The sequence below is a fragment of the Aotus nancymaae genome, unplaced genomic scaffold, assembly GCF_030222135.1.
Source record: "Aotus nancymaae isolate 86718 unplaced genomic scaffold, 86718_ANA_hifiasm-v0.15.2.pri h1tg000100l, whole genome shotgun sequence".
NCBI classification, from domain to species: Eukaryota; Metazoa; Chordata; class Mammalia; order Primates; family Aotidae; genus Aotus; species Aotus nancymaae.
In genome coordinates, this window is record NW_026988515.1 from 258,777 (window position 1) to 318,431 (window position 59,655).

Genomic DNA, 59,655 nt, shown 5'->3' on the forward strand with positions numbered 1-59,655 from the left:
GCAGTCTCAAAGAATCAAGGTCTGGGATCAGAGCAGAGCTGTGAGAGGCAGAGAGGGAGTGCGTGAGGCAGAGGGCAGCCCCAAAGAAGGCCTGCTCCCGAGGGAGCCCGGCACAGCCAGACCAGAACAGCCAAAGTGCAGGCCGCAGGAGGAAGAGGACCGCAGGGGAGGCCAGGGCCAGGCTGGGAAGACATTTGGATCTTACTAAGACCAAGGAGAAGCCAAGGAAGTGTTTTCAGTGGTTGGGTTGATAGGATCAGATTTGCATTTGAAATGTACAGCAGGGCTGTCCTGTGGAGAAAGGAATGTCGATGGAGGAAGGGAATGAGGCTAAGAGGAGGTTGCTGGAGCAGTCCTGGTGAAAGACTATGGCAGCTGAGAGCTGTGATTAGGGTGGTAGCAGTGAAGACGGAAAGAATGGCTAGCCGTGCGAGGAACCTCGGAGGGGGGGGCACCTGCGGTTGTTGGTGTGGAGAGATGGAAGCGGCCTTGTTTTGCTGGGCTTGCCGCCTTTGGAAATACGCTGGCTTTCTCTGGTTGGTCCTGAGCTGGAAGTGGAAACGATTAGAGCACGGAAAACTGGCAGTCTTTGACCAAGTCCCGGCCATTCTGGGCGGGCCGCTGCAGAGGCGTAGGTCAGAGATCGTCTTCTACGGTCAGACCACCGTCTGTCTGCACATTCAGCTTGGTCTCCCTTCCGCGTTTACTCATTCTCTCACTGGAGAGCTCGGACGGTTCAGAGGGGGCTAGAGATCCAGGTCTTCACAGCTTGGGGGTTGTCTGGTTGCCTCCATAGGCAATCACTTCATGAGAATTCTTTTCTTTGTGTTGTTGTAGCGCCATGGAGATCATCCGATGACAGAGCAGACTCTGCAGAGGAGGCAACCAACAGCGTCATGACCACTGTGACAAAACAAGACCGCGTGACAGTTCTCACAGGACGCTTCTGAACCGGGAACACCAGTTGCCCATCCCAGGGCAAGAGAACAAATCCCATAGGCCATGAGGATCAGCCTTAAAGAGACAGATAGTTTTTTCCTTATGGCATCGTATAGACTCTTCGACTTGGCCTGTTTCATTCCTCCAGGTACTGCAAGGAGAATTAGCAGCAGCACAGATGCCGTGACCTGGAGCAACGTGCTCGTTCATCACCACGTACACCAGTGAGTTGAGATTGGCCTGGGTTCCATCCAGTGCACAGGAGGTGGTGTTCATCCTTCTGCCAGAGTGACTAGTCATTTTCTCAAAGACTCCTCTACTTCTGTGATTCCCACTTCTGGGAACACTGCTCTGGTGGTTTGTATCAACCTGTTTTCTCCAGGTATAGTTCCTGAATGATCAGCTGGATGTCCAGCCTTGGTGATTTCTAAAATTAGAGTCTCTATATACAGACAAGTCTCAGAATTCTATTCCTAAAATGCATGAGAGGCTGGGTGAGGTGGCTCACACCTGTAATCCCAGCACTTTGGGAGGCCAAGGTGGGCAGATCACCTGAGGTCAGGAATTCGAGACTAGCCTGGCTAACATGGCAAAACCCCATCTCTACTAAAAATACAAAAATTAAAAAATCAAAACAAATTTAAAAAAAACAAAATTAAAATAAAAACACAAAAATTAGCCAGGTGTGGTGGAGGGTGCCTGTAATTCCAGCTACTGAGGAGGCTGAGGCTGCAGAATCACTTGAACCCTAGAATCAGAGGTTGCAGCACTGCACTCCAGCTTGGTCAACAGAGCAAGACTCTGTCTCAATAAATAAATAAATAGATAAAAATAAAAAATAAAGTTCATGAGAGCAATGAACTTTAAAAAAAGAGAAAAAAGGGGGTTCATTATGAGTGAACAGCAACAAGGGGCCTACAGAAAATTGGAAGAATTATCATAGGAATCAGAGTCTTGGTCCAATGTCTTGAGCAGAACCTTTCCACTATTTGAGCTTGCTCTAAAGGTCTGAGTCGGACGCCTACTTCCTCAGATGGGCTGCTTCTGGGGAGTCTCTAAAGCTTGAGGTCTGCTCTCGGAATAGGCTTCCAATTGTGTGGTATTCTGGATTGCTTCTTTAGCAAGTTGTGAAATGTGAGTGGGTTTCACTGCTGTGGTTGTGGTTAATGTCGATGGTAAGTCCTTTCCGACGAAATTTAAGAGCAATTTTCTCAGATGTCTCTTCCAACAGACAAAACCTCCAGGTTGAAGACCATAAAGAAGCTGTTTAGGAAGATGTTGCTAGAAGGGGCTGTTGAATATTGAACATCACCAATGTTTTGCTCGTCTGGGTGCAACAGGGAAGAGGCTGGTATCAGAGCTGAAATCCCTAAATGCAAGTTGTCTTACTCCATTCAGGCTGCTATAACAAAAGGCCAGACTGGGTGGCGTATAAACAACAGAACTTTGTTTCTTACAGTTCAGGAGGCTGTGAAGTCCAAGATCAAGGTAGTGACCGGATTCAGTGTCTGCTGAGGTCCTAGTTCACCATAGAAGGCCATCTTCTCACTATAACCTCACACAGTGGAAGAAGGAATGGGTCCCCCCTGGGCCTCTTTTTATAAGGGCACTAATCCCATCTGTGAGGGCTGCACCCTCATAACTTAATCACTTCCCAAAGACCCCACTCTTAATGCAATCACATCGGGTGTTAGGATCTCAATGTAGGAGTTTTGGTGAGACATTCAGTCTGTAGCGCCAGTTCAGAGGGTAACTGATAGTTCCCTGAAGGAGGGAACCATGTGGCCAGAAGGGGTGTGGGAGTACCTTTGGCCAAGGGAGCTCCAGGGTTTCTTAAATTTTTCCTGCCTTTAATTTAAGGATGCCATTGGCTCTCTCAGTCTATTCAGAAGATGTGGGTGGTGAAGGCAGTGTTGTTTGGGGGTAGGATGTAACACTTTATAGGATTCTCCTCTAATGGCTTCATAGAGTGTTTGCCTTGGTCAGTTGATGTGAAAGCTGAGATGCTCCAGGTGGGAAACATGAAAGCAAGCAGCTTTTCAGGAACTGTAAAGGCTGTGCTTTCTGGTAAGGAAATATTTTAACCCACCCTGAAAATAGACATGCAATAACTAAAACATCCTCAACTCATGGAGGGCAGAAGCAGGTAAAATTCATCTGCATTAATCCGTTTTCACACTGCTGATAAAGACATACCCGAGACTGGGCAATTTGCAAAAGGAAGAGGTTTATTGGACTCACAGTTCCACATGGCTGGTGAAAGGCACGTCTCATGTGGTAGCAGCAAGAGAGAGGACAGTCAAGTGAAAAGGGTTTCCCCTGCACAAACCATCAAATCTCGTGAGACTTACTCACTACCATGAGAACAGTATGCAGGAAACTGCCCATGATTCAGTTACCTCCCACGGGGTCCCTCCCACAACACGTGGGAATTATGGGAGTACAATTCAAGATGAGATTTCAGTGGGGACACGGGAATCTCCATCTGAAGATGCTCATGGGGCTCTTGGGATTGTAGTCCCTGGCCGTGTTCCATCTTTACGGATTTTTTCATGATTATATTGTCAACAGGTCATAACACAAACTAAAATAACTTCAACTATCTTTTTAAGTTCTCCCACCAATGTTGATTTAAGATTGTAACCAATTTGTCTCTACCATGAACAGTAGTTTCATTGAGAAATTTAGCCAATATTCATCTGAAATCATCTAGTACCACTAATAGGCCTTGTTGGAAGTGCCAGAGATTATCTAAGTAGCGGTACAACCGGGCGGCTTCCATAACAGTGGGTATCTTATAATGGCCTCTTTGACTCCCTCTAGGGCTTTATTCTTTAGAGGTTTAGGTTAGGATCACAGCCTTTGTTAAAACTGTTTGGCATGAGGACCTGGCATTTCCTTTAGTTTCCATGGTGTCTCTTCTGGCCTAGGCCTCAATCTTTTTAATAGAAGAGCGAGGCCTCACCTCTTTAGGAAGTAAGAGTCCAGCTAAAAGCTTCTGCACGTGCCCATTTTGGATGGGGATCCCAGCAGAAGTGAGAAACCTCTTCTGTTTCCAAAGCTTCCCACAGTTGTGTGCTGCTCCCAAAGCCCACCTGCCACCTCTGTGTGCAGCCTCTGGACTTCTACTGTTTGACAATCTCTAGTAAGCATAGTGAGCTTGGCCGTCAGGTTGAGGCCAATATCAGGAGAGGACGATATCCTTAACAAAGAATATAGAGTAGTGACAGCACATCCTACCCGACCATCTCCAGCTTCAGTTTCAAGCTACAGTCCATCCACAAATACTATCAGGTCAGGGTTCTCAATCGAGGTCTCCACTGAAACTAAAAAATACAGAAGGCTCCCTGGCTGAGGTAGCACTGCCTTGAGGCTGCCTTTCCTTGGCAGGGGTGTGAGAGTAGCAGGATTCAGGGCACCGCAGTGCGAACAGTAAGGGGAGAGGGAGAGGAACAGAATCCCCTAAGAGGCGAGTTGGGTGGCTGGGAAGCGTGCGTTCCCAGGCAGCAGCAATGTCTGCATGGAAGAAGGAACACGGAGGTCAAATGGGAGACGAGAATGTAATATGGTTCGGCTCTGCATCCCTACCCAAATCTCATCTCAACTTGTAATCCTTATGTGTCACGGGAGGAACCTGCTGGGAGCTGACTGGATCACGGGTGTGGTTTCCACATTGTTCACGTGATAGTGAGGAGGGAGTTCTCACAAGAGCTGAGAAGTCTAAAGTGCCGGTTTCCGCTGAGCTCTCTCTCGCTCTCTCCTGCCACCGTAGAAGAGGTGCGTTACTTCTCCTTCGCCTTCTGCCATGATTGTAAGCTTCCTGAGGCCTCCCCAGCCAGAGGATCTGTGAGTCAGTTAAACCGCTTTATAAATTACTAGTCTCAGGTGGTATCTTTAGAGCAGTGTGAACATGGACTAATGCAAACTGGTTCATCAGAAGCCTCAAAAAGTTTTCAGTGTCAGCTGTGGCACTAAGACAAGGAGAATAAGCCTCTGCACCCAGATCAAGGGTAAAGCCATAGTGAATCCAGGGTCTTTGAGGGATCCCAGGAAGTTGAGTAAAAACCCCAAGCGCTTGTGCAGATTGCTCCTGCAAAACAGACCACGGGAAGCTCTGCAGTTAGGGATGCCAAGGGAAGGGACCACTGAAGCGCCTTCTTCAGGCTCCAGAGGCCTGTGCATGTTTATGCTCCCAAAGCAAACTTACCGAGTCCTTACTCATTTACAAAAGAAAGTGTTGCAACTTTAGAAAAATTTTGCACTCATTTCAATATCCAACTAAACCTAGAAATCCTCTCAACTGTCATTCTGTGAGAGATCTAGAATAAACTTGGGGAATCATTAGTCTGTGAGAAGAGAATGCTTTTTCCTCCTTAGATAGGGCCTGTCCTAAATAGTAAATTATGTTTTGGCCAAATGGTAATGTGTCTTCTGAAATGTTATGTCCCTTTTCTACTAAGGCTGAGAGAAAGTCCATGGAATCTTTTTCACAGGTTTCTTTGTTCTCTGAGAAAAGCAGGCGATCGTCTATGTATGGTCTCAGAACCAAATCACATGGAAATTTTGATCTTTTGTGTCTTTTTTTTTTTTGACAGGGTCTCACTCTGTCACCCTGAGTATTTCAGGCTGGAGTGCAGTGGTGCAATCATACCTCAGCAGCCTCAATCTCCAGGACTCAAGTGATCCTTCCACCTGAGCCTCCCAAAGTGCTGGGATTACAAGCATGAATCACTGCACCTGGTCATATTTTAAGTCTTAACTGAGGACCTGCAAAAAATGGGAAGGGTCATCATTGAGACTCGAAGGCATAAGTGTCCAGGTGTACCCCTGTCCAGCTCAGATGGGGACAAAGGGTACTGAACGTCTCTACAGAGGGGCGCACTGAAAAAGACAAATCTCTCTCATGAAGGCAAGTGGCTTCAGGAGACGTTCACAGCAGGAAGGAGTTTAGCTTAGGAGCCACTGGGAAGTGAGAGAACAATTTTGTTGATGGCCTGGAGGCCTTGAAAAATCAACATTCTCATCCATTTGGTTCCTTTACCCGCAAGACAGGGGTGTTACAAGGGTCAGTGATGTGCATGAGAAGACTTTGGATCCAAGGCCTTCAATGATTGGTGTCAGCTTCAAGGAATACAGAGGAAGTTTCGGTTACAGCGTGGTAGGAGAGTTGTTGAGAAAAGGTAGGGCATCTGGACACAGGGGAGAGGAGGAAGGAATTGATGGAGTGTGGAAGGAGAGACACAGGAAAGGATGAGGGACAGAAGGAGAGTTAGGCACGGGGGACACAGAGGGCAGGCGGGTGAGGGGCTGTTTAAGCTTGTCAAGTCAGTCATTAGCATTGGGCAAACAATCTCTTAGCAAAATACTTTTTTATTCAGAATTCATTTGGAGGCCTCTGTATTTATGCCTGGGAAATCTTATTCATTTTCTTCTATGAAGAATCTCTTAACTGAACAATGTTTTTCAAGCCAAATGTTCCCAGAGTTGCCAGTGAAGATCCAAGTCACCCTTGGCAAAGTTTTGCCATTTAGAAAGATCAGCATGAGAATTAGGACCATGAAAAGCACAAGTGTTTCCAGAAGAGCAGAGGATTCAGACATGGATGCCCTGTGAGCTGGTGATGGTTGGCAGGCACATGATGCCAGTGCACAGTGTGTCTCAAGCCCTCAACCTGCGGGACAGCCTCCTCGAAACACAGACCCAACACCGTGAACCAGACCCCCAGCCCCAGGCAGAAAACCAGAGAGAATGTTCTAAAAGCCAAGTTCTAAGGACAAACCCTTGGATGGCAGAACCTCGCCCAGTTTCCCTGCTGATCCACAGCGAAGTTCGTGGATGTGAACAAGGTCCGGTGGAGCTGCAGACTCACCTGTCTGTGAGGCTGACCCGTGTGCCCCTCATGCGACTCCTTATCACGATGAACACCACGTTTTAGGAAGCCCTGCACAGAAGAGTAGAGCGATGGACTGAGTGCCCCGTGACGGAGCAAATGGGAAGCAGGAATGAGGCCTGGCACCAAACTGAGACGTCCAGGAGGGCGGCGGTGAGGGGCTCAGACGGGGCCTCAGTCACCAGCCGCGTGCCCTGTGAGCCGCAGCATTAAGGCCAGGGTGCCTGGACAGAGGCGGGCTCTGGACGACAGGCGGTGCGGACGGCGTCCTGGAGGATCCTTTGCGCTAACCATGGACGTCAGTGAGGACGGCAGAGGCTGCTCACCGGAAGCTGTCACCAAGAAGGCAGTCACTGTCACTGCACGTGGCACAGCCTCGAAGGTGGACGGGGAGGGAAGCTTCCCACTGAAGATGGGAAGGCTCCGGGTGGGTGTCCCCTGGGTGGAGGCTGTTGTCAGGGGGAAGCTATGGGTGGGCCACCTGGCAGCGGGCATCTTATGGGGTTCGTTTGGGGAGAACATTTTACTTTCTCAGTTGGAAGCAGAGGCAGAAAACAGGGAAGCTGCAGTCTCTTCCCATTCCTGAGTCTGGCCAGATGCTGCACAGGATGTGCTTGGACTTTTAAGTTGGGGGTCCAAGTTTTGCCATCATAGATGGTCTGCACATTGTCCATCTGTATATTCACCCTCTCAGTGGTGATCCACAGCTACTGCTAAGAGCAGTTTCACAGACAGTCCTCCTGCACCAGATGTGGCATAGAAAACGCCTTGAGCGGCGTGTGCAGGGGGCCTGTGATGTGTCAAACAACGAAAGCTGTGTGCAGTCTCATCTCCCTCCCCTGCTCTGCCTCTCCGAGGCCCACAAGCCCAGCGTCCGCTCCTCGGCCACAGTGCAACCCACTTGCTCCTGCCCTCTGTTGGCTTCCGGTCTGTGCTCAGATCAGGAGATTCAGGAGCTGGCTGGCGATGCTCTTCTTGGTGGGCCTATACTTTCAAGGGGCCCGGGAGCCTTCCGGGTCCAAGGGAATGAAGTGGCAATGGCAGGCTGATGGGGAGGGGCCTAGGGCCAGAGAATTGTGGATAATAATTATCTCCGGATTTTGTATGAAAATGAAATAAGATGTCAGGCGTGAATAGCTGAGCGAAGTGGTGGAACTCGGCCAGCAAGGGGGTAACATCTCTCTCTCTCTTTCAGATGTGCTCTGTGTCAGATGAATGCTGCCATAAACCTTACTTCTAGAACAAGAATGGAAACATCAAAGACAGGTTGTAATTGTCCGTTACTGATTGGAAAACAGCAAAAGAGTCCCAGTAATTTACTCTGTTACTGGACCTTACAAGATTGATTATATAGATAGAGAAGGGGAAATGAGGGGGCACACAGCAATGGATCATGGCAGTGTTTAGTTATGGCTGATAAACATCAGACAAATTAGAATTTTCAGTAAAAATGATGAAGACAGAAGCTGTGCTATAATAATTCTTTTGAGGTGAAACAGAACACACACGTCATCCTTTTAAAGTGTCCAATTCAGTGGCATTTAGCACATTCAAAGGGGTATGCCGTCACCACCTCTCTCCAGTTCCAAAACCTTTCCCTTGTGCAGAAGGACACTTCATAGCCACTAAGTAATGACTCCCCGTTCCCCTTCCCCAGTCCCTGAAAACCACTAATCTTTCTGTCAGTATTTGCCTATTCTGGACATTCCATATGAAAGGGGTCGTAAAATACATGACCTTTTGTGTCTGTCAGCTTACACTTAGCAAAATGTCTTTGAGGTTCATCCAGCTGTAACATAAATCAGCACTTAATTCTTTCCTAAGGCTGAATAATATCGTATGTGTAAGCCACATTTTATTTAGCCAGTCATTTATTGATGAACATATTTCTATGTTGTATTAGGCTGCGCTTGCATTTCTATAAAGAAACACCTGAGACCGGGCAATTTATAAAGAGAAGAGGTTTAATTGGCTCATGGTCCTGCAGGCTATACAGGAAGCATGGTACTGGCCCCTGCTCAGCTCACAGGGAGGCCTCAGGAAGCTTACAATCATGGCAGAAGGTGAAGGGGAGCAGGCGTGTCTCATGGCAAAAGCAGAAGCAAGCAGGGGAGGTGCTAGACGCTTTTAAATGAACGAATCTCACAAGAACTCACTCACTGTTGTGAGAACGGCACCAAGCCATGAACTATCTGCTGCCATGACGCAAACACTTCCCACCAGTCCCCACCTCTAGGATTGAGAATTACAGCTCAACATGAGATCCGGGTGGGAACAAATATCCAAACTATATTATATATTTGCTATTATGAATAATTCAACTTAAGTTTCTGTAAGGAAATATTTTTGTTTTTTATTTCGTGTGTGTGTGTGTGTGTGTGTGTGTGTGTGTGTAATTGCTGGATTATACGGTAGTTTTGTGTTTAATTTTTTGAGGAAATACCGAACTGTTTTCCACACCAGCATGTGTGAGCGTTCCTAATTCCCCACATCCTGGTGAACCTTTGCTCTTTTTATTATTGTTACCACCATCTCAGTATGAAGTGGAACCCTGCTGTGGTTTCAATTTGCATTCCTTAATGACCAGGGATGTTGAACGTCTTTTCATGCATTTATTGGCCACTTATGTACCTTGTTTAGAGAAATGTCTATTCAGATCCTTGCTCATTTTTAATTTGGGCTGTTTATCTGTTTGTTGTTGAGTTGTAAGAGTTCTTTTTATATATTTTAGATTCTAAATACTTACCACTAGATGATTTTGTAAATATTTTCCCCAGTTCTGTTTGTCATGTCTTTTTTTTTTAATTGCATTTTAGGTTTTGGGGTACATGTGAAGAACATGCAAGATTGTTGCATAGGTGCACACGTGGCAGTGTGATTTGCTGCCTTCCTCCCCTTCACCTATATCTGGCATTTCTCCCCATGCTATCCCTCCCCAACTCCCCACCCCCATCTATCCCCCCCTCTCCCCCCTAACAGACCCCAGTGTATAGTTCTCCCCTCCCTGTGTCCATGTGTTTCCATTGTTCAACACCCATCTATGAGTGAGAACATGTGATGTTTGATTTTGTGTTCCTGTGTCAGTTTGCTGAGAATGATGGTTTCCAGGTTCATCCATGTCCCTACAAAGGACGCAAACTCATCATTCTTGATGGCTGCATAATAGTCCATGGTGTATATGTGCCACATTTTCCCTGTCCAGTCTATCATTGATGGGTATTTGGGTTGGTTCCAGGTCTTTGCTATTGTAAACTGTGCTGCAATGAACATTTGTGTGCATGTGTCTTTATAGTAGAACGATTTATAATCCTTTGGATATATACCCAGTAATGGGATTGCTGGGTCAAATGGAATTTCTATTTCTAGGTCCTTGAGGAATCGCCACACTATCTTCCACAATGGTTGAACTAATTTACACTCCCACCAACAGTGTAAAAGTGTTCCTATTTCTCCACATCCTCTCCAGCATCTGTTGTCTCCAGATTTTTTAATGATCACCATTCTAACTGGCGTGAGATGGTATCTCAATGTAGTCTTGATTTGCATTTCTCTAATGACCAGTGATGATGAGCATTTTTTCATATGTTTGTTGGCCTCATGTATGTCTTCTTTTGTAAAGTGTTTGTTCATGTCCTTCACCCACTTTTGAATGGGCTTGTTTGTTTTTTTCTTGTAAATCTGTTTTAGTTCTTTGTAGATTCTGGATACCAGCCCTTTGTCAGATGGGTAAGCTGCAAAAATTTTTTCCCATTCTGTTGGTTGCCGATTCACTCTAATGATTGTTTCTTTTGCCGTGCAGAAGCTGTGGAGTTTGATTAGGTCCCATTTGTCTATTTTGGCTTTTGTTGCCAATGCTTTTGGTGTTTTGTCATGTCTTTTTTTTTGAGACAGGGTCTCACTCTGTCACCCAAGCTGGAGTGCAGTGGGGTTATCACGGCTCACTGCAGCCTTGACCTCCTGGGATAAGGTGATCCTCCCACCTCAGCCTTCCAGGTAGATGGAACTACAGGCATGTGCCACCACATTGGCTAATGTTTTGTATTTTTTGTAGAGACCAGATTTCTCCATATTGCCCAGGCTCAGTAGAGAGATCTCAGTGGAAACTGCCACTTTAAAACCATCAGATCTCATGAGAACTCCCTACCTCTCATAAACTCCTTGAGCCCAGGAGGTCTCAAACTCCTGGCTCGAGTGATCTGCCCACCTGAGCGTCCCAAAGTGCTGGGATTACAGGCATGAGCCACCATGCCTGGCACTTGATAATGTTCTTGATGTAGAAAAGTTTTTAATTTAATGAAGGCCAGTGTATTTATCTTTTCTTTGTTACTCATGTTATTCATGTTTTGGTGTCAAATCTAAGAATCCATTTCCAAATCCAAAGTCATAGAGTTTGCCACTATGTTTTCTTCTAAGAGGTTTTTTTTGTTTTTTTTTTTTTGGTTTAAGCTCTTATAATTAAGCAGTGGATACATTTTGAGTTAATTTCTATATATTGAATGATGCAGGAACCCAAGTTTATTCTTTTGCATGTGGCTATCCAGTTGTCCCAGCATCATTTGTTGAAGAGACAATTCTTTCTCACATTGAATGTTCTTGGCACTCCTGTCAATTGACCATGAATGTATAGTTTATTTCTGAACTCTCAATTCTATTCGTTGGTCCTTACGTCCACAGGCCAGTACCACACTCTCCTCATTACTGACATTTGCAGTAGTTTTGGGATTGAGAAGTATGGATCTTCCAAATCTATTTTTCTTCTTTAATACTGTTTTGACTATTTGGAGCCCTTTATAATTCTATATGAATTTGAGTATCTGCCTTTCCATGTCTGAAAAAGAGATCATTGGACTTTTAATATGAATTGTATTGCATATGCAGATCACTCAGAGAGTACTGCTCTTAAAAAGATTGTTTTTCAGCTGGGTGCAGTGGCTCACGCCTGTAATCTCAGCACTTTGGGAGGCCAAGCAGGCAGATCATGAGGTCAGGAGTTTTAAGACCAGCCTGACCAACATGGTGAAACCTCCAACTCTACCAAAATTACAAAAATTAGCCAGGCGTGGTGGCACACACCTGTAATCCCAACTACTGAGGAGGCTGAGGCAGGAGAATTGCTTGAACCTGGGAGGCGGAGGTTGCAGTGAGCCGAGATCGCACCACTGCACTCCAGCCTGGGTGACAGAGTAAGCCTCTGTCTTTAAAAAAAAAGTCTTTCAACATGGGATATCTTCCCATTTATTTAGGTCTTTATATTATTTTGCCAATATCTCACTGTTTTCAGGAGACAAGACTGTCACCTCCTCGGTTAAATGTATTCCTAGGCACCCTTTTCTTGAGTAAAATAGAATTGTTTCTTAGTTTTATTTTTGGTTGTTCATTGCTGATGCATAGAAACACAACTGCTTTTTGTACATTAATCTTGTACCTTATAACTTTGCTAAATTTTTTATTAGCTACTAGTGTTTTGTAATTTTCTATATGTAGAATCATCTACAAACAGGGGTAGTTTTACATCTTTCTTTCCAATTTGGATGGGTTTTATTTCTTTTTCTTGACTAATTGCTCTGGCTAAGACTTCTAGCACAACGTTAAACACAGGTAGTGAAGGTGAGTATCCTTGCTGTCTTTTTGATCCTCAGGGGAAAGCCGTTGTTTATGATAATAGCTGTGGGTTTTTCACAAACGTCCTTTATGACTTTAAGGATGTTACCTTCTATTTCTAGGTTGCTGAGTGTTTTTTTAATCATGAAGAAACACGATCAAATTTTGCCAAGTGCGTTATCTGCCATATTGAGATAATCGTGTGTGTTTTCCCTCCATTTTATTAATAGGGTGTATCGCACTCATCGATTTGGTCTCTCGTTTTCTTTTTTTGTGCTATCTTTGTCTGGCTTTGGTCTCGAGTGATACTGGCCTCACAGAATGTGTTAGGAAATGTTCCCTCTTCTTCCACATTTTAGAAGAGTTTGGTAGAATTGGTGTTAAGCCTTATTTAAATGTTTGGTAGAATTCATCGGTGAAGCTAGCTAGTCTTGGGCTTTCTTTAGGGGAAGGTGTTTGATAATCGATTCAATCTATACTTGCTATTGTTTGGGATTTTTTGATTTCTTCTTGAGTCAGTGTTGATAATTTGCATGTTTCTAGGAATTTGTACATTGCAGCTAGGTTATCTAATGTGTTGGCATATAATTGTTCACAGTAGTCTTTTCTAACCCTTTTTATTTCTCAGAGGCTAGTAGTATTGTCCTCTAATCTCGTGATTTTGTTTATGTATGCCTTCTTTCTTTTTTTCTTAGGCAGTCTAGTTAAAGGCTTGGCAATTTTATTAATCTTCTCTAAAAATCAGCTTTGGATTTTGTTTATTCTGTTGCTTTTCTGTTCTCTATTTCACTTATCTGTGCTCTAATCTTTATTTTTTTCTTCCTTCTGTTGGTTTTAGGGTTAGTTTGTTCTTCTCTCTCTAGTTCCTACAGTATGAAGTTGTTGATATGAGATCTTTCTTTTTTTAAATGTACCATTTACAAAAATAAATTCTCTCCTGAGCACTACTTTTGCTACATCCCATATGCTTTGCTATGCCGTGGTTTCGTTTTGTTTGAGACAGCATTTTGCTTTGTCACCCAGGCTAGTGTGCAGTGGCGCGATGAGGGCTCACTGAGGCCTGAACCTCCCTAGGCTCAAGCAATCCTTCTACCTTAGCCTCCCACCCCTCTTGCCAAGGAGCTGGAACTACAGATGTGCACCACTACATCTGGCCAATCTGTGTATTTTTTGTGGAGATGGGGTTTTGCCACATTGCCCAGACTCAAGCAATCTACCTGGCTCAGCTTCCCAAAGTGCTGGGATTATAGGCATGAGGCACTGTGCCCAGCCTGGTTTTGTTTTCATTCATCTCAAAGTATTTTATAATTTTCTGAGTGATTTTTTTCTTTGACCTATTAGTTGTTTAGGAATGTTGTTTAATTTTCATGTATTTGTAAATTTTCTGGATTCCCCGTGTTATTCATATCTGGATTCATTTTACTATTGGAGGAAATGCTTTGCATGATTTTAGTCTTTTAAAATTTATTTAAAATTATTTTATGGCTTACCATACGTCCTATTCTTAAAATAGTCTCTACACAGACAACTTTATCCTTTGACAAGAAACATCACCAATTCCTGGGAAAGAGGGAGAATCTGATTTTTTTAAATTAGCACATTACAATATTCAAAACTTCCAGTTCTCAATAAAAATTTACAAAGTATACAAAGAAACAAAAGGTATGGCCCATTCACAGGGCAATAGTCACCAGTAAATACATCCAAGGAAGACAAGATATTGAACTTAATAAACAAAGATTTTTAACTTCTCTTAACTGTGCTCAAGATGCTGAAGGAAACCATGGACAAAGAACTAAGGGCCGTCAGAAGAATGATGCAGGAACTGTAGGGAATATTAATAGAGAGACAGAGACGATAAAAGGGAACCCAAGTTAAAGTTCTGAAGCTGAAAATTACAATCACAGAAATGAAAAATTCAACAGAGAGGCACAGCAGCAGATTTGAGTAAGCAGATGAAAAGATCAGCAAACTTGAATATAGGGCAATAGAAACTATCCAGTCAGAAGAGCAGAAAGAAAACAGAATAAAGAAAAAGGAGGCCAGATGCAGTGGCTCATGCCTATAATTCCAGCACTTTAGGAAGCCAAGGTAGGAGGATCATTTGAGGCCAGGAGTTTGAGACTAGCCAGAGCAACAGAGCAAGGCCCTATCTCTACAAAAAATTTAAAGGTAAATTAGCTTGGCAAGGTGGCATCCAGCTATAGTCCTAGCTATTCAGGAAGCTAAGGTTGGTCAATCAGTTAAGCACGGGAGTTTGAGGTTACAGTGAGCTGTGACTGTGCCACTGCACTCCAGCTTGGACAATACAGCAATACCCTGTCTCTACAGTAAAGAAAGAAAAAAAATGGCCAAAAACTTCTCAAATTTGATTAAATACATGAATCTACATATCCAAGAAGCTTGATGAACTCTAAACAGGATAAATGCAAAGAAATCCACAATGAGACACATTATAATAAAAATATCAAAAGCCAAAGATAAGCAGAAAATCTTGAATGCAGCAAGAGAAAAGCAGCTTGTAACATACAAATGATCTTTATTAAGATTAACAGCCAATTTATCACCAGAAACTATGGAGACCAGAAGCATGGGATGATATGTTTTACATTACTGAAAGAAAAAAACTATCAGGTAGAAATTTTATATCTGGCAAAACTATCCCTCAAAAATGAAGGAGAACTCAAGATATTCCCAGGCAAATAAAAGCTGATGGAATTCATCACTAGTAGACCTTAGCTACAAGAAATGCTAAAGGGAACACAAGGTGAAACGAAAGGAATCTAGATGGTAACTCAATGTTATACAAAGGATTAAAGATCTCCGGTAAAAGTAAATATGTGAGTAAACATAAAAGCTAGCATTACTGTATTGTTGGATCGTAGCTCCAATTTTTGTGTCCTGTGTGATTAAAAGGACATATGCATAAAACAATAATTTATAGATCCATCTGTGCTAATGGTCACATGCATATAAATACATAATTAATGGCAACAATAATGGGGATGAAACTGGACAGGAGTAGACTTAATGTGTGCTGCTGAAGCTATGTTTGTATCAATTTAAACGAGATTGGTATAAATTTAGACCCTATCTCTAAAAACACAACCTCAGCTCTCTTAGGGAGCAATTTGCCCAGACTACAGCAGGGAAGCATAAAGCTCTACAAGCAATGAAGAAACTCTCCCTGCTGACAAAGCCCAGCTTGAGGGAGCTTCAGCATCACCAGCAGGACAGGAATCCACAGCAGACCCCTCCTCGCCTTGCAAGAGATGGAGCGGAGAGCAGAGAACTGGAACAGCGTGCACCCCGCATCTCCTCAGCACCCACAGACACATCTCCAGGGCCCACAGACCTCTTGTTGGGTCCAGGGATGGCCCCCCACCCCATTCACTCCCATCTCCAGGACCTTCTTCACCGTAGCTCACAGTTGGATGCTGCCCTGGAGATATGGATAATTTTAAACGCATCACTGTATTAGAAACATCATCTTGGGTACAGGCTAAACACAGACCTGAATGCCCTGAAAAGAACCCAGTCCTCCAGAAACTTTTTTCTCTGCTGACTGAAGCTCAAGTCCAAGCTCATCCCTGTACAAGGCCTCACCAGACACAACAAGAGGGGTGCACGCTGCATGGGGTTCCACAAGCTTACACTGAACGGCCAGCGGCTACTGGACATCACCTCAGAGGCAGAGCTGGCCCTGACCTGGGCCTCCCGATCTTGGTCAGCGGAGGACTCTATCCTCCTACCCCATGGGTGCCCTCATCAGGATCCTGCTGCCCCGTGAGACACACGTGAAGACCACCCAGGACCCCACACGCTCGCTCCCAGGCCCTCCTGACCACTGCCCTGGGGAGCAGCCAGGCAGGTGGGAATGTCCAGGGCCAGGCTGTGCTCCCCGCTGCCCCCAGCTCCCCTTGGCTGGCCCCAGCCCATGACCTCTGACCTCCACTGCAGCCCAGGGACCTCTGACCTCTGGCCCTGCCAGGGTGACCTCTGACCCAGGCCCTGCTGGGCAGCACCCTCTAGAGAGCACAGGTCCTAGCAGGGCTGAGGCTCCAGCCAGGCTCTGAGACCAGCTGATCCCACAGGCTTTTTTAGGAAGAAGAACAAGATGGGGAAGGTAAAGGCGGGTGCGGGAGGTGATCCTACAGTATTACCCAGACCTGATTAGAAGACTCTGGACGTTTTTAAAAGCATCACTGGGGAGAAACCACTCGAGTGGAGAAGTGTTCCTGCCCGTGTGTGCTTTCATTTAACAAAGGGAGAGTTTCATGAGTACCAGTGCTCAGAAAGCTTTAATAATAAGCCTTCCAGACAAAGCAAAACCCACAGTAATGCCCCATCAGAGTCTGGGAAGATTAAACTGCAAGGAGCAGGCCGGGGCCCCAAGGCAGAGCGCGGACGTGTGGCAAACGAACCTCCTTCATTCCTTTTTTCTGTGCTCGATTTGTCCAGGGTGCTTACCTCAATGCCTAACGTGTCAAAACTTAAAATTAAAAAACAATTAATTGTATTAATTTACTAATGTATTATTTGTAATTCATATTATTTATAATGTGTTACTTATAATTATAATTTGTCATTTAATTAAAAAATAAAAAAATAACCAAATTAGCCATGATGACCCTTCAAAGGGAAGTGGTCCATGTGCATACCCCTGCAGTCGTGTAGTATTTCATCAGATGCCTCAAGTTCTGTGTTCAGGAAACAGAAACGTCTAAGAGAGATGAACCTTATTCCTTCATCTCCTTAGAAAAACACAAAATTAACACATTCACAGACACACTCCAATGCCTCTAAAAGTAAAGGTGCAGTTTAGAACGTTTGGAGTGATTCTATTTTATAAATATCCTTCCCATTACAGATCAAGTACACCTAGTCCACAAAAACCGAGCTCCAATTTGTGATGTGCGCTGGTCACTAGGGAGAGAAAACATGACTCACAGGCAAAGCCGCACCTGTGGAGAAAACGCGACCGTTTCCCACCGACATCTAAGTGGTGACAACAGGCCCAGCCGCCTCCCACCCGGTGTCTGCTGAGAAAGAAAGAGCTTTACGGACTTGATGCCAAGGACCCAGGACACTAACCGTGGCCTGACAGTCCCCACCAGGTTACTTCAGGGCAGACGTCCGCGGCCTGAACCCCGAAGGCCAGGCGGTGAGTCCAGGCCACAGTGCCCAGCGAGGAGCGGGTCTCTGAGAACCCAAACACCTCGGAGCAGACGTGAGAACCACCACGGAGAGCAGGCCCATCGCACACGTGACGCAAAGAGCCAGAAAACCAGCTCAAAGCAGCTTAGGGACGGAAGCGCGCCAATCTATAGAGCGGTCCTGCTGCCCACGGGTGCCCGCATTTGAGTCCTAATAAACTCGCCCACTCGCCAAGCTGCACTCTGCCCAGTCATTCTTTGGCCTCTCTGCTCCTCCCTGGTGTGAGGTTCGGGGGGCGTGAATGTTACAGCCCCAAGTTTTTCTTGTAACACTAACAATAGCCAGGTTTTCCAGAAAATGCAGGCAAACATTAAAACGAAAAGAGAGGGACATTTCCCTCTTCTGCAGCAGGTTACAGGCACTGCAGGACAGGTAGCTATGGGGCGCTAGCCCTGGAGGCCAGGAACCCTCTGCCTGTGTGCAGTCAGCACGGAGACGTAAGGGAGAAGGCAGCCGGGACAGGCCAGAAAGAAAAGGTTTCCAACTTCCTGCGGACAGCATTCAGCAAATGCACATAAACCCAAAGAGGGAAGACGGGCACAGCTGACACCACAATCCTCTCAACGAGTCACAAACAGTGACACGAGCAGACTCAAGCAGGGGCCTAAAGCAGATCTGAAGCCAGCCACGCAGGACGCAGCACCTGCCGCTCATCTGCTGAAGGGAATGCACACCACGTGCCTTCAGGCTCCCTGGTCCACAGTTCCAACCTGGAGCGCGCTCTGGAAATCTGGAGCTCTTAAATGACAGTGAGACCTGGCCTGACGTGAAGCCAAACAGGATCATTTATCCATGTGAACTGTCCGGTATTGTGCTGCAAAAGTAGCACATTTGATTATGACACGCGGAGCCTGCAGGGGACAGTCCGTGTACATGAGGCTCCAGGTGAGGGAGGATGGGCCTCTGCTACGCACAGAAAGGAGCAACTCCAAGAACCCGCTCCCTCAGCAGGAGGCCTGCAAACATCAGTGGGAAGGCCCGTCTGACCCTGCTCTCCTTCCCTCTGTTCTAACAACCACACACACAGACGCTAGGGAAACCTCGGCTGTCCCTTTAAGGCACTGGAGCGGGTAAGATGAAGGCACTGGCCCAACCATCAGGGCTCACAGATGCTAAGCAGGTGCTGCTGCCACTTCAGGATGACATGACTCAAGGTAAGACAGGGTCAGGAGAGCGTGAGGAGGAATAAGGAATACAGAGACAAGCTGAGGACACCCTAACATTGCAGGGCCTTTTAGCACGTTCCAGAGAGGTCCTCAGTGGAAGTTTTAGTAAAAGCTCGAGTGATATCCTTGTATAATTAGAAAACACTTACTGCTAAATTCTGATAAACTCATCACTGCCAGGCTTAGTGCTTCTGAAGACACAATGTAACTGAGAAAAATGCCAGGCTGTCACTGTTTTCCAGAGACAGGGTCTCACCCTGTCAGCCAGGCTGGAGTGCAGTGATGAAATCACGGCTCGCTGCAGCTTTGGCCTCTGGGGTTCAAGCTACCCTCCCACCTCAGCCTCCTGAGCAGCTGGGACCACAGGCGTGTGCCACCATGCCTGGCTAACTTTGTGTTTTGTGGAGATGGGGGTCTCGCTATGTTGCCCAGGCCGGACCATCAACTTCCAATAAGCCAGCACATGGACACTGACTTGTATGTTCTTCCAAGCATTTGTCAGAGGCATGTAAACCAGAGCAACTCCATCCTGATTAGGGGCTGGGTAAAGTACGGCTAAGACCTGCTGGGCTGCATCCCAGTCAGTTAAGGCATTCTTAGTCACAGCATGAAACAGGAGGTCAGCACAAGACACAGGTCACAAAGATCTAGCTAATAAGACAGGTTGCAGTAAAGAAACCAGCTAAAACCCACCAAAACCAAGATGGCAGTGACAGTGACCTCTGCCTGTCCTCACTGCTACACTCCTGTCAGCGCCGTGACAGTTTACAAATGCCATGGCAACATCAGCAAGGGACTCTATATGCTCTACAAAGCGGGGGCGGGGGAGAACATGAATAATCCACCCCTTGTTTAGCATATAATCAAGAAATAACCATAAAAATGGGCACCCGGCGGCTCTCAGGGCTGCTCTGTCAAGGCAGCAGCCATTCTCCCTGCCTTTACGTTCCTGACAAACTTGCTTTCACTTTACAGACTTGCCCTGAATTCTTTCTTGTGTGAGATCCAAAAACCCTCTCTTAAGAGTCTAGATCCAGAACCCCTTTCCAGTAACATCTTCCTGGTGACCACAGAAGGGATGATACGAAGGAAACCCCTGGCCCAAAGGCTAACTCTGGGTAAGGGGTAGGGTCCAGAAACATCCTTCTGGAGAACCACGGAAGGACAATACCGAGGAGACCCCCAACCCAAAGGAAATGGACGGCAGCACTGAGTGGCCAACTTTGGGCAAGTGGTGGGGTACCCGGGTGATGGATGGGATTGGGTTAGAAGCCCAACTTAGGGGAGGTAGAGTCTCTCTTAAGACAGAGAGGGTTAAAGGCCCCTCTTAATAAAAGGCAAGGACGCTTGACCAAACTTGGGTTTCAAGCCCAATGTAGGAAGGTTAGAGTCCTTCCTGAAACTTAGGGGTTTAGAGGCCGCTCTTAGTAAGGTCCCTTTTGGCTAAGAAGGGGTTTGGCAGTAGGGGATGTTAACTGCTATCCTCTTTGGATTAATCTGTCTTGAACTCTGTGCTAATGGCTATGGGTGACAGAATCAGGCATGTACAGGACGGTGGGACATGGGGAGCTTTTTTCTCCCCAAAAGAGAAACTTGAGAGCTGATGGGACTATTGGAAAAGATCCTTTCACAACTGACAAGTGGCCACCAGAACGCTTCAATGTCACTGCAATGGGTGGATCTTTCTCTGGCCTCCCTGAGCTCTTCGTCTTCCCTGGCCTGCCACGGGCAATGCTTTCCTCTCCTCTCTCTCCTTTCTGTTTCCTATCTTTTCTGTTACTGAGGACGATCATCTTGTCTGGAAACCACAAGTTGAAACTCCTGGTCAGAGGTTGGATTAACAGTGATGGGGACCGACTGGGGGCAAGTTTGAGGTTTGCCAGTTTGACACTCAGTGCTAAGCAGAGTGGCTTCTGTCTATGTTTTGCCACATGTATTTTGCTCTGGTCAGAGGAGAAAAGATAATTTTCCTTTATGATGCAGCTTGACCCCCAGGGCTGTGATGCAGCCAGCCCAGTCACTAGCATCTCTCAGGGAAAGGGAACCCAGAAGCCTTTCCTGGATCCTGGGTTCACTCTTTCTCTCTGTGTGAAAACCAGTTGAGTGAATGGGGAAAGAAATCATTGTTTATCTCCTACGTAAAGTTTTGATTAATGGGAAAGAAGATTCATGAGGCTAATCTTCAGCTGTAGTGAATCTGGTGTGCTTTGTGTGTCTGTCTGTACTGTTCTGTCATAATGAGGGGTACCTTAGGACAGAATGCAGGCCTAGGACTCCTGTAAGCCCGCTGTTCAAGATGGCCCAGCAAACTGGTCGGTTGTTAATGTTGTTGCAGGTCCCTGAAAAAAAAACACCTGGATGAGATCTTCCCCTTGTCTTGTATGTCTTTGAGAGCTTGCCCTTGTAACCATGTGGCTGTCCTTTCTTTTTTCACAATTGTGGCCCGGGTTTAAGGTCCACTTCCTGTCTTAGGGGATGAGTCCTTTCTCTTTTATTTATATGTGTTGTGTGTGTGACATAAAAGTTTTGATTAATTGGTTTAATAACAATAAATGCTTAAATCAAATATTTTGTCAGAAAAGTAAAAAGTGTAATGATTTTTATTTAGTTCATGTGACTTAAGTAATCTTCAGGAAATAAAAACAGTTTTAAAGATTATTGATAAAGACATTTGGTCTAAATTAGGCAGGTCGGATATTAAGTTTACTAAATGCTTTAAGGTCATAAACTGCTTCTTTGACTTTTGAAAACTGTTCAATTTACCTACCTTGGAGAGATTAGACTGACTCTAGATAAGGCGTGGTGACGTGTGGAGAGCCACACCCCTAGCTATGCTGGAGAGTCGGCCCTTATCTCACTTTTGTCTGGTGGGTCCTGGGCTAGGCTCCACATCTGGTATGTATTTAAAATCCCTTACTTACCAAGGTTTTTCCCAAAACTAAAAGGTGCTGAGTTAACATTTTATTTGTTTTTTCTTAAGGAAAAAACCTGCTTATAATCTGCCCTTTAACAAAAAAAAATCGTAAAGGGTTTTAAAAGGTATAAGAATCTTACCTTAGGGATTGAGCACGGTGGCTCACATGTGTAATCCCAGCACTTTGGAAGGCCCAGGTGGGTGGATCACTTGAGGTCGGGAATTCAAGTCCAGCCTGGCCAACATGGTGAAACCCTGTCTCTACTAAAAATACAAAAATTAGCCAGGCATGGTGGTGGGCACCTATTATCCCAGCTACTCGGGAGACTGACACAGGATAATCACTTGAACCCAGGAGGTGGAGGCTGCAGTGAGCCAAGATCACGCCATTGCACTCCAGCCTGGGCAACAAGATGAAAACTCCATATCAAAAAAAAAAAAAAAATCTTATGGTCAAACTGATTAAGATTAAATACATTTGTCTATAAGTTTTTATTAAGATTTGGGTTTAATATTAATAGTATGCTATTAATATTAAATAGTATGAAGGTGAAATTTGGCTTATTTGGTATAAAAATCATACAGGAAGCATTGTCAAATATGAAATAATGTTTGGCTTTCTTTGGGCTGTATTTGTATAAATGCTATTGGTATGTGTTCCAAAAGTATAAGAAACTTCTATAATTCTGATATGACTTAGTGTATGTTATTAATAGTTATAATTGTTATGTAAAATTGTTATATGCCACAGAAATAACCAAATTTCCTTAATTGTGACTTTAATAGTAGCTGTCCTAAGATTTTCGTCATCCACAGACAATTCTCTTGTTTTGGTCCTCTTTAAAAGGTGATTTTATAATCAACTACAGGACTTTGACAGGAGCACTTAAATGCAGGTTTCTGATAACTTTGGAAATAGTGATGTTAGAATGAGGAAAAAACTTTCAGGAATCATGGAAAGCTAAAATGTTCATAAATATCAAGCAAAGCTAGAGTTAATTTCATGGACTGAACTGAAGAAGTCTGAAGTACTTTTCAACTTTGCTTAAAATGTTGTTGATCTTTTGTTTTGTTTATCAGAGTCAAGGAAACTGAAGCTATTTGCAGCTTTTAACAATTAAGTAAAGCATACGACTGTGAACAAAATTTTGAGCATATTTTGTTCCCTGTACCTGATTTCTCCAGAATTTGGAAAGTATTTGTGAGTATTCTTAATTTTTAGCAATATAGTTATTTTCATAAATTAAATAAGAATCTGTTTTCATTTGTAACAGGACACAATTGAAGAAACTGGTTGTTTTACCAAGGCTTTGACTGAAATGCTGTGTTTTCCTTTAAGGAATCAAACTTGACTTGCAGAGCCAATAAAAGCCCCTTGGGAAAACTCATACCTTGTCTACATAGTCCCTGTACGGGGTGCCTGACCTGTGATAAGTAAAGAACGTCACTTTATTACAGGCTCAGGAGCCCCAAGTTATCTTGGGACCTCAAGAAGAGTGGAATTTACCTAACTCCTAAGTATTTGAAGGTAAAAACCATGGCTGGACTCAGCTTTAAAAAAAAAAGTCTTATCTGAGATTCCTTCTATGGAACAGAGTTCCATCAAAGCCAGTTTTAAAAAGTCTATGTGAAAAATAATTATTCTTGCTGCACTTTACACAAATAATCAGGCCAAGTATAATAAAGCAAATCAGTTTTACAATGATTTGTCTTTGGTGAAAATGGGGGACTGGGGAGAGAGAAGTTATGTTCCAAAAACTGGTAACACCTGTTTTTAGATTCTAGTCTCATCGGTTGTTTTTAAGAATTTTTTTTCCTGCAATTTAGACTAACCCTGCTTATTCCTGTGAACCAGTGATCTCTGACTGCTGCTCAGAAGAAACAGAGGGATGGGTAATATAAAAATCTGAATCAATATTCTAATTCTAGGCACATTGGAATCAGCTAGCGATCCCATATCGGCTTGGTTCCAACAGTTGCCCAGTTCATGGAAAGCCTTCTTATTTAGTTTACTTGGGAAATTTTTACTTATTTTGCCTTATTGTTGTGGAATATATTGCTGTGGTGCTCTGTGTGGGAATGCAGGATAAGCTTACCGAATGTTTTCTTAAATTGAGCACTTATTAATCTTCCAGATATCACCCTTTGCCAGAACTTGGAGTTATGAATGGCTCTCACCTACTGAATCTTTCTGACTGAGCTCCTCTCTACCCTGAATGCGAGAGACCTAATGGTTAGTAGGAATATAATTGCCCCATTCGGCCTGAAGAAGTTACAGAAGATGGATCTTTGACCCTCTGCAACCCTTAGGATTGAGGGTTCTCTTGTAAAAGGGAGGGGGGAAGTGTCAGAGGCATTTGAACCAGAGCAATTCCATCTTGAATAGGGGTTTCCATATAGGAAGTTACCCTATATGCTCTACAAAGGGGAGGTATGGATAATCCACCCCTGTTTAGCATATAATCAAGAAATAACCATAAAAATGGGCAACCAGCAGTGCTCAGGGCTGCTCTGTCTATGGAGTCGCCTTTCTTTATTCCTTTACTTTCCTAATAAACTTGCTTTCACTTTACTCTATGGACTCGCCCTGAATTCTTTCTTGCATGAGATCCAAGAACCTTCTCTTGGGGTCTGGATCAGGACCCCTTTCCTGTAACACATTCACTTAAAAATAAGACACTGGGTTTGCTGACACTTAGAGTAACGGCTGTATCTATGCTGCCCAATGCTGAGTAAGCACCATGAAATGCAAATAATAAAGACAAATTACAATACTTAAATCTAAAACACATCTCAAGTCACCACCCTCTCTCCCACCTGCAGGGAGCCCCTGGCCACCTGCAGAAATAGGGCCCCTTCACCCCCTCTTCCTGCAGGACACCCTTCATGCTGACCGGAAACCCATGAATGTTTATCTCTTGTTGTTTGTCAGAAGCTGCACGTTAGAAGCATATTCTTAGAAACACTGTGAGGTGAATAAAAAACATTGTAAATACCACTTGAACAGCTGGCTGAAAGAGGACCCAGACATTCTCATGGTGACTTCGTTTCTCCCTTCCCCCTTAGGCCACGTGTAAGAATTTCTAAAATCCCAGAAAACCAGAATCATCATGGTCCAGCCCGCAGCACTGTGTGCTTGGGGAAGCTAAGAGGAAGCCGAGCCCCCATGGGCAGCCGAGTCTCCCAGGAAAGGCCCTGATCACCTCAAGAGGGCAGGCTGCAGGCCCTGGGGGGATCCCAGGGAGGAAGGTGGCTTGCTTTCTTGCTTTGGTGGTGCTACGCTTTGGGTGTGGATAAAGTTGTGGTTTTGAGAAATGTACTGGAAAAGGTGAAGACAATTTCCTATAAAACATGGGTCACACAGCTGCTGTCTCTCCTAGCTGCACTCATAGGGGTCCACACATGGGGCCAACAACTGGGGGTCTGCTCTGCAGAGCCAGGGGGCTGGGCTCAGTATGCTACAACCCCCACACTCTGGGATCTGGCGCTGAGAACGCTGGAGAGGCCAGTGACCCACCCCCACCTCAAGACTCCCCCCAGGAGGGATGCCCGGTCTTCCTGTCCCTGTCTCTAGGGTCCCACCCATGCACCTGTGGAGAGGCGAGCACTCGTGCTGTTTGGAAACACAGGGATATGTGCAGAGGCTTGCATTTCCTACACACACACACACACACACACACACACACACACACATCAGCCAGGACCTTCCCGGCTGCGACAGAGCTCCCTCCTGGGAAGGGCAGGGCCCCCTTCTACACTGGCTTCTGTCTGTGGGATGAAGGCTCTTGGGCACTGGGCACTAAAAATACTGGGGTTGTGGTGGTGCCTTCACCACAGGAGAGGCAAGCCAAGAAGACTTCAGGCTACTGCCCACCCCCCACCTCCCAATCTCAACTTCTAGGGGACTGATCATGGGTGTCCCCCAAAAAGAAGCTTGCCAGGGTTCCCTCCCCACTACCCACCAAGCTCCAGGGATTTTGCCAGGAGAGAGCAGGCTGTAAAACAGATAACTCCGAATCTCTTCCCAAAGGAACTGATGTCACTGAAGCAAAGTGTGGGGAGGTGCAAGCCTAAGGGCACTCTCAGAAACAGCGCAGGTGATGGCTAACAGGAAAAAGCAGATGCAGACCTGCTAGTTTGCCCAAGAGAATTGCTAAAAGAGACAGCTCAGAGGAGCCCGCCTGAGTTCAAAACAAATCTCAAACACAGGCCTCAGGAACTACCCTTCAAAGGATCCTGAATTTGACTGTTTACAATGTGGGGTGATTTATAACCCAGAGTGTTGTTAAAACACTAGAGCCATTAGTGGATCTGGTCTAGCTGGGTGTGGCCAGGAAAAGAGAGTAAAAGTGAGCCATGCCCTGATCAAAGGCGAGCTCCCACTAAATCCCAGGGTGACTGTGGACATGCCCATGGCTGAGTTCCCCGAGGAACAACATTAGATATTTAACATTGGAATTTGCGGTTGGGCGTAGGCAGATTCCCATAACATAAGCCAGCCAGTCACTAGACAAATAAACAAGTAAATTACAACAACCAGCCTAGAGAGAGGGTTCATAACCAGAGTTGCTACATATATCATCTAAAACAGCAGCACCCAACCATTTTGGCACCAGGGACTGGTTTGTGGCAGATAATTTTTCCCACAGACTGGGAATGGGTTAGGGGATGCTTTGGGAATGAAACTGTTCCACCTCAGGTCATCTGGCATTAGGTTCTCATAAGGAGCATGCAACCTAGGTCCCTCCCATGCAGTTTAAAATAGGGTTCATGCTCCTATGAGAACCTAATGCTGCCACTGATCACACAGGAGGTGAAGCTCAGATGGTAACGCTTGCTCACCCGCCCTTCAGCTCCTGCTGTGCTGCCCTGTTCCTACAGGCCACAGATGGGTACCAGTCCACAGCCCAGGGCTTAGGAACCCTGATCTAAAGTGTCCAGTTTCCAAAAGATCACAGCACATACAAAGAAACAGGAAAGCATGACCTATGAACCAGAAATAAAGCAGACAACAGAAACTCCCTGTGAGAGTGATTGGATGTCAGACTTAACAGAAAAAGCCTACAAAGTAGCCATTACAATTTTTTCAAAGAACTAAGAGAAACCATGATAAAAGAAGATATGTGACAACACTGAATCAAATACAGAATACCAATAATGACACAGAAATTATAAAACAGAACCAAATGGAAATTCTGGAGATGGAAAGTGTAATAGTCTAAGTAAAGCTTCACTAGAAGGGCTCAACAATACATTTCACCTGGCCAAAGAATTAGCAAATTCGAAAATAGATCAGGCCAGGCATGGTGGCTTGTGCTTGTTATCCCAGCATTTTGGGAGGCAAAGTGGGAAAATCACTTCAGGCCATGAGTTCAAGACCAGTCTGGGCAACATAGCTGTATTAGTCCATTGTCACAGTGCTATAAAGAAATACCCAAGACTGGGTAACTTATAAGGAAAAGAAGTTTAATTGACTCACAGTTCCGCATGGCAGGGAAGGCCTCAGGAAACTTACAATCGTGGCAGAAGGCACCTCTTCACAGGGCAGCAGGAGAGAGAATGAGAACTGAGCAAAAGTGGAAGCCCCTTATAAAACCATCAGATCTTGTGAGAACTCACTCACTATCACAAGAACAGTATGGAGGAAAGCACCCCCATGATTCAATTATCTCCACCTTGTCCCATCCCTTGACATGTGGAGATTATTACAATTCAAGGTGAGATTTGGGTGGGGACACATTAATAGCAAAACCCTGTCTCAGCAAAAAGTAAAAAAATGAGTCAGGTGTGGTGGCACATGCCTGTAGTCTCAGCTACTTGAAATGCAGAGGCAGGAAGATCACTTGAGCCCATGATATTGAGGTTGTGGTAACCTATGATCATACCACTGTACTCTAGCCTGGGTGACAGAGACCCTGCCTCTAAATCAATAAATAAAATAAAATAGATCAATAGAGATTCTGCAATCAGAAGAAAAGGAAAATGAATGATGCCTCAGAGAAATGTGGGACATTATTAAATGCACCAACATACATATGACAGAAGGAAGGAGAGGAAAGAGAAAGGAGAAGAGAAATATTCAAAGAAATGATGGCCTAAAATTTCCCAAAATTAACAACAAAAACTCAATAATCCACACAAATCTATACATCTTGAAAAACTCCAAAGACACATCATAATAAAAATGCCAAAAAGCAAAGACAAGGAGAAAGTCTTGAAAACAGCAAGAGAAAAAGAAGGCTGGAACCCTCCACAAGATTAACAGCTGACTTCTCAGCAGAAATACGCAGGCCAGAAGGCAGTGGGATAACATATCCAACGTGTTCAAAGAAAAAACACCTGTCACTCAAGAATCCTACATCCAGCAAAGCTACTTTTCAAAAATAAAAGTGAAATAAAGACTTTTTTAGAAAAACAAAAACTGAGATAATTCAGTGCTAGAAGACCTGCCTTACAAAAAAATACTAAAGGAAGTTCTTCAGGCTAAAAGAGGGCTGGGGGTCTGCCCTGCAGATGAAAATCTGAATCCACAAAGAGCACCAGTAAAGTTAATCATGTAATTATAAAATACGGTATAAATTTGTATTTTCTCCTCTCATCACATAAATGATTTAAAGTGAAATTGTACAAAACAATGTATATGTAATGTATTGTTGAGCCTATAATGTATAGAAATGCAACATACTTGACAATTTAATGGTACAAAGAAAAAGGGTGTGAGCAAAGGTGTACTGGACTAAGGAAAGTACTGCATATGATAACTAAAAGGACACTCTCTATCTGCTGAAATTGAGACTCAGGATATAATGTGAAGTGAAAAGAGCAGCATCCAGAACAATATGCATAATGTGCTGCCTTGCAAGAAAGAAATATAGACACATACACGTATTTGCTTGTATTTCCAAAAGTAACAATGACACTCACAAACCAAGAAATGCCTAAGGCTACCAGAAGCTGTCAGAAACAAGGAAAGAATTTCTTCCAGAGCCTGAGGTGAGAATGCAGCCCTGCTGACACCTTGATTTTGGTTGTCTAGCCTTTAGAAGTGTAGACAGCAAACTTCTGTTTTTAGCCACTGAACTTGTGGTGATTAGCACCTACAGGAAACTAACACAGTTTCTCCTCTGCCAAACTGAGGACAATTTAAGCACGAAGATAAATTAACTAGCTGGGCATGGCAGTGTGCACCTGCAGTCCCAGCTACTTAGGAGGCTGAGGCAGGAGGATTGCTTGAGCCCAAGAATTTGAGACCAGCCTAAGTAACATAGCAAGACTCCATCTCTAAAAAATTAATTAACATAGTAACAGAATATAACTATTGAATAAACTAGGAAACCTTGGAGTCAGGCTGATTAGACAGTCAAATAAAATGAAAGTTTGATAAGGAATATTCATGTACATAGTCTGTAAACAGCTCCACAGAAACACGCAGAAACGTAGATTTAGGGGTACAAGGGAATTTTTGTTACATGGATATATCTCGCAGTGGTGAAGTCTGAGCTTCTGGTGTAACCATCACCCAAACGGTGTACATTGTACCCAACAGGTAATTTCTCATCTCTCATGCCCCTCCTACCCAACCCCCTTTTGGAGCCTCCGATGTCTATTATTCCATCCCCTATGTCCATGCGTAAACGTTGTTTACCTCACACTAATAAGTGAGAACATGGATTTCTGTTTCTGCCTCCAGTTCCATCCATGTCGCTGCAAAAAACATTTTATTCTTATAGTATTCCATGGTGTGTGTGTAGACATATGTCCTAAATTCTTCCAGTATTTTTATATAAATCACAATTTACTTATCCAGTCATCCGCTGAGGGACACCTAACTTGGTTCCATGACTTTGCTACTGTGATTGTGCTGCAATAAACACACGGGCGCAAGTGTCTTTTCAATGCAATGATTTCTTTCCCTTTGGGTGGATACCCAGTAGTGGGACTGCTGGGTTGAATGGTAATTCTATTTTTAGTTCTTTGAGAAATTTCCACACTGTTTTCCATGGAGGTGGTGCTAATTTTACATTCCCATCAACAGAGTAGAAGCATTTCCTTTCTTCACATCCTCACCAACATCTGTTGCTTCTTGACTTTTTAGTAGTAGCCACTCTGACTGGTGTAAGATGGCATCTCATTGTGGTATTAATTTGCATTTCTCTGTTAATTAGTGAGGTTGAGCACTTTTTTCATATTTTGTTGGCTGCTTGTATGTTGAAAAATTTCTGGTTCATGTCATTCGCCCACTTTTTAATGAGGTTGTTTTATTTCTCGTTGAGTTCCCTGTAAATTCTGAACATTAGTCCTTTGTCAGATGCATAGTTTGCAAATATTTTCTCCCATTCCATAGGTTGTCTGTTTACTCTGTTGAGTATTTCTTTTGCTGTGCAGAAACTTTTTAGAGTCCCATTTGTCCATTTTTGTTTTCGTTGCATTTGCTTGTGAGGTCTTAGTCATAAACGTTTGCCTAGATGTGTGCCACATCTGGATTTCAATTGGGGAATTCTCAGTGATTTTATTTGTCAGGATGCTTTGCTTGAAACTAACAAAAGGACTTAGTGAATTTCTCTTAAACAATAAAGAGGCTCATCATCCCAACCAACAGAAGAAAAAGGACAGGAAACTGGAGGAAGCTCACTCATGGCTCAGACGCCGGGGCCCAGCTTTCTCTGCCGTCTCACACCTCACTGGCACATTTTGAAGCAAGTGTTGAGAGGCAGGAAAAGGGGCAGTCACTTTTCACAGGCCAAGGTGCTCATTTCTACACCCAGTATTGGCAAGAACTCAGGAACCTCTGTCGGGAGGATCGCTTGATCCTCCCGAGGCTGCGATGAGCCGTGATCACGCCACTGCACTCCAGCCTGGGCGACAGAGTGAGACCCTGTCTCAAAAACAAAAAGAATGGAGGTACCCTGATGCCTTGGCTTTGAGGGAGGACCCGGCATCTAGCAAGGTCCATCAACATTTGCTGACCAACTGGATTTCAGTCAGCCAGGAAGACGTGGGTGACTAGTCTCCGCCGTGCCATAAAGCCCAGACCCCAAGGAGCACATGGAGAACGGTGGGAGCTTTGTCTTGACGGTGCCAGTCCTGATGCCTCGGCCAAGTTCCCGAGTCCCTCCAAGCCTCGGCAGCTTCATCTGTAGAATGGGGCTGCCAGCATCCCCATCACGGGGTGGCTGTGAGAAGCGAGTTTGTGCACAGACGGGCTCAGCAGCGCCTGGCACCCAGCGCACTGGCACGCGGTGGCTTTTGCTACCATTCCTGTTAGCATCTTTCCCCCAAGGGCCTTCTTTAATTAAGCCATTCAGTATTTACCTGCGTAGATCTTAACGTCTTTGATGCAACATGCTGCCCAGACTCTGAGGACTTCACACAAGGGACTGTAAACCTGTGTATAGTTTTCAGAAGTGACCTAAGAACTACTTGTACATTTTTAATGTGTCATTATAATTTGAGTCAATCTCCCTTTTTTTTTTTAAGAGACAGGGTCTTGCTATGTTTCCCAGGCTGGCCCCAAGTTTCTCACTGCAATAATTCTGTCACCCCAGTCTCCCAAGTGTGGCACACCTGGCTCAGTCTCCGTTTTGAGTCACCCTGCAGCATTTCAGTTCAGGTGCTCCAGGGCCTGACTTCCACAGGTGGTGCTGCAATGTGAATCCCTCACGTGGAACCCTCAAGCGGGGTGCAAGCACTGGGCCTGTTCCCAGCCCAGCAGTGCTGTGGCTGCACCTGCAAAGCTGGTGTTCTGTTGTTTTCTCATGGAGTCATCACGGTCAAGTACAAGAGCCTCATAACCTGACATTATCTTGCTAGGGAAATACAAAAACATTTTTTTTTTTTTGAGACAGAGTCTCCCTCTGTTTCCAGCCAACAGGCTGGAGTGCAGTGGTGTGATCTCGGCTCACCGCAACCTCCGCCTCCTGGGTTCAAGCAATTCTCCTGCCTCAGCCTCCCGCGTAGCTGGGACTACAGGCATGCACCACCATGCCCGGCTAATTTTTGTATTTTTAATAAAGACGGGGTTTCACCATGTTGGCCAGGATGGTCTTAATCTATTGACCTCGTGATCTGCCCGCCTTGGCCTCCCAAAGTGCTGGGATTACAGGCATGAGCCACCATGCCAGGCCTATAAAAACATTTTTAAAGATGTTGTGCTTGTAATCATCACCATGCACTTCCAACATCAGGATGGCGAGGTCTCCTGTACCTAAATGAATTCACATAGCCACGTTCCACTAACATCAGATACAAAATGCCTTGGCCTGACCTCAGCCCACGAGGGTCTCTTACCAAGAGCACGAAGCCAGGGAGATTTGCCGTTTGTCACTGCAGTATCACCTCACTATCCTGACCTATACAATGCTTAACCACAGACACATACGCCCCTTAACTGGCTACCAGAAACCCTAGAGCTAAACATTTGGCTCGTGGTGTAACACAGGCAGGAGCCTTCCTGTGTGGTGTACACTTCGTAGCCTGACTTCTGGCTCCCTTTTTTTCTTTCTCTCCTACTCATACATCATGTGGGGTTTCATCTATGCTTACAAATTGTCTTAAATCCTTCCTTCCAAGTGGCCTAAGGCAGTGGCCTCCCCATCCCGATATAGGAAGTAAGAATGTAGAGTATAAACAAGTAATTTCGTAGATCTGAAGAGAAAAATCTTGCTTCTGCCATTTGAGGACTTACACACAGCTTAGCCCCAGAGCACAAACGAAATGAAAAACAAGGAAGTCAGCATCTTGCAGCCGCATTTCCCACAGTTCCTACCCCACACAGTGCACAAGCACCTTGCTGGGTAGTGGCCTCATCACTCACCCACGGCCACCCTGTGCAGCACGTGGCCTGGATCCAGTGGTCAGCACAGCAGGCTGCTCAGTGCTGTGGGTCTGCCGTCCCTTGGACATTTCTCCTTTTGTGGGAGGAGGCTGGCAGGAGCACAGCGACTAAAGCCACTGCCGCTTCCACAGACTCTGCTCCCGCACCGTGGGCACCTGTCACGTGCAGACCCTGGAACAGACGCTTTCCGTGTGCCATCCTGATTCTCACAGCCCCACTGCACCAGCAAAAAGCCAGGGTCTGGAGGGATGACACTGACCATAGTGCAGAACCTGACAGAATGTAGAGAACTCGGAATTGAGAACCTGACGCTGAGAGAGGCTGGGGCATCAAGAGGGAAGCTGAACTGAATAGTAGCTGACAAGGGATAGCATCCGTGTTTTCTCTTCTGACAAACAGCAAAACGAATCCTTGTGTTAGAGGTGACACAAAGAATTCAGTACGAGTGATGCCTTTTACAGCCTGTGTCTCAGAGTCACACGCTCTGTAGAAGGCAAAGACCAAGTATGCTGCATATCTGGATGGATTAGAAATTACACTAGGTGGCCACAGCCAGCAAGGGAGAAGTGTTACTACTTCAGGTGTGATGGAACTACGGTAAGAGCCAGGGTCGCCCAGGAAGCCTCAGCAGCAAACCTGCCACCTCACTTTCTGCCCAACCACGGCCTGAACCTGGTGGAACCCGTTGCACAAAGCTGCGCTAACGAGGCCAGTCAGACGAAGCCCCAGTGCCACATGCCTACTCAGCAGCTCTGGGGGTGCTGGGAGACCCTGGGACCCTCCGCTCTCCCCAGGTTTGAGGTTCAGTTCTCATCCCGGCCACTGCTGTGGTCTGACCCCTCGGGCCAAGAACTCATTGGCACCTGGCAGGGCTCTGCAGGTGGAGGTGGCCGTGCCAGCATCTCAGAGACACTATTTTACCATTTTCTTTTTGTGAGAATCTGTAATAATATGGCCCTTTATTTTTTAAATTGCACATAGTGTATGGGGGGAAGAAACAACACTGACTTTTCCGGGGCAAACTGTGTTTAGATACATGGAAAAGCTAGAAAATGTCCAGGCAGCAGAGAGCAGATGGTTTGAACTCCATCAACTGCCTCAGTGAAGCAACAAGCTACATCACGTGCCAATGCTTTTCCCTGCAAACACGGGACGGGCAGAGCTGACGCAACGCCGTCTACCCCCCGTGCTCTCAGTCACGGGCACCCTCTGGCACCCTACCTCTCCCCAGCCTCCAGCTCCTCCGTGTCTGGGGCGTAGCATTCGTACTCCGGGGCGCCATCCAGGTCCAGGTCATCTTCGCCCTCCTCTCCCAACAGGTAACTCTTGAGGGAGCTGTCCTGCTCCAGGCTGGGCTTGGCCTTCTTCCTTCCCTTTTTCATCTGCACTGTCAGCTCAGCCACCTGCCCCTGCCACACCAGGCCCCCACGCCCTTTATCTTTCCTCCTTTTGTACTCCATAATCTGCTTGTTGAGTGCCTCGTGATCGATCCCACACAGACTGGAGCTTGTGGCGGGCTCTGTGGTGCCGCAGGGTCGCGGGGCGTCAGGGTTCCTGGGAAGGGAGAAGAGGGGCCTTCACACAAAGCACAAACCAAGCCCCCAATCCAGGGCTGCCGCCACAACACGACAGTGCATCACACTTCCTGCATCTGCTCGCTTGTGAACCCTCCCGAGAGTCTATCTGAGGGTAACTGGAGACAGGAGTGAAGGAAAGTGGGTTCTGGTTTTGGCATTCCCCAGCACTAGAAGCATTTGGCCAGCACAGTCTAGATGCACCTGTCCTGCACGCATTAAATGCATCTGCGCCGGGTGCAGTGGTTCACGCCTGTAATCACAGCACTTTGGGAGGCTGAGGTGAGCAGATCATGAGGTCAGGAGTTCGAGATCAGCCTGGCTAACGTGGTGAAACCCCATCTCTACTAAAAATACAAAAATTAGCCAGGCGTGGTGGCAGGCGCCTGTAACACCCAGCTACTCAGGAGGCTGAGGCAGGAAAATCACTTAAAACTGGGAGGCAGAGGTTGCAGTGAGCCGAGATCGCACCACTGCACTCCAGCCTGGATGACAGAACATGACTCCATCTCGGGGAAAAAAAATGCACTTGCAACCTTTTTCTCCAAGCACGGCCAGTGCCTCAGATCGGTTAAACTAGCAGAATTATGGGTGGCGTCTATCAGATCTGCAACTCACTAACCTTCATGAAGAGTCTATTCTTGGTGAACAGCACCTACGCAGAGCCATGTCACAGCCATGCATCCTCCAAGGCTCCGCTCTGGAAAGTCTCCAAAACCCTGGGCTCAGCTTCCTGACCTGCTGCCCCCACAGCGCCCCTTGCTGACCCGGTCAGGGCAGGCCTGCTACAGTGTGGAGCTTTGCTTTCAGCTCAGGTACGCACCTGGCAGGCTGCTTAACCCTGACTCTGGCAGGTGCCCAGGCGATGTCGAAGCTGCTGTATAAGGCCCACAGGCAAGGCCTGCTCTAGCAGCTGCATGCCTGGAATGGGGCCCTCCACAAACAGCTCAGTACCTGCAGGCTCTGTCGGTTCCCACCACACATTTGGAAAAGTTGTACGTGTGTGTGTGCACGCACAGGCCACACTTCCACGCCCCCGACCTGCTCTCCCAAGCCCCACCTTCCTCTACTCCGCTCCTCACATATGACTGACCCATCCGTGAATGTTTACTGCTTCCTGTCGGCCTCCCCTAGTGAGACGCAGATTCCAAAGACAGCTGCAGCCTAAGCGCTAGACCAGGCATACAGCAGGCACTCAATAACAACGTGTGGAGTGACTGAAGAGGACAAGAGACCCTCTCCTCACTGGAGGAGTCACGGCAGACACTTCTGGTGACTACTGAGGCCCTCACTGAGTAAACGTGGCCAGGCCACAGCACAGCCTGTGAACGTGGACTGCCGGCCCTGGGGGCAAGTACCGAGGGGACCATGCAGGCGACTGGGGATGCGGAACTGTGCAGCTGTGTGGAAAACGGCAATTCCATGCCTAGGAATCTACCCCAGGGAGTCAAAACATACGTCCATATGCATCACCTGAAATCATTTCGCACAAAGTCGTCTCTTTGATCCGGAGGTCCAAAGTCTGCGACTGCCAGTAACTGATCAATCTGCAAAGGAACACAGGGTAAACCAGTTAGCCACATCCCCACCGCCGTACTTAGAGCTGGGCTCCACGTAACATCAGCGCTGCACCTTCCTGTATCGCCTTAACCACTGAACTTTTGATTAGACTCTGCATAATTCCTCCTGTCGACTCTTCCCAAATACTTAGGAACTGTGCAATAGCCTGTGCTTTCAAATACCTTACTGTTACTTTAACAACACATTTTCCCTGATAACAAAGTGAACCTGTTTTAAAACTATATTTTAGACATGTAAATGTTAGTCAAATTTATGAAGAAATCAGTTAAATGTTAGTTGAATTAAACAATTAACCGTTAACTAGTTTCTGAGGTAGTTTTGTAAAATGCTTCGGTTTTGCCAGAATGTGTGTGCTTGCGGGGACAAAGGCCTCCCAGCAAGACAAGGCAAAAGATGACAGGGACAGTCACAAAGCTGGGAGCCTGAACTACAAGAGAAAACTACTCCTCATCCGGGCAGATGGGACGCACCCGAAACAGGGCAAGGCCCACAAACCCTGCTGGACACTGCATTCCACCCGAATCCTTGCCTGCCTGTCCCCTGCCTCTGGGGATGTCCTCATCCTGCCTTGTGTGTGCTTTGCTTCAAGCACAGCACACGCCCTCCCCTGTCCAGTGACTGTTCTGGAAGGGAACCCACAACACCCGATGGGACCACCCTCCCCAAAGACAGGAGCCTGGGGTGCTGGGCTCAGACAAAGAGACTGGCACGCCCTCCCCAGGAACGCCTTGCTGATGCCCTCGCAGGACATTGCCATGAACTAAACTGTCCCTGTTCCTCACAGCAGAGACTATAACTTCACTCCTTTCTTTTTCTAGCAAGGGGAATCACGTATCTGTCAAGCTTATTACTTGTATAGTGTTTTTAGTGTTACCTGTACAACGATCAACAAAAACCAAAAATGTCAAACTGGATCTTTTTCTTCTGCAGATCCAAATGCAGTGTAGCCCTGCAGTGAATAATAACCTAACTGTAACACCAAACGCTATTTGCTGATGTTTCATTGACTTTTTGAAGGTATAACATACCTTAGTAACTGCCAGGTAACTACCACCCAGATAAGTATATATTTACATGTTTTTAACCTTTATAGTTAACCCATCTCTAAAGCAAGGAAAATAATGATAAGAGCACTTCTCGTTACAGGACAGACCTAAGCCTCAGAAGCCCCAATGGTGTGAAACGACAGCAGACAGATCCTGCCGAGGTGGGAGGGGAGACAGGCGTGGGAGGGCAACTCTGGCTGTGTCGAGTTTATACACAAAGAAACAGAGACTGCGTTTACTAATTAGAGCTCTAGTGAGAAGCATAAAACAATAAAAACCAGAAAAAGCTGGGAACAGGGACACGGGAGCAAGGGGGGGGCTTTCATTCGCACCCTCCTTCGTTACTGTTCCTTTGCTCCCTTCTCAGTGGTTTCATCTCTTTAACTGTATATTATCTTTCCAGTATTTAAAACTTAAATTTAAAATTTTGCTCATATAAATGTTTATGTTATAAAAACTTAGTTATCAGCTGGGCCCAGTGGCTCACACCTATTAATCCCAGTACTTTGGGAGGCCGAGGCAGAAGGACTACTTGAGGCCAGGAGTTCAAGACCAGCCTGGGCAATATAGCAAGACTCTGTCTCTAATAAAAAAAATTAAAATTTTAAATTTTTAAAAAGTTTTTCTGAAAGCCTTACCTCAGCCAGAGCTGCACTTTGCTTGTCTTTAACAAACACTATCGGCGGCACATTCCTCAGGGTCTGCTGGGACATCACAAGGTGCCTAGGAGAGAGAACGCGCAGACCCTCACAGCTGTGCCATGACACTCAGCGGAGAGGTGTGAACGTGCAGACCCTCACAGCTGTGCCATGACACTCAGCGGAGAGGTGTGACAATGCTGAACGTAAGATTGAAGATGTCACTAAGGCAGGAGTGAAATTTATTGTATTACTCGAAAACGAAACCGTCAGCCCAGAAAAGTCATCTTTGGTCAATTACCACATCACAAAAGGGATGCAGTATGCATCGTAACTGCAGTTGCCTTTACTTTTCTCAATTCAACTTGTGAGATCTGCATAAATCACCTGATCTGAACTCCTCACCGTGGCTTGGGTTCCAGGGTCTGTGCACTAACAGCGTGTCCTCCTGCGCTCAGTGGACCTGCACTGGCACGACACGACCCTCAGGTTCCCAGATATTAGACACAGAAATGATACCTGCATCACGCACATCACACAATGCAGACCTAGGCCAATGCAGGCACAGCACATATAACCAGTGAAAGCCGTGACCCCAGATCTTTGGTACACAGCTATGGTAAACCTTGACCCTAAATCTTGGGTGACCACAGGAGTTGGGAAGAGGGACATTCAGCTCAACCCAATTGTTGATACCTAAAAATCGAAAAACAATGCTGTTTCAACACTTGTCCAGAATCTCTCATTTTCTTGGTTTTGTTAAACAGTAAGAAATGAAATGAGCATTCTCTGACATGCAATTTAAGAAAGACTCCTGGGCATCATCATGCCGGGTGTCGGTGGTAATGAAGCCAGGCAGGGCGCCTGAAATGAAGCCCACACATGGTCACCTTCTCTACTTCTGTCCCCACCCTAAACCTGGAGCATGATGAGAAGCGAGGCAGGAAGGAGGAATTCCAGTTCTGAGAGTGCTGGATTTCTGTTTTGTTTGTTGTTGTTGCTGTTGTTTTGAGATGGAGTTTTGCTCTTGCTGCCCAGGCTGGAGTGCAATGGCATGATCTCAGCTCACTGCAACCTCTGCCTTCTGGGTTCAAGCAATTCTCCTGCCTCAGCCTCCCAAGTAGCTGGGATTACAGGCACACACCGCCACGCCTGGCTAATTTTGTATTTTTTAGTAGAGAAGGGTTTCTCCATGTTGTTCAGGCTGGTCTCAAGCTCCCGACCTCAGGTGATCCGCCCACCTTGGCCTCCCAAAGTGCTGGGATTATAGGCGTGAGCCACCATGCCCGGCTGATTTCTGCATTTTTTAAAACTGAGGAGGAAACGGAATGATTTCTTTATTATCACCCAGCTTAGCAATTCCCCAAATTTTTGGTCTCAGGATCCTTTACACTCTTAAAAATTACTGAAGATCCCAAAGAGCTTTTGTTTAGATGGGTTATATCTATCAATATTTACTGTACTAGAAACTAAAACTGAGAAATCTAAAAGCTGTGTCTTTTAAAAGTCATTAAAAACCCACTAAATGCTTACACAGACATTTTTAATGAAAAAAAGTATATATTCTACCCCCGGAAAATCAATGAGAAGTGTGGCATTGTTTACGTATTTGCACATTCTCCAAAGCCAGCTTCATGGAAGACAGCTGGGATCTCACTGCTGCTTCTGCACCCTGTCCTTGCTCTTGCTGAAATACAGGAGGAGCCAGCGCAATAGCTCAAACGCCGATAATCCCAGCACTTTGGGAGGCTGAGGCCAGAGAATTGCTTGAGCCCAGGAGTTGGAGATCAACCTAGCTAACATAGGGAGACCCTATCTCTACAAAAAAAATTAGCCAGGCGGGATGGCATGCACCTGTGCTTCCAGCTGTATGGGAGGCTGAGGCAGGAAGACTGCCTGAGCCTGGGAGGTTGAGGCTGACTGTGCCCCTGTACTCCAGCTTCGGAGACAGAATGAGATCCTGTCTCAAAAAAAAGCAAAAAGAAAGAAAGAAAATAAGAAGAAAATCAGGCCTCACAGACATGTGTTGGGACGGAGTGAAGTTAACAGCCCTCAGAGAGTACACATCTTCTTTGTCACAGAAACTCAACAAACGTACCACCAGCCTGGCCAGCATGGTGAAACCTCATCTCTACTAAAAATACATAGATTAGCTGGGTCTAGTGGTGGGCATCTGTAATCCCAGCTACTCAGGAGGCTCAGGCATGAGAATCGCTTGAACCCAAGAGGCAGAGGTTGCAGTGAGCCAAGATCACTCCACTGCCCTCTAGCCTAGGCGACAGAGCAAGACTCCATCTCAAATAAATTAATTAAAGTCAGTTGTAATGAGGAATCTGAAACTACACCAACCACCCTGTCACACTCTGCTACATTAAAACTCACCGTCTGGCTCACACTGAATGATTCTCTCAGCATATGGTTTTGTAACCTCATGTACTGGTCATTTGGAAAACAATGGTTCACCGAGTTACACAGATTTTAAAAGTGTTGGCAGTTTATCGTATAACAGCACGTTTGTTAATGTCACTGCCAATCTCATCAGAAGACTCTCAAGTCCCTAGGAGTTGCCAAGCTCACAGTGGTGAATACAAGTTTCCTAAAATTCGGATTTTCATTTGAAAGCTTCAGTTTTATCACTGGCAATAGATACAGTCAGTTGTTTGCCCTAAAGTGGTAGGTTCACTCGCTCATTTTTTAAGGAATGTCTGCCAAACACCCAGACCTCAACCGTCTGCTCATTGAGGCTTTTCTGTTCAGCACTCTCCAGACACCAGGTGACTTCCATGTACTTTCCATCACAAAGAATATTAAAAAGACACACTCAAGGGTCAAGATTGAATAAAATTAGTATTTTTTAATTAACTATCTAGGATATTAAAAAAATTTTTTTTTCTTTGAGAAACAGGGTCTTGCTCTGTTGCCCAGGCTGGAATGCAGGGACATGATCATGGCTCACTGCCACTTCAAATTCCAGGGGTGACAGAAATCCAGGGGATACCCCCCACTTAAGCCTCCTGAGTAGGTGGGACTACATGTGTGTACTGCAACTATATGGTTAATTTTTTAATTTTTTGTAGAGACAGGGTCTCACCATCTTGCTCAGACTGGTCCCGAACTCCTGGCCTCAAGAGATCCTCCTGCCTCGGCCTCCTGAGGTGCTGGGATTACAGGTGACAGCCACCATGTCCAGCCTCATCTGGGATATTCTTAAGTAACGTGGCATTGTCTTTTACTATAGGTATGTGGCATGATGCCCCTTTAGCACTGGCAGGCAGCATGGCACCCACAGTCTTCCCTCATGGTTTCTGCACCCTCAGTGTAAATGTCAACACAGCAGGAGAGGGAAAATAACATCTTACCCTAATGAACTCCCGACAGGATTTCCAGATCCCTAGGGATTCTGGCACACTTTGAGAAATGCTACCCTACATTATGGCTCATATGAAAACACAAATCATACTGTGAACTTCAGGAAAATGCTTCCAAAATTTTCCTTAAAAGCAAAAATACTCAATGAAAAGTTAAAGTCCATCTACAAGTGAAACAGCTGAGAAATTTAAGGTGTGAGCAAAAAGCAAAGCAAAGGTCATCACCTCATGTGCGCGGCACTTTTCTGCAGGACGGCCTCCGTGCGTGCGTTCTGTTCAGCAGAGAGTGTTGTCTTCCAGTACACCCGGCAGGCTGAGAAGTCTGGAGTCAGAGAAACCTGAGACCCCGCCCCACACAGGTCGCTTTTTAGTTTACATGGGTTTTCAACACAAACAACATCCAGGAGATGAAAGCGAAAGCTGCAGAAGCCCCTCTCAGCTGAGACAGGACTCTGGCATGCTGCCGGAGGCCACCACCTGCCGCTGCACAACACCCCCAGGTGAGACAGGGCCCCAGAGACCAAAACCTCCCTCCCCTCCTCACCAGGTCCCGCAGTTTGCAGAACGAAACCGGAATCGTGACCCCATGCTTGCCTCACAGCCACCTGCCCTGAGACGCTAATCAAAAATGCTCGAAGCTGTCTTTTCTCCTGATGACTTCCCTTTAGCTGAACTCACTCTGAGTGGGTCGGAGGAAGTCATCTTCTGTACCTCTGCACTGAAATACATGCAGATGCACCCTCTTCCCATGGGAGGCTTAGACTGCCTACTATCTGACAATGTGCCAGGTGCTGTTTGGTCACAGGAGTCCTGCCGTGCAGTGAGACACCTGCCTCTGCAAAGCAGATACCCACCATCTGTCTTCAGGGCTCCGACGACCAGACTATCACTTCTGCAACCCAGAACTAAGACTTTGTAAATGCTAAAAATCTTTTTTTTTAATTGTCAGGCCACACTGGGCCAGGTGAAGTAAGTGCCAGGCCTGCTGTCTCAACCCATTTCTTCTCTTTGGCCACGCAGCCTACCTTGGAGAGTTCCACATTAAGGTCATAGAGCTCCTGACTGACTTCAGGGGTACACAGCAGGTCTGTCAGTGCCTTATAGAGAAGGCCATTCAGGGCCCTCAGGCGCACGTGGTCTTCCTTCCTGGTTTTCTTTGAGGTGCTCCTCATGAGGAATTCCAGCTTGGATGGTTTGTAAGTCTCCATCGAGAAGAAGAGCACACCCCAAGGGCAGCATTACAACTCTACACCAAACTTACCAACTCATACAACAGGGGCTGGGGAAGGGCCTGATGGGCAACCAGATAAACAACAGCTATTACTCTCAGCCTCGTCGGCTTTCATTAAGATCAAGTTGGTTTTTTATAAACCGGGATCCTTTTAGATTTTACTGGATAACCCTCCAAGATTAAAAGTACTGCAAGTAAATATTTTCTCAAAAACAGTTTTTGTTGGGCCGGGCGTGGTGGCTCACGCCTGTAATCCCAGCACTTTCGGAGGCCGAGGCGGGTGGATCACGAGGTCAAGAGATCGAGACCATCCTGGTCAACATGGTGAAACCCCGTCTCTACTAATACAAAAAATTAGCTGGGCACGGTGGCGCGTGCCTGTAGTCCCAGCTACTCAGGAGGCTGAGGCAGGAGAATTGTCTGAACCCAGGAGGCGGAGGTTGCAGTGAGCCGAGATCGCGCCATTGCACTCCAGCCTGGGTAACAAGAGCGAAACTCCGTCTCAAAAAACAAAACAAAACAAAACAGTTTTTGTTGAGATATAATTCATATACCATAAAGTTCACCCTATTAAAGGGAATGATTCAGTAATTTGTAGCATACGTGATGTATTTATTTTTCAGAATGGGAGCCATATATTGCATAAACTTTTATGGTACACACACACTAAAAACTGAATGGATATTATCATATTATAATTTGATAAAAGATATAACTTTCCAGAAAACATTAATGTCAGTACATTTTTTTTTTTAAGGTCAAAGCTCCATGTTACCAATGGCATCTGGTCACATCCACACAGGTACTGTCCCCTCTCATTCAGAAATGGAAGACCTCCAGGTAAGAATTTTGCCAACTTTTAAACCCTCACTCCCATCAAGATTATAAAGTGGCTCATGGCTTATACTCACCAAGTGCGAGCCCAAGGAAGGACCTTCATACCAAAACTTTTTTCTTTGGGGAGAAAATAAACATTATGTTAGTCACGGCAAAGTCAAAACGTTACATAAGCTGATTTACGAGGTTATGATACCACAACCATTTGTAAGGGGCTACACTTATTACATTACTGGCCATCTTAAAAAATTTCAATACTTAATTGATAACAACATGGGTTGTGGGGAAGAGGCTGAAGATGGTTTTAATTCAACCTCGTAATTTTTACTTAAATTCTACTTCTAGTCCCAAGGATACAGAGGGAATCTTAAAAAGATACCTACCGAACTGCACAGAAACACTATACTCTAGTCGATAAAGATGTTTCCCAAGGAAGTTCAGGTAAAGGATTCTGATACTGTTCTAGGCACAGACTGAGACCGAACATTTAGGCAAATGGATGGTGGGAGCCACGCTCAGCTCACTACTGGAGCGGGACTTACAGATAAGCAAGGAGAGGAGGCTAGAATGATCCACACGGTACGCTCTCGAGTTGGAGACAGATGGTTATACGCAGAAATGTTTACAGGTGCATATTTACACACGGGTTAGCAGAAACATGGATACTCTTTCGTCAGATGAGGTGGCCCAAAAGACAGACACCCCACAAGCAATGAACACACCCGGCACCGATGATTTCTAATATCTCTCTCCAATAAAAGGAACGAGGGCACCTTGGCAAAACGGCTGATTTTAGGGCTGGGGTAGGAAACACACAAGACAAGCCTGGAGCATCCTGTAGTGTCAGAAAGTAGGAAAGTGTTCAACGCACACAAAAACCCAGCAAAGCCCCACAATGACAGGGTATGCAAACAGGACACAGGAGCTTAGAGAGCCAGAGCTAGAAACACCTGAACAAAATAAAGTAACATGAGATGAGTTCTTAGTGATATGAATGAATTAATGGGGGAGAAGAGACACATCCGTTTTTTTTTTTTCCTCGTTTCCTGAAACTAATCTCCTGAAAAAGGCTTCTGGTGACAAGAATCAAAATAAACACACATTGTCACTTTGCTTTTTAACCCAACACAGTTTCACGAACAGAAAACTGCCCAAGTTGACAGTCGAGGGCTGGAAGTGCTGCAGACCCCAGCAGAATGCAAGTCACTTATGAGCAAAATCCCCCACTCCTTAAGCGTGGGCTGTACACAGCGACATTCTCCCAGAGTACAGAAGGGAAACGGGACAAAAAGAGGTGGAGAAACCTGGCAAGCACCTCAGCCAGCGGATCAGGGCCAACGTGGACCCTGGACACGGTGCGATCATGGCCTTTACCGCTGTAGTCTTCCCCCCCAGGATCCGTAATCCACGTCTAAGCCTAAGGAAAGCAGGCACATTCCAACAGAGGGGCATCCTGCAAAGCATCTGACCAACACGCCTCAAAACTGGCACAGCCATCAAAAACAGGGACGGTCTGGGACACTACCCCAGCCTAAGGAGACGATTCAACGTAACGATAACGTGGGCCGCGGGTGGGGACCGGGGATAGGAAGGGACAGCGGACAGCACCAAGGAAAAGTGAATTAAGTACGGGCTTCGGTCAGCAACGATTCAGCGATATCGGCTCATTAACTCGACCACGTCAGAAGGTAAAGCCCGACGCTGATACAGGGGCAGCTGGGTGCCAGGACACAGGTACGCAATACTATTTTTGCAATTTTTCTGTGGGGTCTAAAACTGCCTTAAAAGTAGTGTATTCAAGTAGAAAACGTACACCCCCCGCCAGACTTAGCAGAAAGTCAATATATTTTATTGTACTTAATTTTCATCATTTAAAAACACTAATTATCATGACAAGCTTTAGTCTTCAAATTAACTCCACACAGAAAGTCAACATTAACAACGAAATTCTTATTTTCTTTGTTTTCCCTCATTTGCTGAAACTAATTTCCTGAAAAATGCTTCTGGTGACAGGAATCAAAATAAACACACGTTGCCACTTTGCTTTTTAACCCGACACACGTCCAAGAACAGAAAAACTGCCGCCGTTGACAGTGAGGGCTGGAACCGCCGCAGACCCCGGCACTTAGGAGCTGGCGCCCCAGGCCGCGTGGGCGCGGGACCCGGAGACACCACCCGCCAGGGAACACCGCGCCCGGGGACGCCGCCCTCCGCCCCATTACTTGGTTTTCGAGGCAAATTTCTTGAGCCAGTTCTTGCAGGAGACAGCGGAGCCGTGCAGTCCCCGCGCGCAGTCCGGAACGAGCGCAGCATCGCGGCTGCGGAGCAGGACCCGGAGACCCGCGCGGGAGCCCCACAGCCCGCCCGCCACAGCCCACATGGCGGGGCGCAGGGCCCGGGCGCGACCCACGAGACGACGGGCGCAGGCGCAGAGCGACGACTGACGCGAGCTGGCGACGTGTGGGCGGGGCGACGGTGCGAGGCGCTGAGAAAACGGCGCAAGGCAGGCAGGGCAAAGACCGCGGAGGGGCGAAGACTGACGCGAGGCGGGCCGACGACGGAGGAGGGGCGGGGACTGACGCGAGGCGGGCCGACGACGGAGGAGGGGAGGGGACTGACGCGAGGCGGGAGGGGACTGACGCGAGGCGGGCGGTGAATGGGCGGGGCGAAGACAGACGCGAGGCGGGCCGACGACGGAGGAGGGGCGGGGACTGACGCGAGGCGGGCCGACGACGGAGGAGGGGCGGGGACTGACGCGAGGCGGGCCGACGACGGAGGAGGGGCGGGGACTGACGCGAGGCGGGGCGACGACGGAGGAGGGGAGGGGACTGACGCGAGGCGGGCGGTGAATGGGCGGGGCGAAGACTGACGCGAGGCGGGGCGACGACGGAGGAGGGGAGGGGACTGACGAGAGGCGGGGCGACGACGGAGGAGGGGAGGGGACTGACGCGAGGCGGGCGGTGAATGGGCGGGGCGAAGACACGCGAGGCGGGGCGACGACGGAGGAGGGGAGGGGACTGACGCGAGGCGGGCGGTGAATGGGCGGGGCGAAGACTGACGCGAGGCGGGGCGACGACGGAGGAGGGGCGGGGACTGACGAGAGGCGGGGCGACGACAGAGGAGGGGCGGGGACTGACGGGAGGCGGGGCGACGACGGAGGAGGGGAGGGGACTGACGCGAGGCGGGCGGTGAATGGACGGGGCGAAGACAGACGCGAGGCGGGCCGACGACGGAGGAGGGGCGGGGACTGACGAGAGGCGGGCGGTGAATGGGCGGGGCGAAGACTGACGCGAGGCGGGCCGACGACGGAGGAGGGGCGAAGACTGACGCGAGGCCGGCGGCGGGTGGGCGGGGTGAGGATGACGCGAGGTGGGCGGTGAATGGGCGGGGCGAAGACTGACGCGAGGCGGGCGGTGACCGGCGGGGCGAGGACTGACGCAAGGCGGGGCGACGACGGAGGAGGGGCGGGGCTGACGCGAGGTCGGTGGCGGGTGGGCGGGGTGAAGACTAACGCGAGGTGGGCGAGTGGGCGGGGCGAAGACGACGCCAGGTGGGCCGTGCGTGGGCGGGGAGTCGGCACGGGGAGGGGAGAGGGTTGCGGACGCTTCGGGGTGCGTGCGGGACGCGGGGCGACTCGACGACTGGGGCGAGGCGAGCGGGGCGACGACCCGCGCTAGGCCGGAGACTGGGAGCGGGCGGCAAAGGGGGCTGGATGAGGCGGGGCAGGGGAGAGCGCGGCGTGGGGAGCCAGCCTGGCCCAGCGGGGAAGCCGCTCCCCCGGGTGTGGACGAAGAAGCGAGCGCGACCGCAGCGCTGGGGGTGCGTGGGCTGCGACGCCCCGAGGCGGCTGCTGTGGTGTGAGACACGTCCGTGTGTTTGTGTGTGGACATGTGCATATGTGTGTGTGTTTGTGTATATATGTGTGTGTGTATATATGTGTGTATATATATGTATGTGTGTATATATGGAAATAACTGAGTAGTTACGCTATAAACTGAGATATTCTCCAGGTCTTAATTGTGCCAGGATTCTGCTTGGCTCTCCTTCCTCGGTACCTATATGGGGGCGTTACTCACATTTAGGAACCTAAAGGGGGAGGCAAGTTTGTGAGACCCAGTTCTCCCAGCTTGACTTTTCCCTGTAGCTAAATGAGTTTGGGGTTCCAAAATTTAATTTCCTTTCACATTTCTTCGAATTTTTTCTTTAATATCTTTTGGAGAAAAGTATTTTAAAAAGGAATGTGGGTTCCTGACCTCAGGTTGCTTCTTCCTCCTTTTTTTCCCACCTGCTGGTCTGTTGCTAGGATGGTTTTATTTCTAGAAGTTCAGGTCCTATATCACTAGGAATGCTCATTCCTAGGAGGTCATGTCCCACGTTGCTGGGAAGTCTCATTCCTAGGAAGTCATATCCCAGGAAGATTTAAAAAAAAATAGGGAGGAAAGAAGGGAAAAAGGAAAGGAAAAGAGGAAAAAAAGAAAAATATATAGGGACCTAGACCAGAGTTATAGCAGCAAAAGGAGGGCAAAACTGGAAGCTGGGTCAGGCTGTATTACTGCCTCCTCAGAGCAATTCTCTGGGCAATCATTACCCTATCCCTTTCAGTTGCACTGGACTTATTTGCAAATATATACCATAACAACATTATAAGTAAAAACAGGACAGATAAGAAATTATCTTTATAAACAATAGCTTCTGCCACCAAGTTCCCCAGAATCCAAACCAGCTACTCATCCAATCAATTAGTGAGGGTTTTGGATCTGACAGGTTGATTATCTGAGTTTTCATATTAGTCATAAATCAGGTTATGTTCTTTGATTCATCTGGAGTATACACACAACATGCAGGGTTTTTTGTTTGTTTGTTTTGTTTTTGAGATGGAGTCTTGCTCTGTCACCAGGCTGGAGTGCAGTGGCATGATCTTGGCTCACTGCAGCCTCTACCTCCTGGATTCAAGTGATTTTCCTCCCTCAGCCTCCTGAGTAGCTGGGACTACAGGAGTGCACCACAACACCTGGCTAATTTTTGTATTTTTAGTAGAGACAACATTTCACCATATTGGCCAGGATGGTCTCGATCTCTTGACCTTGTGATCTGCCTGCCTCTGCCTCCCAAAGTGCTGGGATTACAGGCATAAGCCACTGCACCTGGACTAACATTCAGTTTTTATGATGGCACAGGTACCCCCGTGTGCTGTTGTGAGTATATCTAAAGCCACACTGTAGGGCTGAGGGCCCCACAGGATTGTGGGGTGTCCCTTATGCTGTGCTGAGGCACAGGATCCGAGAAATAAAGACAGGACACAGAAGTACAAGGAAGACACAGCTGGGCTCAGGGGGCCACGCCACCTGTAAGCGGAGTCAGGCCAGGCCTTGAATGTCCAGAAGCATCAGTATTTATTGTGTATAGTTTAGGGGGCAGGGCAGTGAGTGAACTCATCTTTAAGAATAGTGATAGGATCGTGAGGAATAAAACAAGGGGTCCACCCCCATCAGGTCACCGAGGCTGGGAGGTGGACAGTGCGCAGTAAGGAGTCCATTCCCATTAGGTCATTAAGGCAAGGGCTGTGTGCAGTAAGGGGGTAAGGCAAGGGCTGTGTGCAGTAAGGGGTCCACCCCCATTAGGTCACCGAGGCTGGGAGGTGGACAGTGCGCGGTAAGGAGTCCATTCCCATTAGGTCATTAAGGCAAGGGCTGTGTGCAGTAAGGGGTCCACCCCCATTAGGTCACCGAGGCATGGAGGTGGGCCATGCACAATACCTCTATCTATGGGCAAGCTACTAAGAAGATATATAGGAGGGTGCTTTAAGTCACACAGCAGAGACAGAGCTGTCAGGGTCTACACCACCTGCTGGCAGCTTCCAATGAGTTTTATAGGGGAATGCTTTTCAAGCAGCACAGTAACAAGAGCTGATAAAGTTCACAGTCACCAAGGTGCGATTGCCTGTCTGAGAGCAGCCTTCCACAAGAACTGGAGCAAGGTCCTACAACTTCTTTATCAGGAGGAGTGGCTGTTGCCCCAAGCCTGCCATACAGCGGGTATCTTTATGATACTGAACGCTGCCCCCTGGGCCATGGGTTCTTGTCCTGGTGTAACTGTTTTCCCTTAAATCATGCTCTGCACTGTTTCTGCTCCAGACATTCCTCCAACTATAAGCTGCTTATTCCTTAATTCACGCTCTGTGCTGTCTACTCTAGGCATTCCTCCGATAATGAACTAAGATATATATGTGTGTGTGTATATATATATATGGCAGTAACTGAGTGGTAGGATTTTCTTTAGGCACCCACTCTATGAACTAACATGATTATATAGAGAGGATTGTATAAAGGGAAGTAACTGAGTATTAACACTATAAACTGAGATATTCTCCAAGCCCTAATTCTGTAAACTAATATACGATTATATAAAGGATGACATAGAATGAAATAACTGAGCTATTCTTCAGGCCTTCACTGTGCCAGGATTCTGCTTAGCTCTCCCTCCTCGGTACCTGTATGGGGGTGACCCACACACACGAGTTTGCAGCACAGCGTTCCTCATAAGCGTGACCCCATGGTTCCGCAAAGAGTTACTCGTGTTGCCGTCGTTCAGGGCCTGTTGGGTGTAATTTGCTAAGGCTTCTATCTGCTATAACATCTTCAGTACCTGTTTGTGGTACAGAGATTGAAGCTAAATGGTCACACCATTGGAATGCTGAATGTGTCCAACAAGATTGTAAATGAAAAAGGTTTGCTGGTTTTGGCAGGGTCTGAATTAATCGTCCTTGTGCCCAAGCATAACCTAGGGAGCATCATCCCAACCACCCTGGAGGGGACCACAGCCAAGTCAGTGCCACATAGCCAGTATGTCCCATTTGGAGCGAGCCAAGAAATATCTGGTTGCTGCACCCAATCGGTGGCATGCCAGTCAGCGTGTCGTAATATGATAATGTGGTCACAACGTTCTCCAGGTATCCACGCCATATCTCACCTACTGTTTGGCCATAGGTCCTGGGTGGTGATTTCTTTGTTCCCAGCACAAAGGAGCATTTCGGCTGAGTTGGCCAAATGAAGGGGTGAACCATGTAAATCCATCCCAGGTTTGCACTATTCCCTTTTAAAAGGGCCATTGTTTGGGGCATGGTCACCACTTTCTGTTTTAGTTGGCGGGGATGCTAAAGTGAGAGCTAATGAGCTGGTCCTTTCCATTGAAAAACTTTTCCCATGTCCCTTGTTCTTAAGAGTGTATTTATTTATTTATTTTGAGATGAAATCTCACTCCATCGCTCAGGTTGGAGTGCAGTGGTATGATCTCAGCTCACTGCAACCTCTGCTTCCTGGGTTCCAGCAATTCTCCTGCCTTAGCCTGCCAAGTAGCTGGGATTACAGATGCGTACCACCACACCTGGCTAGTTTTTGTATTTTTAATAGATACGGGGTTTCACCATGTTGACCAGCCTGGTCTGAAACTCCCGATCTAAAATGATCCACCGACCTTGGCTCCTCAAAGTGTTAGGATTACAGTCGTGAGCGACTGCGCCTGGCCAAGGGTGTTTTTAACGGGCCAGTTATACATACTGTCTTTTGTTACGCGAGCACTGAGAATACCACACCGTTTCTGTGATGTAACAAATTTTTGGTATTCTATCCAGTCCTGACCTTGGAAGGAGGATACCCACCATGGCAGGCCAGAGCCACTGGAAAGAGGCATGAGTCCACATATCCAGCAGGTGTTCTTTTATAATCTGTTTGCATAACCGTGAGCCCGTTGTAGAAACAGGTTTCATGGGCGTCGGTGGGTGGCAGTGGCAGGAAGGTGTAGGGATACGTGACTAACAACAGCAAAGCTGTGAAATTCATCTTAGTTACTAAAGGGTGTTCAATCAGACAAGGCAAGTGTCCTGTTTTTTATGAGACAGCAGATGACAGTATATATAGGACAATAATTATAATGGTTATTGTCCAGTAAACATAGGCATTTCTTTGTGTACAGGCCTGGTCCTGTGTCTTGGATTTAAACAGGCCACAGCAGCTGTTGTCTGCCTCTAATCCTGGGTTGAAGGTCAATGTCTAGTGAACTGGAGGTGAAGGTCTTTGGTAGGAGCTACAGTTCACTCAGGAGGTTGTACCTTTTTAGATTGGTCAATAGTACTGGGTATGGGCCCTTCCACTGGGGTTGAATGGAACCCTTTATTAGATGTATTTTCCAATAGACAAAATCTCCGGGTTGCAGATTACGACCAGGCACCTTATCTTCGTGGAGCACACTGGGAAAGGGATTCTTCACCAAATCTTGTCTTTTTTTAAGGTGATAAGTAAGTCCCTCACAATACTGCAATATATCTCCCTTGAGAAAAGTTGGGTTGATTCTGTTTGTTCCCGTACATATGGGTCTCCCCATTATTATTTGTTAAGGACTCAGTTGCTTTCCAAAGGGGGCAGATCGGACTGTAAGCAGCACTAGGGGAGGTGAATTCAGCCAGTTGTGGGTCTGCACTAGGCCTGAGGACTGGGGTGGCAGGCACAATGGAAATGTTAAGATATGGGCCAAGTTTTACAAATATTTTGGATAGCCTGGCCAGTAAAGTGAATTCCCCTGTCACTGTGAAGTTCACATGGGACCTGCCGGGGGGATAATTTTTTCTAGTAGGATTTTTCCAACTGCCATGGCTGTTGCTTGCCTGCAGGGAAAAGCTTCAGCCCAAGGGGAAACATGCAGACCATTACTAAAACAGGCTTGTAACCTTGAGATGACGCAGCTGAACAAAATCAAGCTGCCCTACCTCAAAAGGTCCAGCTGGAAGGGGAAAATGACTGTAGGCCCCATGGAGGGGCTTTCCTGGGTAGTATTTGAGACAAATACATCAGAGCAAATCTTCTGTGCCACTGTGAAGGACGGTTTCCAGTAATACTGTCTATACCGGGGTATCTCTTTATCTGGATTACAATGGGTTAGATTATGAACGTATTCCATAAGGGACACCTGGCATCCCATTGGAATAATGGGTTTATTATTATTAGGTCCACACCGTATTTCAGTTTTGGGAGAAGAGTATCCGCATTTCCAAGTAGAGTTCTCTTTGGTAGCAGCTATGCTCTGGGTTTTTTCACTGTGTTTCTAAGTGTTCCTGGACTGGGGCTGACGGCTCTGGCGCTGTGGCAGCAGCCAACTGCTTACCTTTCTGTGGTGTCTGATTTTGGGTGGCTGGGATTTTTATAATTGTCAAACGTTTTGGTTTTAGAACAGCGTCTAACAGCTCTGATAGGTGCTGTGCATTGTTTATGGGTTGCCCCGAGGAGGTTAAATATCGTGCCTTGCCATAGCATCCCAAAGTCATGTGAATCCAGAAGCATAGCAGCTGTCGGGGTAAATGTTTGCAGCTTTGTATTTTGCCAACTGACAAAATGCAAATGGGTCAGGGCAGTCAGTTCAGCCACCTGAGATGACCTGGCTTGGGGAAGAGGACAGGTTTCAATGACCTGTAGTAAGGAAACCACAGCATATCCTGCTCTAAACTTCCCATCCTCTTCTCTTACATGAGACCCATCTGTATGCCGTTCTATTTTAGCATCGTCCAGTGGCATCTCTTGTAGGTCTGTCCTGGGGGTGAGGAGTCAGTCAGTCATCAGAACACAGTCATGAGGGGTCTGGTCAAAAGGGCCTGGCAAGAGAGTGGCCAGATTAAGATTATTACAGTGGGAAATAGTAATATTGCAGGATGGTAAAAGCAAAATCTTATAAGAGGCTAACCGGTTGACAGACAGATGTTGAGTATGATGAGAGTTTAGCAGGGTCTCAAGAGAATGTGGCACAAAAGTGGTAACGGGGGAGCCCGTGGTTATTTTTCCAACAGACTCGTACCGAAGGGCCGTGGTCGCTACTGCTCTCACACAAGGGGGCGGCCCTCGAGCCACAGGTGCTGGTATTGGCTGTAACAGCTTGTAGTTCTCTGATGATCGCCGTGTTTCCGGATCAGTGCCCTGGACGCAGCACCTCCAGTTTCGTGTATGAAAACGGAGAAAGGCAATTTGTAGTTTGGGTGCCCTAAGGCTGGGGCATTAGTCAGAATTCCCTTTGTTTGTCGTACAGCTCATTGTCCCTCAGGAGTCCACAAGATGGGATCAGGTTGTTCACTTTTTAGGTATGCCTACAGAGGTTGAGTCATAAGGAAGACATCTGGTATCCAGTTTCTACAACAGCCAGCCAGGACCCAAAATCCTCCAAGTTGTTTGTCAGTGACAGGCATTGGGAAAGCTAAAATTCTAAAATTCCTCTCACTCTGTCAGGGTTAATACTCAGTCCTTTGACTGAGATGATATGCCCCCAAATACTTAACTTGTGGTAAGCACAGCTGAGTGTCCCTTGGTGGCTGTGGGAGTGTAGACTGTCTTCCTGGGGGGAAGATAGTGTGTCTGAACAAAGAAGGGCATCTACCTACCCAGTGAGTGTTGAGCCCCGGGGAGAAATTAAATCCTCTAAATCAGCTTTTAGTATTTGGGCAAAGTAAGTGGGACCTTCTGTATACCTGGGGGCATCACGGTCCACATTTATTGCCGTTCTTTCCAAGTAAAGGCAAACAAATACTGGCTGTCTGGATCCACAGGGGTACTGAAGAAGGCACTGCAGAGATCTTCAATTGAGAGGCACTGGCTGGTGGCGGGCATCGCTGATAGAAGGGTACGTGGTTGGGGATTACTGGGTGTCTGCGTATCGTGATGTTATTTATCGCCCTCAAGTCCTGCGCAGATCTCCATGCCCTCCCACTTGGCTTCTTCACTGGAGATACAGGGCCGTTGCAGGGACTTGTGCAGGGAATACTGAGTTCCCTTTTCAGATAATCTTGTATGATGGGGCGATTCCGTCTGTGGCTTCCTGCTGTAGAGGGTGTTGTTTAAGTTCAGGTAGGGGTTTCTTCAGGTTAATCTCTGCCTTTATTGTACTGGCTGAGGATATTTTCCCTACATCTGTATTTCACTGAGACCGTACGTGGAAAGGGCCATCCTGGAGCAAGTGTTCTGCTTCTGGTGTTAACAGGAAAATTGGGGAAGCTAAAAGGAGTTTTATTGTTTCCTACTTTTTATTCTAATGTCTTCTTTTCTCTGCTAATATTTCCTCCTCTCTCTCCATTTCATTTTCCTGGTCACAAGGTGATGTGTTAACATTACTAGTACTAAATTGTGGTACGTTGTTGGGACATTTTTTATTTTTTTTGGTCCTGCAGCTCCACTTCCTTAAAAATTTCACCTTTTGATGAAAACGAGGTAACGGCATTATGGATGTTGAGGAGATCATGGCCCAAAAGCTTGACAAGGGCTGCAGGGCAGGTAAGAAAGACACGGGACCTACAGAGCACGTCACACTTAGGGCCTGTGGTGGGGGGCGGAGCCGACGAAACGGGAAGGTACAGCTTTGGATTTAAAACATAAGATTGTTATTAGACACACCCACCATGCTCACGTTTTTGTTACTCTGAGGAATGGGGTTTCTAAATAAGCGGAGAATTGTCAGAGATGTGGTCACGCCGGTGTCAGTAAAGGCAGTTGGAAGTTCATGGCTTGTTATATTAATCTCTCTCAATTTGTTTGTCAGGGTAGAATATTTGGAGATGTGAAACTCCTGTACTTCCTCGGAGCACCCCTCACCTTCTTGAGTCGTACTTTCCTCCCTTTCCTTTCATTTCAGCCGAAGGCAATCCCTTTGAAGGTGTCCTGGTCTTTCACAATGGCAACACACTGGGAGGGCAGGGTTCTCAGACGAGAAAGCTTAAAATCTTTCTGGGGCTGACAAGTTTGAGACGTTAGCTGCTTCAGCTGTACATGTGCAACTCCAGCAGCGTTCCGTTTGTCTTTGTTTATCATAGGGTGGGATAACTGGTCAGCTAAGTTAACCAGTTCGTTAGGTCTTTCTGTGGCCCGGTTCATCCTGTGGCATTTTTCAAGGGTAGCTAAATCATCATCTCGTCTGTTTAAGAAATTTGCATTTATGGCCGGGCGCGGTGGCTCACGCCTGTAATCCCAGCACTTTGGGAGGCTGAGGCGGGTGGATCACGAGGTCAAGAGATCGAGACCATCCTCGTCAACACGGTGAAACCCCGTCTCTACCAAAAATACAAAAAATTAGCTGGGAATGGTGGCGCGTGCCTGTAATCCCAGCTACTCAGGAGGCTGAGGCAGGAGAATTGCCTGGGTAACAAGAGCGAAACTCCGTCTCAAAAAAAAAAAAAAGAAATTTGCATTTAATAATGTATAATTTTTATTGTTTTCAATGCAATCAGCTGATATCCTAGAATATTGTCTAAAAGTTATATCAAAACGTGTGAAATAACCTAAAACTGGTCTTTTGGGTTCTGGCGGCATTGCTGGATTTTTTTTCCAGTCCGCAACCGTTTGGCACACTGAAGGAACAGTATTTAACAGTCACTGCTCATTCCCATGGGGCTTTACGTCTGTCTTCTGGATTTCGGGGTGCTGGTTGTTGTGGCTCTGTTGGGCCTTCAGGGGTCAAATCTGTTATAAGATCTGACCATTGTGCTTTTTCTTTCTTACTTTTTTTTTTTCTTGAGACAGAGTCTTTCTCTGTCACCAGGCTGGAGTGCAGTGGCATGATCTCGGTTCACTGTAACCTCCGCCTCCTGGGTTCAAGTGATTCTTCTGCCTCAGCCTCCTGAGTAGCTGGGATTACAGGCACGCGCCACCATGCCCAGCTAATTTTTGCCTTTTTAGTAGAGACTGGTTTTCACCATGTTGGCCGGGATGGTCTCGATCTCTTCACCTCGTGATCCGCCCACCTCGGCCTCCCAAAGTGCTGGGATGACAGGCGTGAGCCACCGCACTCAGCCCCATTGTACTTTTCTAGCCATTCTTCAGCTTTAACTTCTGAGACCAACATGTGGACTGGCTGATAAAGGTCTGAATGACCTGGGTCATAGGTTCTGAAAATGAGCTCAAATTCTTGGGCAAACCTGATTGGATCTTTATGGGAGTCAGGAAATTCTTTATGCCTCATAATTCAGCCTTTGACCAAGGTTGGTAGATAATGGCTGGGGTTTCCCTACCTGTTACCAGTTGCTCCTGAAATAGGGTGATTATGAGAGAAGTCCCTATAGGGTCCCCCTTTTCCACATCTTCCAGATGAGACACTGCCCCTGGGGCTGTCAAGGAATATCAGCAGGTGGGGTCTTCAGAGTCAGATTCCCGACTGCCTTTTGTTGAGCGAGTGTTAGACCTGAAGGAGGAAAGAGGGACAGACCTGGTCTGGGGAAGTTCAGAGCAGTCAGGGTAGAGCGGGAGTGCAGGTGAGCTGCCAAGCGGAAAGTAAGGGATTTCGAGGGTTTCTTTACGAGAGGTCAAAGATGAGAGTTCCTGAGGAGCACTTCTCGGCGGCTGACTTGCCTCCTGTAGAGAGACGAGGCAGTCTTCACCCCTTCTGCCTCTCTCTGTGCCACTGAAAAGAACTCTCCCATTCTGGCTGCTTATTTGTTGTGCCTGCATTTTCCATCCTGGTTCTCAGGTACACTAATTTGGGCATCTCAAAAGATCCCCGTTTAGGTCATTGTAACTTAGAATCTGCTTTAGTTCTAGTGGTCCACTTGGTTAAATATTTGCAAGACAATTTGCCATAGTATTTTGCATATACCCGGCCAGAATTTCTAAAGGGGGAGTTTTGTGTTCTGCAGCTGCGGGGGTCTTAGAGGCCTTGTTCTCCATAATTTAGAGCTCCGCTTCGGAATTGGTGAAGTCGGGTCACATGTCGGACCCAAAATGTGCTGCTTGCGGACCTGCATTTTCAAAGCCGTTACCTCCTGAAGCAGTTTGGTCTACCTGTGTCAGGGGCTCAAGGTGCAGGAAGGGTCGGTTCCTTATATGCACCTGCCTGCTGAGATTAGACCCGAAATATGTTCTTCCGAAAGGGGAAGCCTATTTGGAGCTGCTGCACTTCTTACGGAGTGTTTCTCCCAGACACCTTCATGTGATTCTCAGTTGCCTGAGAACGCCCTAAAAGACTGACGGGAGCAAGGTGCTCTATTTCTTCAGTGCGGAAGATTCCACACTCATGAGCTACAGGGCTCAAAGTCGGTCACATCTAATATGGAAAAGGACCAAGACAGACAGACAGAGACACACAGACACACACACACACACACACACACACACACACAGACACACACACAAACAAAAACAGTTAAGCAAAACTAACAATGATCACACAAAACATGATTTCTGAGCACTCCAAGTGTAAGCAGGAAGTTAGCACGAGCTGGTTGTTAATGCTAATTTTAGTCATTTAAAGAACTTGCAAGACAGAATTGCAAACCAGTTTCTTACCTAGTGATGGGGCCCAGCTGGAGACCACTCTCTGCCATGCAGAAGCAGACAAACTCACCTTTCCTGACGAAAGCAAGTGGAAACACTCCCACAAAAAGCAAGTTTTTGTTTTTTTTACAGCAAATAAACCTTAGATCCCCAACCGAGAAACGCTGGAAGCTCAGGGATCCCTGGAGGAAAGAGGTCCCAGACTTCAGCAAATTGTCCTGTTTGTTCAGGCAATAAGGTGCCCAAGCCAGTACCAAGCACTGAGAGGCAAACTGCTGCCGACTGGGTCACTTTCACTCAGGATCCCTTCATGGTTACCAGATGTCAATCAAAGAAAGTGACAAAACAAATCTCAGTCACTTCAGGAGATTTGCCCAAGTTAAGGATGTGCCCAGGAGATGGGTCTGTGCCTTTCTCCAGAGACGACTTTGAGGGCTCCAGATGTAAAAGGGACAGGGCAGGATACTGAGAAACACAGAGTTTTCACATAAACAAAAGGGGGCAGAGGAAAAAGACGGGGAATCTGCATTTTACATAAGATACAACACACAGAAGGGGGTAGGGGAACAATCAGATAACCTGGGTAACTGCAGCTGTAAAGATAAGCTGTTAATTCGCTTTGCCATAGTGAAGTTTTAATAGCTTACCGGCAATTTTCTTTTCAGCAAAATGCGGGAGGGGTGTAGGCTTTCATCTCATAGCCATCTTATTTAGGAACCAAAAGGGGAGGCAGGTCTGCATGATCCACTTCCCAGCTTGACATTTCTCTTTGGCTAAATGAGATTGGGTTCCCAAAATTGTGTGTGTGTGTGTGTGTGTGTGTGTGTGTGTCTGTCTGTGTGTGTGTGTGTGTGTCTGTGTCTGTGTGTGTGTCTGTGTGTGTGTGTCTGTGTGTGTGTGTCTGTCTGTGTGTGTGTCTGTGTGTCTGTGTGTGTGTGTCTGTGTGTGTGTCTGTGTGTGTGTGTGTCTGTGTGTGTGTGTCTGTGTGTGTGTGTCTGTGTGTGTGTCTGTGTGTGTGTGTCTGTGTGTGTGTCTGTGTGTGTGTCTCTGTGTGTGTGTCTGTGTGTGTCTGTGTGTGTGTGTCTGTGTGTGTGTGTGTGTGTGTGTGTGTCTCCTGGCCCACAGTGGCCCTGGCCAGTTTACGCTAAAGGGAAACCCTGCCAGTGTGATGAGTACGGAAGAGCCTTCGGAGATTATGAAAGGAATTAGTTAGCTTGCCATAGGTATGACAAGGGAAGGGTCCCTGGAGAGCCCCTGACCCATGGGTTTGCGCCTCATCCGCATGTAACATAAGCAGCAGCCTGGGGAAGCAAAATCAAGCTGCGGGCACTAATAAGGGAACCGGCACAGGAGGCTGTGCCTGGAGATATGCCCATAGCTACACAGAGAGAAAAACCTCTGGCCCATCTGGATAAAAACTTGCACAAAGCTCTGGCTCACTCATAAGAGAAAAAGGCCCAGCATAGAAGTGTCCTTGCCATTTGTTTAGTCAGTGGGCTCCCAGGAAAGTTTCTTCTCATTTTTTGGGCATGGGCACAGTGGGCATTCTTCTTTCTCTTTTTTGGACTGTGAGTCCAGCCTCTGAATCATCGCTTCAGCCCCTGACTAGTCCCAGGTCGAGCTTTGACTTCAACTCCAGATAGGTCCTGGGCCAAGCTAAGCTGCCTCTATGAATCATCACTTCAGCACCTAATTTGTCCTGGGCCAAAGTCCCAGGCCAAGCTTCTGATCGGTCCTGAGCCAAGCTAAGTCACACGTTTTCCAAGACAACCTGCAAACTAAGCACATCTTCCCCTTCCAGTTCATAAAAACCTCAGAATGGGCCTTAAAGTGGGCACCTGGTTTAGGACCCCCCTTTGCCGGCAGAGAGTTTTCTTCTTTCACGTGTTAAACTTTTGCTCCAACCTCACCTGTGTGCCTGCCCGCATAATCATCTTGGAGGTAGGACAAAGAACTCTGGGTATTATCTCAGACAACAGAGACTGTTACATCTTGGCGCATTGCCGAGACTACAACATATTTTGGTGCATCGTCTGGGAAAGAGGGAATTCATCCGAAGGGTGAGTAAAAGCAAACCTTTAACCCTTTTTTCTAAGACTTCTTGTCTATTCCAATCTAGTTTCCTTTCATGGAAGGCCTAGCCATCAGAGTTTGGAAGCAGGTCCCAGGGCAACTGAAGATTTCTGGCTGGAACTATGCTTCGGTGTTATCTAAAGGTCCTTAAAGTAACTCCAGTCCCCGCCAGCCTGTCAGGTGTCAGCCCAGGGATTTCCAGTCTTTTCCTATTGCATTTGCCTTCTTTCTTCTTGTGGCTATCATGTCTCTTATCCCTTTGTATGCAATGTTGCAGGTGGTTTTGCAACCTAGGGATATGATTTTGCTGGGTAAAGTCAGTCAGTGTCTTAGTAATCAGGAATGTAATTAAAAAGTTATTGTTAGGCCGGGCGTGATGGTGCACACCTGCAACCCCAGCACTTTGGGAGGCTGAGGCAGGTGGATCACAAGGTCAAGAGATTGAGACCATCCTG

General features: G+C 46.8%; 1 protein-coding gene across 3 annotated transcripts; it reads right to left on the bottom strand.

Annotated features, from left to right (window-relative positions):
• Positions 1-6,291: 6,291 nt before the first annotated feature.
• On the bottom strand, positions 6,292-45,216 carry RBFA (ribosome binding factor A). Of its 3 annotated transcripts, none has more exons than XM_064370129.1 (8): positions 45,059-45,216; positions 42,911-42,953; positions 41,794-41,970; positions 40,994-41,106; positions 37,401-37,485; positions 35,609-35,682; positions 33,783-34,115; positions 6,292-6,880 (listed from the first exon to the last, which is right to left on the bottom strand). In XM_064370129.1, exons 1-8 carry the CDS (start codon positions 45,214-45,216, stop codon positions 6,871-6,873), a joined length of 993 nt encoding a protein of 330 aa, XP_064226199.1. In that variant the 3' UTR covers positions 6,292-6,870. The 3 variants fall into 3 exon arrangements, with proteins under 3 accessions (XP_064226199.1, XP_012328926.2, XP_012328929.1); XM_012473503.3 differs by lacking the exon at positions 6,292-6,880 and adding an exon at positions 6,928-8,065; XM_012473506.3 differs by lacking the exons at positions 6,292-6,880; positions 37,401-37,485 and having other exon boundaries at positions 33,852-34,115.
• Positions 45,217-59,655: the final 14,439 nt, after the last annotated feature.

Coding starts and splice junctions, on each gene's coding strand:
- RBFA (XM_012473503.3), bottom strand. CDS start 45,216: ATGTGGGCTGTGGCGGGCGGGCTGTGGGGCTCCCGCGCGGGTCTCCGG. Junction 35,683..37,400: donor AAAGTGCAGCTCTGGCTGAG/GTAAGGCTTTCA, acceptor GTTCCTTTGCAG/ATTGATCAGTTACTGGCAGT. Junction 34,116..35,608: donor TTTGTGCGAAATGATTTCAG/GTGATGCATATG, acceptor CTCCCTTCCCAG/GAACCCTGACGCCCCGCGAC.